Source organism: Juglans microcarpa x Juglans regia, chromosome 5D (assembly GCF_004785595.1).
Source record: "Juglans microcarpa x Juglans regia isolate MS1-56 chromosome 5D, Jm3101_v1.0, whole genome shotgun sequence".
Taxonomy (NCBI): domain Eukaryota; kingdom Viridiplantae; phylum Streptophyta; class Magnoliopsida; order Fagales; family Juglandaceae; genus Juglans; species Juglans microcarpa x Juglans regia.
The window spans coordinates 5,000,058-5,072,146 of record NC_054602.1 but is presented as its reverse complement, the minus strand read 5'-3'; the positions used below and the strand labels follow the sequence as shown (position 1 = coordinate 5,072,146).

The 72,089-nt window shown below is 33.8% G+C and overlaps 8 protein-coding genes across 10 annotated transcripts; 7 read left to right on the top strand and 1 right to left on the bottom strand.

The window, feature by feature from the left end:
* Nucleotides 1–920: 920 nt before the first annotated feature.
* On the top strand, nt 921–1,759 carry LOC121264785 (TIR-only protein-like). The gene is made up of 2 exons (XM_041168085.1): nt 921–1,553; nt 1,667–1,759. The coding sequence occupies exons 1-2, from the start codon at nt 1,071–1,073 to the stop codon at nt 1,757–1,759; spliced, it is 576 nt and encodes a 191-aa protein (XP_041024019.1). The 5' UTR covers nt 921–1,070.
* A 2,678-nt stretch (nt 1,760–4,437) lies between these two features.
* LOC121266555 (TIR-only protein-like) lies at nt 4,438–5,535 on the top strand. Its single transcript, XM_041170421.1, has 2 exons — nt 4,438–4,977; nt 5,163–5,535. Exons 1-2 carry the CDS (start codon nt 4,481–4,483, stop codon nt 5,344–5,346), a joined length of 681 nt encoding a protein of 226 aa, XP_041026355.1. The 5' UTR covers nt 4,438–4,480; the 3' UTR covers nt 5,347–5,535.
* Nucleotides 5,536–9,312: 3,777 nt separating this feature from the next.
* On the top strand, nt 9,313–13,941 carry LOC121266494 (alpha-galactosidase-like). Its single transcript, XM_041170335.1, has 13 exons — nt 9,313–9,728; nt 9,851–9,909; nt 10,788–10,844; nt 11,098–11,236; nt 11,383–11,458; nt 11,568–11,626; nt 11,734–11,799; nt 12,032–12,115; nt 12,235–12,299; nt 12,466–12,548; nt 12,634–12,774; nt 13,292–13,432; nt 13,702–13,941. The coding sequence occupies exons 1-13, from the start codon at nt 9,568–9,570 to the stop codon at nt 13,789–13,791; spliced, it is 1,221 nt and encodes a 406-aa protein (XP_041026269.1). The 5' UTR covers nt 9,313–9,567; the 3' UTR covers nt 13,792–13,941.
* An 8,618-nt stretch (nt 13,942–22,559) lies between these two features.
* On the top strand, nt 22,560–24,278 carry LOC121266504 (NAC transcription factor 25). Its single transcript, XM_041170346.1, has 3 exons — nt 22,560–22,961; nt 23,098–23,414; nt 23,533–24,278. The coding sequence occupies exons 1-3, from the start codon at nt 22,766–22,768 to the stop codon at nt 24,061–24,063; spliced, it is 1,044 nt and encodes a 347-aa protein (XP_041026280.1). The 5' UTR covers nt 22,560–22,765; the 3' UTR covers nt 24,064–24,278.
* Nucleotides 24,279–37,928: 13,650 nt separating this feature from the next.
* Nucleotides 37,929–43,061, top strand: LOC121264085 ((E,E)-geranyllinalool synthase-like). The gene is given in 13 exon segments (XM_041167131.1): nt 37,929–38,370; nt 38,715–38,913; nt 39,043–39,269; nt 39,675–39,798; nt 39,942–40,060; nt 40,160–40,401; nt 40,918–41,020; nt 41,023–41,032; nt 41,181–41,279; nt 41,465–41,680; nt 41,775–41,904; nt 42,014–42,259; nt 42,378–43,061. Coding segments are annotated over 13 exon segments (2,565 nt in total). The 5' UTR covers nt 37,929–38,042; the 3' UTR covers nt 42,900–43,061.
* A 10,627-nt stretch (nt 43,062–53,688) lies between these two features.
* LOC121264087 (S-linalool synthase-like) lies at nt 53,689–61,645 on the top strand. Its single transcript, XM_041167134.1, is given in 14 exon segments — nt 53,689–54,022; nt 54,367–54,504; nt 54,507–54,564; nt 54,729–54,853; nt 54,856–54,948; nt 55,106–55,229; nt 55,492–55,607; nt 55,719–55,948; nt 59,031–59,149; nt 59,574–59,672; nt 59,834–60,049; nt 60,176–60,305; nt 60,605–60,850; nt 60,954–61,645. Coding segments are annotated over 14 exon segments (2,562 nt in total). The 3' UTR covers nt 61,488–61,645.
* An 896-nt stretch (nt 61,646–62,541) lies between these two features.
* Nucleotides 62,542–65,526, top strand: LOC121264438. 3 transcript variants are annotated; one of them, XR_005940498.1, is made up of 3 exons: nt 62,542–62,825; nt 64,418–64,614; nt 65,403–65,520. XR_005940498.1 is itself a non-coding variant. In XM_041167602.1 (2 exons), the coding sequence occupies exons 1-2, from the start codon at nt 62,554–62,556 to the stop codon at nt 65,515–65,517; spliced, it is 387 nt and encodes a 128-aa protein (XP_041023536.1). In that variant the 5' UTR covers nt 62,542–62,553; the 3' UTR covers nt 65,518–65,526. The 3 variants fall into 3 exon arrangements, 1 of the variants encoding a protein (XP_041023536.1); XR_005940497.1 differs by lacking the exon at nt 65,403–65,520 and having other exon boundaries at nt 64,418–64,858; XM_041167602.1 differs by lacking the exon at nt 64,418–64,614 and having other exon boundaries at nt 65,403–65,526.
* An 863-nt stretch (nt 65,527–66,389) lies between these two features.
* On the bottom strand, nt 66,390–70,883 carry LOC121264112 (serine carboxypeptidase-like 31). The gene is made up of 10 exons (XM_041167168.1): nt 70,269–70,883; nt 69,552–69,659; nt 69,125–69,220; nt 68,632–68,724; nt 68,444–68,529; nt 68,000–68,299; nt 67,683–67,813; nt 67,502–67,597; nt 67,283–67,388; nt 66,390–66,675 (listed from the first exon to the last, which is right to left on the bottom strand). Exons 1-10 carry the CDS (start codon nt 70,576–70,578, stop codon nt 66,529–66,531), a joined length of 1,473 nt encoding a protein of 490 aa, XP_041023102.1. The 5' UTR covers nt 70,579–70,883; the 3' UTR covers nt 66,390–66,528.
* Between the last annotated feature and the right edge of the window lie 1,206 nt (nt 70,884–72,089).

Genomic DNA, 72,089 nt, shown 5'->3' with positions numbered 1-72,089 from the left:
GTTGACCTCGACCGAGTCAAAGACCACGTTTTCTCTGAATGATTCTGCAGTTCATACATACTTCTCTGAATTCTCATGATCATACGTGAAGAGGAAAATAAATAAATAAATAAATCCTGATCACTATGCTGGAACCGCAATATTATTATAATCGTCTACAATATATGCAGAATATATAAATTCTAAAAATTAAAATGAGTCTCTGATTCTAGCTACTATATATATATATATATTATATATATATATGTATGCTGTGCTATAGTTAATTACAAAAACCCATTTTAATTTCATTTGCCACACCACATGAGTGCAAGTACCTTAATGTACGCAAATTAAATTATATTTTCTTTTTTATTATACATAAGTACTACTCGATACGTATGATAATTAATTATTTGAGATAAGTTTTTGAGTACGTACCTTTCACGACTGAATTCGCTCGGCAAAGGCAACAAAAGATATATGAAAAGATCAGGCATGAAGTGGCTGCAGATTAATTAGGTAAAAAGTTTTTTTTTTTTAAAATTAATCTCGCCGCAATTAGCAAGAGGACATGGCAAAAAGTGGTTACCCAATACCCACTAATTAATTAATTTCCCGATTCAGAAAACCATGCAAAAAGGAAACGAGTGACCGTTTCAGCGATCCTTTAAAGTTAATAACATATTAATTAGCGTGTTTGAAGGTTTAAACTGTTCCAAATAAGCCTAGAGCGTCAAAACATTCAAACGTACTGTTTACTCTATTTTTTGCTTTCCTGAATACCGTGTAGTTTCTTCACAGTCCAATCAAAATATGGAATTCTCCCACCTTGAAAATCAAACTCAGATTTTGGTCCTTAATCAAAAGGCCAGCCCCTCAATACTATATATATATATATATATATATATATACACACACACATATACCCAAGCTTCACAGGTCTATATCTCTTATTAGATATAAACTACAATTACTACAAACAAAAGGCCGGAACTAAAAGCATTAACATATATTGCAAGATCGATCAGTACTTTGATCATCTTTTGAGTCTTGAAACACAAGAATTCCGATACCTTATTGAAGAAGCCATGCAGCGTTCACTAGCCTTGTCCAAGAGCTATGTTCGTCCCTGGAATCAAATCCAAAAACTGCCACGCAGCTCACACGAGGTGTTCATAAGCCACCGGGGGATAGATACGAGGAGAAACCTTGCCGGGTTACTTTACGACCACCTTTTCAGGCTGAGGCTCAGGCCTTTCCTCGACTGTCGAAACTTGAAACCTGGGGACAGGTTGTTCGAAAAGATTGATACTGCTGTTCGAGACTGTAAGGTTGGTGTTGCAGTGTTCTCGCCCAGGTATTGTGAGTCCTATTTTTGTCTACGAGAACTGGCTCGTATGATGGAATACAAGAAAAGAGTCATTCCCATTTTTTGTGACGTCAAACCGTCGCAGCTTCGATTTGAGGATAATGGATCTCCCATCCCTGAGAAGGAGATCGAGGGATTCAGAATGGCACTTGAAGAAGCTAAATTTACAGTTGGACTTACCTTTGATTCGTCAAAAGGGTACGTAATCTTTCATAATCTCTACTACTTTTTAAATCAGTGAACGTGTATTTCGCATATTTTGTTATTTGGTTGATGTAATACCTCTAACTATCTTGTTCTTTTTTCGGTTTTCAGGAATTGGTCAGAGTTCCTAGAAAGTGCCTCAGATGCAATCATAGAGAATTTGATCGAGGTAGACCGGGAAGGATTGGAGATCAAGAGTCCTAAACAACGTGTGCTGAAGTGCAACTCACTTCTAATAACAAAATGAGCAATTGATGATCAAGAGATCGATTCTCATTATCAGCAAATCATGGGATCGATCAAAGCAATTAACTATCCTGTCGATAGAAAACTAAACTAAAAATCAAAATATAACATTAAAATTGCTTAATATTGTTGATTTTTTGTCCCCATTTTGTAACATCTTATTATAGATATGCGTTCAAAAAGGTTTGTAATTAGGTTTGCGTGCCATTAAAACAGGCTATAAGGGTCGAAGAACACAAAAATTTGCGTATCAATGCTGATGATCAATGAGGTTATAAGTTGACATGTGCAAGTATAAAGTACTTCTGACAATAAAGAAGCTGAATGAAGTAGTTTCTGTAATTATTTGTATTCCAAGTTGTAAATTCATGTATTAATGTGTAATCAAACCTTTTACACGTACGATTCATTTACAGTACTGTGTGCACATCCTTGTAGACCTTTTAATTTGTGACAAACCCAAGTTAATTTCTAAGGATCGTTAAATTATTTTTCGCTTTTTTTCGCTCATGTTTTGACAAAATATATATACTGCAATTGAATAAGACGATCTCTCTCCAAATTAGGCACCTTTACAACTTAACTAGTGTGGGCTAAAAATGGAAACCGCGCTCTTTCCAAGCTCCGTGAGCTTATGCGAAATCTTTCCTCCATTGCCTAGCCTGTAGCATCGTTAAGAGGTTCATTAATACCTTATATATATGATAATGATCAGGCTCATGATACCTATAGTTTGATACTTTATTGTTATCAAACTCGATGTTGCCTTATGTTTTTGTTCTAGCCATGGAAGTAATTGATCTCCGGCCTTTTGAAACATATCATGACATGAACGAGCTGTAAAAATTCCAATCACGATGTCATAAGGGAAAGATCATCTCTCATCTCAAATTTGCGGACTGCATATAATCTGCAGTTCTGCATATTGTCTGCAAAGGAAAATTCAATTGCGTGTCTCTCATTCTTGAGTGCTTACAGAAGTCTAGTTTTATGTCGGGTTTAGTCCCCATGTAGTACCGAGAAAAGTTGCGTACATCATGTTAATAATTAGTACTTGTGGCATTAATTTGTAGTGAAGTGATCTATATATTGAAGTCTTAATTAAGAAGAAGGAATGTTGCATGCATGCATTTTGGTGGAACCGAATTAATTATAATTCACGTGGGGAGAGAGGGTGATCGATCAAGAGCTAGCTGGACGAGTGATCTTCAGCTTTTGTATTATATCCTATATATATATATATGCACGCATGGTGCAACTTGCAAAAACTAATCTCTTTGCCTCGACCCAGGTAGATGTAATTTTTGGATTAATTATGGGTACTAATCTCAGTCGTAGTAGTACTTGAGCTAAGGTAGCATGCTGGCCGGGGAATTAATCTATGTCTATCAGAGAAGGAATTAATTAGGTATTTTGGGCATAGAGGGGTTTAGCGAGTTCGAATTGAGCGAGCAGCCATAGTACTACTGAATTAAGCACAACTACTGGATTAAGCACCTCTATGCAGCGTGCAACAACGGCCAGCAGTCTATAGCTATATATTTGGTTTATATGCATGGGTTAATATTGATCTAGAATTTATTAGAGCCGGTCGATCGCAGCTTTTGCACTCTTATTCGTACTTTTGCGGAATGGAAGAAAAACGGCCTCATTTAAGATGAAAATCATTATTTACAACGAAAATAAACTTATTTTGACTTAAAATAATCATTTTTACAAAAAATAATTGACTATAATTAAACAGTTTTAACTACGTACGTACTAATTACTGCTCTAGCTAATTATTCACTGCTTTCGTTGTTTTATTTTTGAGACATGATCTGAATGCTCTACCCTATATATTCTCTAACAAATTTTACTTTTCCACAAAAGAATCATAAAATATTATTGTTGTAGAGTACTGTAATATTGTTGGTGAAGTACGAGAGATATTCACACGGCGTGATCCGTGCTTGAAATATTTTATTCATGCTTTTGTTTTCCATGGAATCTCTGATGAATCATTATCTATATATATATATATAGGAAGGTAGGTAGGTATGTATGTATTGAGCACTGCCGACGTACTGGGTCATCCTGTTCACCGTAGGTCCTTGTTAGCTACAAGGTAATTATTCTCATGATATTGGACATGCAGATTGAACGAAATTGAACATGTTACATGATGAACACATGCTGCATGCAGTGCTTTTCATACATCTCAGCAAGTCAAGCATTGAGAAGTAATTTCATAAAATCTAAGATATATCAATATTACTTCAAAACTCAATGGCATCAGTACGCGCGCACGCCACTCGAATTGAAGTTACTCTAAATGTATTGAGAAGTAGTTTGTAACTTTCCATTGATATATATACGCACACAATATTGCATGATGCTATTTCCTTTCTTTTCTCAACAAAATTAATTAATGAGCCTCATGTTCTGTTACAACCAGCTTGTATCTAATTAATAGTTGAACGTGATTATGCTCAGTTTAGGGGCATATCCCAAGAGATCGATGGAAACTTCCATCAGCATTTCCGTGGATATTCTGGGAAGTATGCATGGAAAATATGAACAGAGCTAGACACACACCCCTATAAACTCGATTTGAAATTCAACACAAAATATAGAATCTTTTTATTTGTTTGGAAACACGTCAATACCAATAGCTAGAGCTAGCTTCTTGGAGAAGCCATGCAACGTTCACCAGCTAATTTGTCCAAGAACTTTGCTCGTAAATTCCTTAATCCCGGCGGTCGGAACCCAATCCGAACAATACTAAGCCCATCATGCGCTGTGTTCTTAAACCACCGGGGAGATGATACGAGGAAAACTCTTGCTGGGTTGCTCTACGACCACCTTTTCAGGTTGAGGCTTAGGCCTTTCCTCGACAGTCGAAACATGAAACCTGGGGACAAACTGTTCGACCAGATCGATATCGCTATCCGAAATTGTAAGGTTGGCGTTGCTTTGTTCTCGCCCCGATATTGTGAGTCCAAGTTTTGTCTCTATGAATTGGCTCTGATCATGGAATCCAAGAAAAGAGTTATACCCATATTTTGGGACGTAAAACCATCCCAGCTATTGGTGAAGGACAATGGAACTTGTTCGGTGGAGGAGCTTCAGAGATTCAGCTTGGCACTCGAAGAAGCTAAATATACCGTAGGACTTGCTTTCGATTCATCAACAGGGTACGTACTAATTTCCAATTTTCCTATAATTCCTTGTTATATTGTTTTGATTGGTACTATTTTTAATTGATGAACAAATCTTTCACACATGAAATATATACTAGTGTTGTAAATATTATTCTTACTTAAAAATAAATTAATAATACATATTTCTAATGTTGCTTTTATTTTTGGCCTGATTTCAGGGATTGGTCAGAGTTCCTAAGAAGGGCTTCCCATGCAATCATAGAGAATTTACTCGAGGTAGGTGGGGATCAACGATATTGGGAGAAGAATTTTAAAAATCAAGCACTCGGCCAAGAGTTGAAGTTTAATCCACTTTTCATACCACAAAAACTAAATCAAGATCTCATCGATAAATATAACTAAACTTTGTATCTATGATCAAGAAATTAATCAATAATATTAATGGTTCACGACTAAATTCGATTATCAAATTCATGTAAAAATATATCTTGTTCATGTGAATATATAATATGTGTATATAAAAGATCATATTGTACATGATCATTTTAGGCTATTGTATCTTTCACGTGGATTATCATGCATCGGGGTGGCGCCACGAGTTCTTCCCTTTTTTGATCTTATTCTTTATTTTCTGTACGTAAAACTATCAATGCTGATCATAGGGACAGTAAAGTTGATATGTACGTACAATTAATGTATATAACAACAATAAAGTCATGGGATATTGGATTTTGTTTTTTTTTTTGTATATATTTGCCAAGGTGTAAATTTATTTGGTGGTAGATGTAACGTAGGCCTGCGACTTGTCCAACCAGCACTGTTTTTGAACCCGACCTGTCCGAATACTCAAGACAAAGCAACCCGACCTATAATATGCGAGTCGGGTAGGGTCGGGTCTAAAATTACTAAAGATATTCGCACAACAGCGAATTCGATTTACTGACTTCTAAGAAAACTTTCTCAATTCTTCAGTCACAACAAAACGAAAACCCTAAATTCCTCAGAAGAAAAAAAAAACCCCGACAAAGTCCGACGCCATCACAACGCCATTCACATCAAATACTTCAACGAAGTTTTGTGCATGAGCTTGAATGAAGAGCTTGGCTTATTATATTGGAGTCCATCAATGCCCATGAAGATGTCGTAAATGCTGTCGTCGCGGGCTTTGATGCCTTTGTGTTCACAGGCTTAGTGGATGGAACTGTCAAGGTATGGCGAAGGGAGCTACAGAACCAAGCACTTCTTGGTTCGGGTTTTGTTGAAACAGGAAAATGTGGTGACCACATTAGCTGTAAACAAATCATCGGCCGTTGTATAATGCGGATCCTTAGATGCGCTGGTGAAATTCTGGGAACGCGAGAAAAGGCAGAGTGAGAGCCGAACAAGGGTGTTTTTATTTTGAAGCCTTTTGAAGAAAAGGCAACAGTCACCTGAGTTGGGGAAGGGCAGATGAGATCTACGTAAAATCTTACCTGATCAATGGTCATCCGAAGTTGGTTGCAGATGAAACGACAGGTGATTCACAATCATTGGTGACCAACAGGGGCGACTTGGCTGCTAGGGTTTGTGTCTAAAGATTGAACATTAAAGTGTTTTTTTATTTTATTTTTTTTAATAAGAGTCGGGTCTGCCCTTTATTTATCAGGTTCAACCCGACGTTGATGCAAAACAGTCTTCTATTGGACGGATCTGATCGGGTCAGATGGGTTGAAGGGTCCAACGGGTATTTTGCACAGGCCTGATGTAATGATCAATTAGCACTCGTAAACACATGCATTATTGTACATGTCCATATTCTTGGAGATTATTTATAAGAAACCCAAGCTTCTATAGAAAGTAGTAACTGGCGCTAAATTCATTTTTTTCCCTCTTTAGTTTCAGCTCTAGCTGGCTCGTTATCTTATAAAAAATGGAAGGCATCGAATTATATTTTCCTAGCAATGCTATAGGCAATGGAGGAAAGCTTAATTACTCAAGTCAATTATTTGAATATATATCATAAACAATATCGAGGTGGTTTGGTTGAAATTAAGGCGCAGCTACGTAGAACCTACCGGACTATTGTCCATGAATTTACAAATAATCATAATTAATTATAAGCAAAGAAATTTAAACGTTACAACCTTTGACCTCGGTGAATATAAAATTTCCTTTCAAATATAGAAAATATTTAAGCATATATATATATATATATATATATATATATATATCGATCCTACGACGGGAAGAATGGTACAAATAAAAATGGAGATCCCTTGTGTCCTTAAATGCAGTTTCCATTAATGTAGAGTTTTTATATTGAGTAATATTACATATAGTCATGCAGTGCGCAAGTATCGTACAGTCGCTTTGAAAAAGAGTAAGATCTACTATTAAAAAATTAATTTCTTTTTATGTGAGTATTGTATTTATTCATTTTTGTTAAAGTGATTATATGTCATTTGTATATTCACGACTGCAACTACTATTTTTCTTTTATATTTTTTTAATAGAATTAAAAAAAGAAGAAGAATAATAATAAAATAGGATTCATTCGTACGGCTTTTGCATGCTTATTTTACATATATACATGTATATATACATACAAATCGAGATGCATGCATATGCAATTCATCCATCGTGAAGGAGATCCAAAATTCAAATACAGGTATTAAATTAAATAAAAGGTTTAAACTCAGGCCAGCCAACAATTAACGTCTGTCCACCGACCATCTGATCCATGCATCCATGCATGCATGCACGAGCGCGATAAAGGAGGAAAGTCGAATCAGCCGCCCACCAAAACTACAGTAAAGATCAAAAGATCAAAAGGAGCTTGAAGAAAGATCTGCGCTTCTAACCTTTTGATTGAAGCCAAAGAAACCCCTTTTTTTTTTTTTTTTTCCCTCCTGTCTTTTCCAGAATTCGATCGGTCAATTAAAATAGTCGTACCAACTCAGTCGCGATTTCGTCAACCCTACTAAATCCGAGTACTCGGAGCTATAGCTTTGCTTTGTCAAAGTTCGTTTTGAAATATTTTTCTATTCTACTTTCTCTGTCTCGTGACTCTCATCTTTTCCTCTCCGGCCGGATGGTCATTTTTGCCTACACCTAATTAATTTTCTCTCTTTCAAACCTAGCTTAATTACTATTAGACCTAGCTCTAGCTAGCTAGCATCTCTTCTCGTGTTCCTCGTATATATTATTAATTTCTTACGACTACTCTCTTTCGGTCCAGTCGGCTTTACCAGTTTAGCATGTTTTAGGGGTCCGAATCATGTCAGAGCATTCTCAATCTATTAGTCAAAATTAAAGAATATTTTTACGTAATAGAAATTTGTTTTTTAACTATTCTATTCATATAAATTTTTATATTATTATAATTATTTTTTTAATTATATAATAATAAAATAATATAAGATAAATTTAATTATGACTATTCACATCAAATCTTTACATTAGATTATTTATTTATTTATTATATAGTAATGATTAATTAATAATTTCATAAATATTTAATATTTTTAATTTTTAATTTATTTTATTTTATCATATTTTACTATTCTAATTATTATATATTAATTAATTATTATATTCTAATTAAATTAATATATCACTAACTCAAATTAATATATCAATGCATGAACCCATCCTCCCAACATATAAATTCGTGAACACGAATTCAAAATATGTGATAGAAAGAAAAGAAGAGAGAAATAATTTATAAAATATGTATTTTGTGTATATACAGTAACTTTTAAATTTGAAAATTCTTTTAAAAGTAATTGTAGTCAAATTCTAATTATTTAGAATTTGACTAATCCACTTTGAACATATTTTGTGCTTTGATAGTTAAATACTTAATAGATTTAAATTTTAACTAATCTTACTTGTTTATTTTTTTTAGCAATTTTTCAGGGAATAGAAAGCCCAATGCATGCAGTACTTGACAGGGCCAGAGATTCGACCGGCCCATATCATTACCCTAACCAACTGGAAAGTGCTATTAGGCCCAATCTTTATTCAATTTTAGTAGTCCGTGACGGCTTAAGGAGGGAGCGATTTGGATGATAAAATGATTTTATTTGAAAATTAAAATTTTAAAAAAATATTATTAAAATATTTTTTTAATAAAAATATTATTTTAAAATTTTAAAATAGTTAAATTATTTATTATATTTTATGTAAAATTTAAAAAAATTATAATAATAAGATAAGATAAGATAAGATAAGATAAATTAAACGAATTTCTCACTCCAAACTACTACTAATTCTCGTATTAACTCTCAATTACGTCTTCATATAATAAAATTACTTTTTTATATATAAAAAATTGATATACTTCGCATTTACGCATTGAACACTCGAGTAAGGTTATGTACTTGCTTGTCCCCCACACTGTCCGCATAGCGTTCAATATCTAGGAAGGTTGTCTCCCACCGACGCTAGCCCCCTTCGCTTTTGTTAATGGAGGATTCTCTCCATGCAATACCCATTTGCATTTGTCCATTACTTGTTCAAACTAAGCTCTTCCATCCCCACAGTCTCGATCCCCAGTTTTCCACTTCTTATGCCTCCCCACTATTACGGATCATGAACTAATTATAACCATCAAATACCTCTTTGTTTTGGTTTTATTATCATATGATAATGGGTTGGAGAAGTAGTTCTGTCTTGTTTCTTCTCGTTGTTGTTATTTTAGGCAGTGGCAAAGTGGCACATGCTATGGATCTCAGCAGCAATGCCCATGAAAACTACACTCAGTTCCTTCTTGCCAATGGTGTTGCTCACACGCCGCCCATGGGGTGTGTGTAAACTTTCATCGGCCTGCTATGAAATTCTTTTTTTTTTTTTTTTTTTTTTTTTTTTTGCTTTCAACATGGTTGTGTGAATGCTCAAGTGAGATTGTAAATTGTTTGGAATGCAGATGGAACAGTTGGAACCATTTTCAATGTGATATAGATGAGTGGACTGTGAAAAGCACGGGTACTGCGCTCCACGCTTATTGGTGTTTTTTTTTTTCCAAAGACTCTCCCTTGAATTGTGTTATGAAAATGGTTGTTCCGTAATGCAAAGTTGGAAGTCACATATTTTTTTAACAATATATAAACTTAATCTTTCTTATTCATATGAATTATTTATATCAAAATAACGTGGAAGAAGATGCACGTTTCTGGGTTGACTTTGAACCTCTGTAGTTTGTAGTGACGCTCTTTGTTAAAAATATTGTAGCGTTATTCATTATTTTATCTTTCCTTGGAATGCCTAGGCAGGTATTGTATTGTCGATTTAGGAATGCCTAGGCAGATTTTCGATCCCACGGAATACGTTATTCAAAACCTTGAACCGTTTTTCACCGAACTAGGAAAACCAAAGGAACTTCCTGATTAGGTTCCTCATGAATGACTAAGAAGTTGGGGAGATTGTAGAGAATAGCCCAATTGATGATTTTTCCAACAGCCATTGAAAATTCTTGAGTGATAATTTTTAACTATAGTCATTGCAGATGAAGTCCACGCCCAATTTTTAATCTAATACGGAACAGTACCTAACTGAATTACAATATAGGCAAGCAAGTCATGTGACGCTGTATGATGCAGTGGCATGGAGTAAGTTATTTACTTTCTTCTGTGTAGCAAAGTAGCTTGTGGCCAGCAGTCTTGACCACAAATCTAGGCCAAACGCAAGAAGTGCCTCCACGTCCTCAGGCAATGGCGTGAAGAAGTTGGGGTCCCTTTAGCATGAATTGTACTTGAATATTACTTTTGATGGTTTGCTACCTACATTGATCTATTCAGGGTTTCAAGTTCTCTGAGGATTAATGTATTATTTATTCTTTGCAACTTTTTTATTACTGAGAACAGCAGACGCTCTTGTTTCTACTGGTTTGGCGGCACTTGGGTACAAATATGTAAATATTGGTATGCCATCCTCACACTATCTTCCTTTAGTTCTTGTGAGAATTAGTGACTTTTTTCCCGAGTATTAGATTGTGGAACAAAGTGTCACTCTAGCTGCTAGCAACCTAAAGCGAGCATTTTTTCTTTCTTCCTTTTTCTCCTCTTTATCCGCCATGGTGACATAGGGAAAAAAAAACTAGAATAAAAAAACTTAGCAGACATAGTGGCTCGCAATAACACTTCTCACATATTTTTAGCGGTGGTTAAATGGCAGATGATTGCTGGGGAGAAAAAGATAGAGACTGGAGGGGTAATTTAAGGGTAAAACCTTCTACTTTTCCTTCTGGAATCAAGGCCCTTGCAGATTATGTTCATGCAAAAGGATTAAAGCTTGGCATATATTCTGATGCTGGGTAAAGCTCTGCCCTTTGTTTGGATTTTATATAATAACTGTGATCACAATGACCAGTGTTATATAAGCCCAGATTCTTTTTCCATACAATTACAAATACCATTCGAAATGTTCACTATTTTCCATCTTATATTTTTGCATCCTTAGCTACCAAACTTGCAGCAAGACAATGCCCGGATCTCTTGGGCATGAAGATCAAGATGCTAGAACTTTTGCAGAATGGGTTAGTTTTTCTAGTCTGCTACAACATGACTCGGATTTATTAGTGGCACTTGGTTTCTGTTTTAGTGGAAAGTAAACACGGCTATTGTCTTATGGGGGCTTGGTTGTAGGGAATCGATTACTTGAAGTATGATAATTGCTATCATGATGGTTCTAAGCCATTATACAGGTATTATCTTTTGATACTTTGCACCCAGTGTGATTCCTATTAGTGCAGAGAAGGTTGTCTATACTGTGCAGAGCCTGTGTTTTAGAAAATATCGTCCTCTGTTCCAGATTTGCTAGGATGAGTTATGCGTTACAGAAGGTTGGCAGGCCAATCCTTTATGCTATATGTGAATGGTAAGCCCCATGAATTTTGGTTGACCGTCTTTTTACCCACAAGTCTTTTTAGGTGTAATAGGTGTAAGTATTTGCATGCTATGGCATGTCTTAGGTGATATATGTGCTTCATATTTTGAAAAGTAACAGTGGTTGAGTGAACATTAGGGTTCAAGAGCTAGATGTAACATGCAGATTTCTAGAACCTTTTGAATGCTATCTAAATGGCTTTGACAGAGCATCATTTTCATAGGGGAGAAGACAATCCTGCAAAATGGGCCAGTCGGTATGGTAATGCTTGGCGAACTACGGGAGACATAAAAGACATCTGGGAAAGGTGGCACTCCCTTTCCCTTTTCTTTTTATATGCTTACTTTTAAATTGATTCTTATTTTACAGGGAATATGACATTAGACACTTAGAAAATTAGTTAATCATTATATATCACAATTTCAGTATCACATCAATCGCAGATGAAAACAATATTTGGGGAAGATATGCAGGACCCGGCAGGTGGAATGGTAATTGTCAAGTTTAAGTATTAGCTTGAGTTACGGATGCCATGTTTCTGTGTTAGTATCAACATCAATAGCTCTGATACAAATGGAATGTGCAAACGTTACTATGCCAATCTTGATAAACATATATGGAACCTCACTAAACTAATCCTGCTTATGATCATTGTAGATCCTGACATGTTGGAAGTGGGAAATGGAGGGATGAGTATTGAGGAGTATCAATCTCATTTTAGTATTTGGGCTGCAATGAAAGTCTGTCTCCAATTTATTTATATCTTTCCCATTTTCATGTTTACAACTTCCATTTTGTTGTGATCCAAAATCCTTAATTTGACAGGCTCCTTTACTTATTGGATGTGATATCCGATCTACAACCACAGAGACTCTTGGGATTCTTGGAAACAAGGAGGTGATTGGTGTTAATCAGGATCCACTGGGAATTCAGGCCAGAAAAATTCGATCTGAAGCTGGTCTAGAGGTATATCCGGAAGGTTGTTCTTTTCCTTCATATGTGAAATTAATGATATATAAATATTTATACCATAACTATCTATACAGGAAAACCTATGATATCTGCTTTCCCACGACCTTTGAGCCTTGGCCTAGTTGGTAAAGAGATGGTGTGGTGTTGGTAACTTGATATAGTTTATATTTATGCCATAACTGTCTATACAGGAAAACCTATGATATCTGCTTTCCCACGACCTTTGAGCCTTGGCCTAGTTGGTAAAGAGATGGTGTGGTGTTGGGAACTTGATATAGTTTTAGTTCAAATCTTACATATTGGAAAAATAAAAGAATGTGAAATCGATCAGGCCTTTCTGAAACAATTATCTCAAAATATTTATCTTACTTAAGAATCATAATTCAAGTAGTCATATCCTGCCTAAGTTTCTCTATCTCCACTAGAGGCTTTGTCGAGAGTGTATCTCTCTAATCTTAAAAGTAACAAGGTCCCAACAAGTTTCTCTATGTTTCTCATCATTGTGATGCAGGTTTGGGCAGGACCTTTATCAAAGAGAAGAGTAGTGATAGTCTTATGGAATAGAAGCAGGTTCAGGGCTCCTATATCTGTGGGATGGAGGGACATTGGACTCTCTCCATTTATGCCTGTGACTGTTCGAGACTTATGGGCGGTATGAACCATTTTTTTTTTCCTTTTAGCAGTTTTTTGTTTTTCTTTTGTTCCTTTTCAGTTTGGATTCCATAGACATAGTGTCTTTTGAACTTCTACGTTAGGCTATTTCTGCCGAATAGTTTTGATTTGTAATGAATATAATATCAATTCTTCTGTTTCCAGAATGGTAAAATGTAGATTGCTACCATATAAGTCTAAGACTCATGTATTTGTTGTCACTTCAGCTATATTCTTAGCTATAAAAACTCCATATCATTCTTCTTGCAGCACTCATTTGTTTCAAAGAACATGCGTTCTCGATTGACTGCATATGTTGCTCCCCATGCTTGCAAGATGTACATCCTCGCCCCAATCTAAATGGATGAGAGGCTTGGCACTTGGGTCTATAATGGTCGAGTGAGATCAGATGGTGTCCCACTCAGAAGGCAGCTTGATGAAATGAAGATATTTAATTATATGTATTTATTATATGCTAAACTAAAAGGACTTTTTGCCACAAGGATACAGTGTGCTTATATATCAACTAGTCTGAAGTACTGTAACTTGAAGCTTGTTATGAAATGTAAAGATTCTGTTGTCATCTGCTTCATTCCTCAATTCTGCATTAACTCAGGACCTTCCGAGCAATATGCATGCGATTTTCTGTTTCACAGATGACTTATGGTTCTTCAAGACTGTTAAACCACAAATTTGGCTTATGCCAAAACTTGGATCTGGAGTACTTCATAAAATAGTGGCATTTTCAACGAATAATGGTCCTATATATATATATATATATATATATTCTCATGCCCATGCTACTAGTTAATTCAGCTGTAAAACAAGCTTTAGATCAAAATCGGCTTATAATATGAGTAATCATGCCCACAAATTGAAAACAGAGAGAGCTTCAGGATTCTGGCAACTAATTTTAACTTTGATCATGATATGATATAATTTACGATGTTGCTGAGTATAATTACATGAGTCTATGTATCTTCTTCATAAGGGTTTCAGCATTATTGTTGATTCTGCTGTCAAATTAGGTTGCATTTCTCTTCGTCTATATATGCTCAGTTTTTATTTATAACTTTCCTCAAATGGATGCTTATGAAGGAAAGGTCTGCCGTCTTGTATGGTAATAATAGGACCGTACTCATCATCTTGCTTTATGGCGACCACTGCTGCTGAAAACACACTCATGCAGGTTCTTATTACTAGTCAACGTGAAGATTTTCTAAGCATGCATATTGGGAAGTGCGCGCGCACACGCAAAAGTAGTAGTTTCTTGGTGCGAAAGAGAGCAGCTTTGTCGATCTGCAATTTGTTCAACGAAATTTTTTAGTTTTTGAAGTGAGAGGCATTCAACCCAACAAATTGAAACAGAGAGAGAGTGACAAGCTGGCCTCTTCTTGTTTTTGTGTGTTTATTATCATCATGATGTCACGCACATACCATCTATCTAAGAATATTTTGATAGATTGATTTGGCTAGTAACTGTTGGGGAGACAAATTATATTCATGACTTAATTGATTAATTTAGAGTATTAAATTTTAGAATAATTTTCAAACCTGCTAGCTACTTATTGACGTACAAACCTTATGATATGATGTATTAATTAATTAGCTAGGATAAAATATATTTATAAAAAATACTTATAAGTACTAGAATAACGCTTGAATTTATAAACTTACGATTATGCTTAGAAAGCTAACAGTAAATAAATATTTAAAGAGATTGAGGATCATGTCCGCATGTGTTGACAAATGTGGTCCTATGTTCTTGATCAACAGAACATGTAATTTTCAAATTAGACATCTCATCCCACCGATTATAATAAAAACAAAAGCAAGTCGTCACTTTGGGTGCTAGCTGCTGTGTCTCCATTCTCTTTATGCAGACCATAGATATGGCTCCGACAAGCATGCATCCCACGGGCAGGACAGATGTAATGCGCTATTGATCGAAAGGAAGATCTTTCTGTGGAAAATGTGGCCCATTCATTGATGAATGGTCCGGGCCAAAAATTTCTGAATTCATATATTTCTGTATCAATTAAGCACGTCAAGCCCAAGCTTAATCCCGCATTTGTATCTATGTATACGACCTTTAATTTGTTAACCGTCGACTTTTAGTTTTTCTTGGTGTCAGGATTAATTTCCAGTCTTAGGTTTAATGTTTTGTTGTAAGCCAATGGCCATGTTAATTGATTGTTGAGTGAATAGGGTTCCTGTGATATTTCGACACCTATGCAAACGGAGTCAAGAATCCATCATAATTGTCGGCCTTTCCAAAATGGCTAGCTAGCTAGCTAGTCATTGCCTTTTGGACCGTGCATATATATATATATATATAATATTTCTGTATTTCGATTAAGACACCCACTCGTCTTATATGTATAAGCAGAAGGTGCTCATTAAAAAAAAAAAGATTGAGAAAAATATTCATGCTATTTATAGCGTGTTGTTATTAAACCATACGACCTATAATCAAAAGAAAAAAAAAATCAAGATGTATTGATTCCTTTATTATATATGTGCCCATCTTATTTTTTGAATGCGAAGAACGTTCAAATGCTAATGATAATTGCTACTCATTTATTATTTTTTCAACAATTTGCAGCTTCGATCGGACACATCATGTACACATACATACATATATATATATGTATGTATGTATGTATGTATCTTGTATATGTAGAAAAGAAAATGCGCATTTTATATATGATTAAGGAAGGGTACTTTTGGCGTTGTACGTGCTACATGAATATCATGCACAAGCAATATTAATTGCCAATATAGATATGTTTAGGGTGCCTAATAATTAGCAGGAAGTAGGGACGAATTGCGTCACAGCTAGCCCACCAGCTGCGTGCTGGCTGCAAGATGAACCCTGATGCCGGCCGCCACATGAGTAATGATGGACACTACGTCCGCGAGTTTGGAAATTTTGGCAGGTGGGTATAACCCAAGCCATGATATAAATAAATAAATATATATATATATATATATATATGTTTTCATCTAGAAGCTAGCGCAAGTCATGTATGTGTAGCTAATTAAATTAAAAAGCAACTGATCAACATTGCATGCATGCACCTGCAGATACTATAAGAAAATTATTTATTTGTGGTCAATTAATTCTAATAAAATGATTCTTTACAATTAAAATGAGTCTGTTTTAATCACAAATAATCTTTTCGCTACAATTAAATAGTCACAAAAACTTATTTTTTTTGTAGTGAGGCAGCCACCAGCATACAAATTTAGCTTAGATCTGCATATACTTAATTTCTACGTTTTGTTTGATTGTGATGGCTTCGAATCGCATATATATACGAGAGAGAGAGCAGAGAGTCGATGGAAGTCAAACCGCGTCCATCGACTACAATCATGTGCTTCTAAAAGCATATTTGGAGTACTACCCCCAAAGTAATGACTGCTTATGCCTGTGGAAATTAACATTCAACGAATCTCTTGGCCACCATGAAGCTGTCGAGGTCATTAATTCATTTTGTGATTGGAAAAAAAACCCTAGCCTAAATGAAATTAAAATCAAATAGAATAAAACAAGGAATCCTACAACTGATTTAATTATATATTCAGAAGATATACAAAGGAGAAGATAATGATTGGAATTGAGAATCATGTTGGTCATGCACCTCATGCACTACAATGAAGGCACGTACACATGAATGATTGGAATGGAAGGTTATGCTAAATTTCAAAGGATAAACGTAACAGTATAATCATGGGAAGAATGACCTATGTATTAGAGAAATAATTCAAATGATTATTTTTTTTTTCATAATAAATTTAAGCTTTTGATCAGATAATTATTAAGGTTTTAACTTGATATTAAAGTAGATCAAGTACTCTTGACTTCGAAGCCTTACTAGATCTTGAGATTTCATCTCTCATTTCGATTAGATATTTCATATGTTAAATGATCAAATGTAATATTGCTCTGCAAAAAGTGAGAGTAACAAATAAAATTAAGATATATACCGCCATCCTTTAAATACAAGAAATTGCTTTGTCATGCAATGGTATGGTGAGGTCTCGGATCGAATTCAATTAGATGAATCTTGCTGGGGAATGGTCAGCGGGCAATGGAAACTTCCCCGACCATGGACATTAGAGAGACTCTCGCACACCAAAAACAAAAGCATCATGTGTTTGAATTAACATGGTGGAGTGTATATCTACTCTATTATAATAAGTGATTATTTAACTGTAAATAATAATTTTTATTTTTTTTCCGTAAAGTCATGTTTTACCAAAAGACCCTTAAAATCTTTGACTATTTGACGTGTAGCTCTCTTGTAGAATTTAATGAAGGATCATGTTTTCCCAAAAGGTCCTTAAGACCCTTGATCATTTGACATGTAGCTCATTTGTAGACTTTAATGAATAATCTTGTTTTACCAAAAGACTCTTAATAGCCCCGCGGTTAGATTCTTTGCTGAAGTTTAGATTTTTTTTTTATTTTTATTTTTTGTCTTTCTTTAATCTTGTATTTTTTTTTCAAACAAATAAGCTATCGACTTTTTTACTTTTTGTTATTTAAATCATTATGTCAGGTGCAGTACCCAGAGCTAATGCACTCAGAGCTGTTTCCGTGTGTATGTATATATATATATATATATATGTTGAAATTTACTCCAAGAAATCTTATTTTCATGATCATCAACCCACTACGTACCAATCTTCAAGAAAAATATTTATGTACATGTACATGAAAAGCATTAATTAAGAATGGTACATGACCGGCCTGCCTGATCATTTTGCTAAACATGACATGTACAGATCAGAGCTAGCTAATCAGGTCTACTGCTGAAATATCAAGTACTTCAGAAACAGAAAATGAAACCGCCTTCTGATGACACGAGATCAGTTGCATTTAGGCACATGGAACAGTACTGATCATAATCCAAGCAGGCCTCCGAGGCTTTGGCTTTAATTTCTTATTTATTTCTCAGTCAATGTGTACAGCTAGGCTTATTAATGAAGTAGTATCATTTTGGTGAAGCAGCACGTACGTTCTATTGCAATGCTTCCAATATCCATCTGATGATCATCATGATCAAGATCTCCTACATACGTTTCTGATCTATCGATCTTATTTTTCTCTCTCTGGTCCAACTCGATCCGAATGGTTGGTACTGAAATCGTGCAATATTAATGCTTGCAAAGATAAGGTGCCAGGCATATGCCATTACTTCTCAAAGCTATGTTTCTTTGGTCTAAATAGAGGATTACTTTGCTTTATTGCAATATTATTAACTATTTATAATATACTACATGTGTGCATTTGTTTCATTATTTTATTTTATTTTTGTAATTTCTGGCCAGATAAAACCATTTTCTTTAACCAAACACGGCAAGTGGTTAGGCTCATCATCTTAATAAAGAAAATAATGAGGTGGCCACAGCAAGTTTTTCAAGTGGCCGCCAACTCTATTAATTAGGGTTGTCCCTGTTTGATTATTGGATGCATGGGCATGGGCCCGGCGGCCTTTGATATATATATATGTATGTGTATATATATATATATATATATGTATGTATGTGTATTGCTTTCACGTACAATAATTTATATATATATATATATATATGGCGATGATCACCGAATAATAATTGCCTTATATATAGAAGAATATCACAAAATCTTCTAATATATAGTTCATTCTCTCAGCTTGAATATTGCTTAATTTACTTTGTCTGAAATTATGACTTTAATGTGGTAGTAATTAATCTTTAACTTTGTCAATGCACGGCCAGTATATGTATTCAATGATGCAGATGCAAGAGTTTGACTAGGACTAGGTGATTAAGTTGATAAGTTTGAATACGACTACGTAACTAAGATGATAGAGTTTATCCTATCATTAATTTTGTGTTTTGGATGAATGTAAATTATCTTGACTTTACCTATAACAATATTGAGTTTATCTAGGTAGTATTATAGTTGTTTAGATAAGTCAAGTATGAAAATCGAGTTCCAAGAAATCCGCTCTTATCCAAAAAAGAAGTTGAACTGGGTTCAGTTTTTGTATATCGCAAGTGTTAGCATTTCATTCTGTCAGTAGAGTTCTATTGAAACTAAAACTTCTTTTAGATTGTTTATTTAAAAGATCATATTGGTTATGATCGATAGAGATTCAGATCTGCATATTTTTTAGAGCACTTTCCAATGCATACTTTTGTAAGAAAATTCCTTAGAGAATTTTCATATTGTTTCTCTCAAAAAGTGTGATCATGTTTTATGTTAGAGATTGAGTAATCGTGATTTAGCCACTGGAGTTCCAAGAGAGAAGTCAATAATTTAAAAATCACCAGAGGTTCTGGTTGCTACTGTAGTAGAAGACAAATTAGTCGTTTGTCTGACCAAGTAAGCAAGTTAAGTTACAAAGGTTTTTTAATTGAGAATTACTTGTAATTGATTTTCGAATAATAAGATTGACTTTCCTGGGTTTGGCTGCTCTGTAGGGTTTTTATTTTGATGAGTTTTTCAAAAGGTTTTCTTCCGTAACCAAAATTGGTGTTACACAATTTATTTATTCTACGTTATTGCTTAATTATTAAAATTAATTGCATGCTTGACGACTAACCAATTTGTTGAGTGAATTGGTAGATATTTATGTTATGATACAAGGGTACGTGGGTAAATTCAATTGGCATTAGACCGTAGTTCACTCATTCGAGTGTGATTAGTGTCTCCCTATAGATTATGTCTTCGTTATATATCCCGCCACACTTTGATGGAGAAAACTATGCTTATTGGAAAGTTCGTATGAAGATTTTCCTCAACTCTTTAGATGAACGTGTGTGGTATGCAGTTGAACGAGAATGAACTAAACCCAAGACAACTATTAATAATGCTTGGACAAGAGATGAGATCATCAACTGCAATTGAAATAGCAAATGACTTAACGCTATTTTCATAGTTGTATCTCCCGATAAATTTAAAAGAAATTCAATGTGTGAAATTGCTAAAGAAGCATGAGATATCTTAGAGGTTACACATAAGTGGACAATGATTGTAAAAATTCAAAATTACAGTTGCTAATCTCAAAATTTGAAGAGATTAATTAACATGCTGGAAGATAAAAATTTTAATAATTTATATGATAAACTTAACGATGTTATGAATTCCAGGTTTAATCTTAAGGAGAAGGTGGAGGATTCAAGGATGGTAAGAAAGATTTTAAGGTCTTTGCCTGAAAGATTTCGTCTAAAAGTTAAAGTCATTAAAGAAAGTAAGGATTTGGATGCTATTAAAGTTGAATAACTGGTAGGCTCCTTACAAACATACGAGCCTCTCTTCCTCAACCAAAAAAAGGTAATTTCAAATGACAAGCCTTCATTATCGGGATCATATTTATTTATTGTTAATTAATTCATGTGCCAATTCAGCCCCACCAACAATTCCATGTATTCACCAATTAATTATGCCCAAATTAATTTACGTAATCGATCGCGCCTTTCTGGATAACAGGAACAACACATGAGAGAATGATCTCCACTGTAATTAATTATCTTATACCCATGCATGCAACAATTGATCCCTTCACCACAGTAAACTCTTATGAAAATTAATTCCGTATACAATAAACTCAATCATGTAGGAAAGCGACATAATTATGGATAACAGGCCCAATATGATCACACGGGTCGTACGTACGTATAACGTCGTACTGGCCTTACGATCATGAAAATTCTTCACAATCTATGTACCATGCCACATGACGGATTAATGTATAAGCTAGGTAGATCAACACGTACGAGAAATGGAAAAAATAAAGGGAAGGATTGAAACTTCATGATCCTACTGATCATGAAACCTATTCCAGTATAGAAAATGATATAAGAACATCTATACTACAATTTGTTTACAACTTTGTATAAAAAAAATTATTATTTTATTTATTTTGAACTGTTAGAAGTACAGAAATTTTATATTAAAGTAGAAAATATTAATATTTTAATATGTAGCAGTAATTGAATTGTAATATAATTGTAGGTGTATCATTGTCCTTCTAGTATACATGCGCAAGCATTATGTATACAGGATTCTGAAATAATATTATACACCACACTCTCATTCTATTTTGATTATACTAAGTATTATATGACACATTCATCACCATTAAATGATAAAGAAACATGCAATAAATGATTATTTAATAATAATAAATGTGCCACATTATACTTAATGGGATAAAAATTGCATCGTAATATGTTGTGAAGGCATGGTAATTAGATTAACGTGAGCACACATGCCAACCCCAAACACAACCACCAATCTGTTTTGTGGACTTCGATCGAGTTGAGGTGGGTTTAGACTAATTAGGAATATTGAAACCTTACACCATATACTTCTACTGGAATTTATTATTATTTTATTTTTATTTAAACGCACGCATATTTAAGCATTAAGATAGAATGATAAAAATAACAAATTACATATGATCCCGATTAGATGTTGAGCTGAGTTGAGTTCTTTATGAATAAGAGTGAGTTAAGATGGTAGAGTGAATTTTATGGGGCCTACCTAAGATGTGTTTACATGTTAATACGAGTTTAGATGTATTTATGATAAGTTAAAAAAGGTTATGGATCCCACGTGTAAAGAAATGTTGAGTTGAAAAGTTGTGGATTCTTCGTGTAAAAAGATTTTAGGTTGAGATGATTTTAATAATTTGAGAGTTGTGTGTTTGGATATTAGACTCAGTTTAACATTAGATTGAACTGAGTTGATATTAATTTAATCCAACTTTTAAGCGGGGCCTAAATGAAAATATGTGATGCAAGATTTCTATGTAAAATTTCTTACAGTAATCCATATATATTTCCATGTCGAATATTAATTCCAGTACTGATCCATGGCATAAGAAAAGCATGACATCAAAAGCGTACAAGGCAGTTCCAACTTCCAAACCTCGGAACCCCATTACCTTTGCCTTCTTCTCCCATGTGGTCCCCACACTTTTTTTCTCAACACGTGTCGTAAATTCTCCACCCACACGTGTCTTGTGATCATGACAGCCTGTTTGGTACCTTTTATGAGAACCTAACCGCCACTGATCCCATCCGCCTCCATTGCCTACCATCCTTATATATATATAAATTATACCCAAGTTTTTGTCAAAGCCAGTACCTCTCCTATATTTTCCATCCACGACCCACCTGGCCACGTCCTTCCTAGCTCTAACCTTACTTCATTCTTCGATGATCTATAATATAGATTAATCGCGTCATATTTATAATTCCAAGCAAGAAAATTAAGAAATTTAATTTTATAGATCAGAACAAGTATATAGCTAGATATCTGATCAACACTAGCTTGATGGGTGAAATTATGGAGAGCACGGATTCATCGTCGGGGTTGCAACACCCTCAGCTTCCGCCGGGCTTCCGATTCCACCCTACCGATGAAGAGCTTGTCGTCCACTATCTCAAAAGGAAGGCTGCCTCGGCTCCACTTCCAGTTACCATCATAGCAGAGGTCGATTTATACAAGTTTGATCCATGGGAGCTCCCAAGTAATATTAATACAAGTGTTTGATCATATCTTGTATAATTTTGTTTTATTCTTATTTTCTCTGTCGAGACTCATAATTTGGAGATTTTGTTTTGGATTTAGTTTAAGAAAAGTAATGAATTGTGAAAATTTTGTAGGTAAGGCTACGTTTGGAGAACAGGAGTGGTATTTTTTCAGTCCAAGAGACCGGAAATATCCGAACGGAGCGAGGCCGAATAGGGCAGCCACGTCCGGGTATTGGAAAGCAACGGGGACCGACAAGCCTATACTAACATCTAATGGAAATCAGAAGGTTGGGGTTAAGAAGGCGCTTGTCTTCTACGGTGGGAAGCCCCCTAAAGGGATTAAAACCAATTGGATCATGCACGAGTACCGCCTCGTTGACAATCATAACACTTCTAGTTCCAAGCCTCCCGGTGCTGATCATGCCGCAAACAAGAAAGGTTCTTTGAGGGTAGGTGAAAACTTTGACCTTTTTTTTGGCTTAATATCGGGATATATCTACTGACTGTTCGTTTTTGTGTTTGGTAATGGCGACGTTGTACGTCTTGGGTATTTGTTGTGTTTTGTAGCTTGATGACTGGGTTTTGTGTCGGATTTATAAGAAAAACAACACTCAGAGGCCGATTATGGATCAGGACAAGGAGGATTCAGTGGAGGCCATAATTCCTCTGTTGGCTGCGCAGCAGAATCCAAAACCCTTGCCCTCAAAGACTACTGCAAACTACGACGCAGCACTTGAAAACGATGATCAGAACTATTTCGATGGAATATTAACAGGCGCAGAAGGCTTGCAAAACAGCTCCATTTCTCATCTAGCCTCTTCTAGCTCGAAAAGTACACTAGCGGGGAAACGCACGCTTCCAACAGATAACTTTTGGAATGGAACAGGGTCGATGGGGTCTAGCTCAGGCAAGCGATTCCAAGGTGATCTTAACAGTGGAAGCGTGGGATTGGATGAAAACAACAGTTCCTTTGTTTCTCTTCTAAATCAGCTGCCTCAGGGCACTGCGCAGTTTCATCCAAACGCCTTTCTTGGGTCCCTTGGAGACGGGGTTTTGAGGCACCAATTTCAACTTCCAAGCATGAACTGGAACTCGTAGTACAGAGTATTAATGGGGGTTGTTCATCATAAACATGCATATCTATCGATCCATATATGATATTGCTCTTAATAGGAGTGTGATCATAGTAAAAAAGTGCTCCGTTCGAAGACTTCTTCGCGACAATATAGATCACCAGAAGATTGTTTGTCGGAGATCATCAGTACTCGAGATTGGAAACAGACTGATTCATATTAATTGGTTGAGTTAATTTCTCTTGGTGTAACTATAGCTATCTAGCTAGCAGCAAATATATATCAGGTTAGGTCATACGCGTATATCCTTAACTTTGTTGTTTTTCATTTTGAGAAATACTGAACAACTTGCTATATATTATATAATATGAATGAATATATGTCACAATTTGTTAGAACTAAAAAACTAAAATAAAAATATAATTGGAAGTATATATATATATATATATATATATATATATATATAGTACTTTCATATATATATCTTGGAATAATTAGGAATTAAGCTTGTAAAGAATTATCATATATACTAATTATTAGTGCTGTAATACTTATTACTGTTGAATTTCTGAATTGTTTACATTTTTTATCCGAGAAGATTTATATATCAATCATATATGTGGAGAGATGGTTCATAAAAATTTAATGTTCTTCATCTGGATTTTATGATGTTCAGTTTTATTAATTTATGTACAGTTTTCATTACATAGTTAATTTATAAAGTGGCCTGAAAATATGCTTTTATATGATTATAAATGACTCGATTATTTATTAATCATGGGTGCTGCCAACCAACCCAGCAGGTCTTAGATCTCGACTGTTTATAGGCTTAGTCTAATTAATTAATCAGCTAGCCAGGAAGAGACGATCAAAGATATTGTCCTCGATCGGGTGATGATCATAATTACTTCTAACACACATGAGTCTACAACCGGTTTTTTTACGTCCTCATAAATTAATTAATCATGTCAATTTATATTCTCTTTTAGCTTTTGTTCATGTTTTAATCTTTCGCAAGATTTAATCCTATAAAGAATACATACGTAGGACCAGAAGCTTTTTATATTTTTGCTTAATTTCAATTTTAATTTCTCGGTTGCTAATGGGTTATAAAAAACATGAATATTATTATTATTTATCAATTTTTTGTTTCGATTTTATGTTTTATATTCCTTTCTGCTACTATATATTAATTTGTCTTTTCTTGATCTGGATCGAGATTACAATTAATAATTAGAACAAATCATCTTCAAACTGATCTAGTATCTAGGTTGTGTACGTACGTCCATCATGTGCAAGTGCATGGCGCGTCATGGGAAGGAAATCTATTCTATATAATATGTCTCCATTAATCTTGTTGCTGTGGACATTTAGAATTAGTTTAAGTGCTGAGAATATCTGAAAATAATATTTTCAGAATACTTTATTATTATTTTTTTATTATTTTTTATCTACTTTTTATTACTATTTAATATTGATATATAATTACTTTTTATTACTATCCAAACGCAACATTAATTATTTAGTTTTGAAATTATCTGCAAAAAGATCGATCATGGAATCGTACGTAAAGGATCGAAAAGAAAGATTTATCATGCACTTAAGGGAGGATAAAAGTTGAATGCATGACGTAAAGCTGGGGCCGGAGAATTAAGAAGAAGGTTAACAAATTTCATTTTCGGAGTTAATTAATGACGTACACGTCATTTGCAAATAACATGTCTAATTAGTTACTAAATAGCAGATAATAAAATAATATAAGCTGAATTAGTTAATCAAAAGTATATATGTAATTTAGTAAATGATTTGAAGTCAAAATATATATATATATATATTTACACTTTATTATAAAATTCAGAAACCCATCGACAGATATCATGACGTGTTTACACACAAAAGACAAGAACGAATGAGTTGTCGGCCATTTTTTTCAACTAATGACGTAGGATTATTCGATCCGTGTCATAATCTCCAACAAGATTATCAGATTTGGGTTTCAAATGTAAACACTCAAAATGGGAAACATGGGCTTTTTAATTCATGATCATAGAAATATTGTCTCTGATCATGCTAATTTGCTCTTATATATAATATTCCTTAAATTAATTAATTAATTACTTGTGCCAACCAATCATTGACCCTAATTTAAGTATTAAATTAATCCACAGATTTCGAATCAAGTAATGAATCGGATATTAACTTTGTCTTTGTTTTTGGTTGTTGATGTGTGGTCTAAAACCTTGTTAGATTATAAGGGATGGTGTCATTTTCTGTCTCATGCAGGGATGATAAGATCACCTCATGAGAAAAGAATAATTCCAAGGTGACAAATTAATCCTGACAACAAGATCAGCTAGCTAGCTCACAAATGATGTGACTTGTGGGACCATCCCAACCGCTAATTTCGAAATAAGTCTTAACGTACACCTAATTAATTAATTCATTCATTTATCCATCTAGTTAATCACCCCTTCCTTTCTTGAGGAAGATGACTGATTATATTAAAAGAGACTTATTATATATAGATATAAAAAAATTATACGAAAATAAATATATAAATTGACGTGAGTTTATAATATTTGTTAAATCTAATTAAATTTATAATATGATGTATCAAATTAAATTATATTAATTTTTAAATTTACTTTTACGTAATTTTTTTATAGTTAGAATATTTCCGTTATTAAAATTGCGTACCATTAGCATCTATATATATATTTTATATGGCTGAGAGCTTTGGGTTGATGTATGCTTTCAACTTCAGGAACCAACCGAAAAATCCACAAAGGCTTTTGTGAAGGCATGTGGACTTTATGACCTAAAGCCCAAAACAAATTCAATGTTTACAAAATGACCGATTCTCTTGGACACGAGCTAGCTTTTGCTGTTTTGGACGGCTACACAAGAATCCAGCCCAAGGACATGGAGAATAAAAAGCCCTAAATTGGAAAAAAAAAAAATTACAATAAAATGCCGTCTTTTTTGTTTTGCCTAGCTAGGTCAATCTTTGAAAAAGGAAACAAAAATTATCATATTTTTGGGTTTCGACCACACATCTAATTAACTAGTAGTCGTAGCCAAATATTGAGTATACAGCTGAATTATTACACCCTGTACAATTAATTTTGTGATAAATAAATATTGTGTATGTTAATACTTTGTACAATAGTCCAGGTAAGCATGTTATAACCGAGTGACTTCATGTTGGAGCCACTACAAGTAGGGCCGTGCAGAATTAATATCATTAACCCGTATCGTCCGCACGAACCGACCCGATTGATAAAAGCGGGTTGAACTAACTTGCTGGTCAAACCCACTAACTATCGGTTTCAATCCGACTAAAAATCCCCAAATCTCACACCCTAGCTGCCATTCGGCCTCCCCATTTCTCTCTGTCATCACCGTCAACTCCGTTCATCTTCCCCGTCGACTCTAACAACCAACAAGCACAACCTCAAAAAGAGGGAAAATATGAAAAATCACATGGCCATTCTGACTTAAACAATACAATCACATGCACATTTCCATGACCCAATAACGTAGCCCTTGTCCACCAAGCAACCAGAAATTCATCCCAACCAAAAGAAAAACATCACGCGATCCGACTCATACCCATCAAGGAGAATGTCGTCGATACGAAAATGGAAAGAGTGGAAGAACTGATCGGCGACAAGTTTGGAAGGGGAAGAGGCGAAGCGATTATGGAGAAGGGAAAGGAAGATGCGGGCATCAACGTGGGTGGTGGTATTCTCGAGGCGATCAAGCAAGGATCGGAAGGCAGCGTAGGACCGCATCACTGGGCTGCTGGCACTCATTCAAGAAGTCCTCCACAGTAAGCCCCATAAAGTCACTCGACCACTCAAAGCACAGCAGCAACAGCTAAAGGGAAAAGGAGATTTTTTGCAGTGCAGAAGAAATGGGAGATGAGATGAGAGGAAGGAAGGAATGTTCAGGGCCTGGAAACAACTTTTATGTTCTCAATTGGTAGACGGGTTGACCCGACTCAAGTCGGGTCGGTTCTTTTTCTTGTTGGTCTGGACACCAGGTCGGGTCCATAACCTGTGCGGGTTGGACGGTGTGCAAGCCTAATTGCAAGAAAGGACATATATAGCAGTATACGAAACCACTGCATACAAAACCTTGATAGTTTTGTCTACCAAACAAAAAATATTTTAGAATCTCATAAGCAAAAGGTAACCTATCAATTAACACAACCTCAAAGGTAAAGAGGTAATTTTATTCATCAAACACAAACTACTATTCATACTATTCACATGCCCATAGCTGCTTTTATAATTAAGGGTATCAAATCGTATTAACATATCGTGTTCGTGTCGTGTCAAGACAAATATATTATACTATATGGATCGACCCTAACCCAACACATTAAGCTTATCATATATAAATCTCAAACCTTAACACGACCCATTAACATAACGGGTCGTGTTGTGTCAACTCGTTTTGACTCATTTATGTAAATGAGTTGAACAGACCCAAAATTAACTCGTTTAAACTAGTTAAGTTTAGTATAATTTTATATAAATGTTAAAATCATAATATCTGTAAAAAATATAAAACAAACTACAAATCCAAAATTATAATCCAAATAATAAAAATATCAAAATCAAAATCTCAACAATTTTATTTTTAGGTATAAGGATACAATTGTTACTTTAACTTTCTTAACGGGTCAAAACGGGTTGACCCGTTATCAACTCGTTAAGCAATTGTGTCTTAATAGGTCAACTCGTTTTGACTTGAACCCGTTAAGGCAAAATCCTAACCTGCTTTTATTGTGTCATGTTTGTGTTGGGTTAACGGATCGTGTCACATATTGCCACCCCTATTTATAATAGTATATATATATATATATATATATATATATATAGAATATAGAATATAAATAGGGAAAGAGAAAATGGTGGCAAACAAACTATGCAAGACCCCAGAGATAATGACGACGTGATTAATAACCTCAAACAAAACTCACTATTCATATGTTGATAGCCTCTTTTATAATAGAATGATGTGATACGTTTATAATACAAAACAAAGTTACGTTTATCATAAAATAGATACTAATGGATCATATGAAATCAAGTTAGTTAGTGAGTTTACTCTTGTATAACGCCCCAATAGAAAGCTCAAACCATATGACCTATACTCCAAAAGGACTAGTCAATGATACAATTAGAAACCATTGAAACATTATAAAGAGCATGAAGAACTTCTCATCTCCATGTAATGTGGGATCTCATACACTACCTATTCTAGCATTATCCTTATCATATGAGGTATCACAATCTCCTCTATTAAATCCTCAACGTCCTCGTTAGGCCAATCCATTTTAGGTGACATGGCTGAAGTCCCACATTTCTGGTTGTGATAGTCTTTGATACTATTTGTAATTCTCCAATGGAAAACCCAAACTATATGACCTATATTCTAAAAGGACTAGTCAATTATATAAATGTAGATACATTGAAATCTTATAAAGAGTAAAAACTTCTCATTCCCAAGCAATGTGAGATATTTCCATGTACCACCTACCATTATCCTTATTATATGTGGTATGTATCATTAATTGGTTCTTTTGAAGCACAAGTCATGTGGTTTAGAACTTCTATTGGGACGTTACATCTTTGTACAATATCTTTGTATTTGCAATACACGTACTTATTATATCTTATAAGTTATTATGGCATATCATTGACGCCACGTATACATAAATCAGATCCTATGTACATTAATCCAACTATTATACACCAATTAAATTGCATTATATATATAACAAGCAAATTAGTTGTAAATACATCAAATATTAAAAATTAAATTGATTGATATGATGTTATATCAATCATATAATTCACGTGATCAAGTAAAATGATTAATTACATTATATCAATAATGTAATTAATATAAAAATAAACAAATTTATAAGTAAAATGATTGATGAGCAGTGAGCACAAAAAAAAAATTATATTATAAGAAAATGAGTAATATATACAATATTACTTTTACAACTAAGTTTTAAATTAAAAATATTTATATAAAACGATAACATATATAGTTTTAAAAAGAAATATTCCTCGTCTAAAACAAGATTCCACATGAGAGGAAATTAAGATGTCATGTGCCGTCCAAATTAAAACGCATCGTTGGAAAGGAAACATCATGATTTTGTCAATGGCAGGCTACGTATATATAAGATACTATTCAAGGCTCAAATCTAAGAAAAATACTAGACTGTCGAAATTATAAGAGCACTAGTAGTGAACTCAACAAACTCAAATTTTAGCTAAAGAATAGCTAAGGTGCACAATAACTCACTGCAATAGGCTCAACAAATCTACAATAATTTTAGCTTCCATTATTTCCACTAGTCAAATTTGGCTAGCCTTCTTGCTGGCCAATTATTATTTTCGCATAAAAAATTCATCTTTCCCCTGTGACTAACGTTTCACATGATCCACAATTCAGAAAAAAAAAAATCAACTTTGGCTCGTAAACATGATCTGCATTTCGCCCAAATCCCACGCCCAAAAACACGATCTGCATTCCGTGCATTGTCTCTGCAACTCCGTCAAAGTCATCTTTATCTGCAACTTCTCTCCGTCGAAGTGTCTCCATCGACTTCTCTGCAATTTCTTCTCTGTCGACTTCTACGAAGTCTGGTGATAATTTTATTAATTTCTTCTGATTGGTTATTTCTTCTCCATGGATTCTTCTCCGTCGAGGTTAATTTCTTCTGCAATTTCTTCTCCGCCGACTTCATCTGCAATTATTTCTGCAATTTCCAACGATCATATTTTTCTGCAATTTCTTCTCCGTCGACTTCATCTACAATCATTGTCAGCACTCTGCACTCACATGATTCTATCACTTTATATGTTAATTTTGTCGGAGTGGCTATTGACTGGAGGTGGATCTCTTCAACCGATTGGAATCCATTAGGGTGGGATGGGATAGTTAAGATAAATCTGTATAGTGCCCCACTAATTAATGTGGCCTTTTCCTTTTCATTTTTGTTGGCTGATTATAAGTTTTTTGTCCAAATGGTCCATTTTCGTTAATGATTTTCTGTTCTTGAGCATGGCTGTTTCATTATCAGAAGTGATCTATGGCAGAAATATAAGAAAAAATAGATGAGAGAAAGATATTCTAAATGAAAATGTCAAAATTAATATTTTAATAGAATAGTGATAGATTTGTTGAGTCTGTTATTTGATGTAGTTGAAAAGTAACTAGTTAAATTTATAAAAATAAATTTTTTAATCAAATTTTAGTTAAATTTTATTTAAACCACTACTAGTACTCTAAAGCTGCCTAGCCAGGGACGCGCCCTGCAGATTTTATGTACGTCTCCGAAAGTCACAAGCATGCAGTATATATGCGCCTCGTTTTGTTGACCTAATTTCGTTTTCCAACCATCAATAACAAAACCGTATGTAGTCATGACTCATGTGTTCAGGATTTTGTTTTTCTTTTAATTTGTTTTATACAATATTCGCGGACTCACTTTATTCACGTACATACATGCATGAATGAAAGGAATGCAATTCATTTACGTACTCTCTGAGTTTAACCCTTCTCTCCACAAAAAAAGTAAAAATAAAAATAAAATAAAAAATTGCAGGATCCATTGAGGAAATTAAGGAAAAAATTGTAACTGCTTAACGAATGCAGGTTCAAATATAAACGATTGTCATGTTAAGAATAACATTATTTAATTTGGTAGTATTAATTAATGTTGAAATAATTACAAAAAGCTTTCAAAATATGAAGAATCACGTATAAACAAATGTGAAATCTTGACTTTGCCCTAATGTTGTCTGCATATTATATATACAAATATACATATTATTATATATATACAATTTTGCGGCACTGTATGTGCATGAAGCCATTCCAGGTGGGCAAAGGGAATCATGTGTAGTTCGCCAAAGAGGCGCTGGGGTGCAGGAGGGACCCATTCCACCCAACCCCTCGCTTTTCTTTTTTTTGTTATATAGTACATTTAATTTTGTTATTTTTTTTTTAAATTAAGTTTTGTTTCGTTGTTTTTTCCTTATAAAATAAGCGGAATTAAAAAGCTTTTTCGGAGACTTTGAAGGCAGGCGTGAGCTAGTAGGGGTCACGACTTTTTGATCCAAAGACGTGATGAGACGCGGTACTAATCCATGCACCACGTTTGTATCCAGTCATTCAACGCATGGTTGCAATCTTTAGTCATGCAGTCATTCAATGCAGGTTCATTGTAGGGATGTCAAATTGTGTTAATGAAATGTGTTTGTATAGTATCAAAATATGTATATTATATTATATGGGTCAATTCTAACTTGATTTGTTAAGTTTATCGTGTCAAAATCTTAAACCCTAATACAACTCATGAACATAACATATCGTGTCGTGTCAATCTATTTTAACTCGTTTATGTAAATGGGTTGACCAAACTCGAAATTAACCTATTTGACCTAATTAAGTTTAACATAATTTTATATAAATATTAAAATCAAAATATCTATAAAAAAAATATAAAACTAACTATAAGTCCAAAATCACATGGCCATTCTGACTTAAACAATACAATCACATGCACATTTCCATGACCCAATAACGTAACCCTTGTCCACCAAGCAACCAGAAATTCATCCCAACCAAAAGAAAAACATCACGCGATCCAACTCATACCCATCAAAGAGAATGTCGTCGATACGAAAATGGAAAGAGTGGAAGAACTGATCGGCGACAAGTTTGGAAGGGGAAGAGGCGAAGCGATTCTGGAGAAGGGAAAGGAAGATGCGGGCATCAACGTGGGTGGTGGTATTCTCGTCAGGCCAATTCATCTTAGGTGACATGGCTGAAGTCCCACATTTCTGGGTGTGATAGTCTTTGATACTATTTGTAATTCTCCAATGGAAAACCCAAACCATATGACCTATATTCTAAAAGGACTAGTCAATTATATAAATGTAGACACATTGAAATCTTATAAAGAGCAAGAACTTCTCATTCCCAAGCAATGTAAGATATTCCCATGTACCACCTACCATTATCCTTATCATATGTGGTATGTATCATTAATTGGTTCTTTTGAAGCACAAGTCATGTGGTTTGGAACTTCTATTGGGACGTTACATCTTTGTATAATATCTTTGTATTTGCAACACACGTACTTATTATATCTTATAAGTTATTATGGCATATCATTGACGCCACATGTACATAAATCAGATCCTATGTACATTAATCCAACTATTATACACCAATTAAATTGTACATTATATATATAACAAGCAAATTAGTTGTAAATACATCAAATATTAAAAATTAAATTGATTGATATGATGTTATATCAATCATATGATTCACATGATCAAGTAAAATGATTAATTACATTATATCAATAATGTAATTAATATAAAAATAAACAAATTTATAAGTAAAATGATTGATGAGCAGTGAGCACAAAAAAAAAATTATATTATAAGAAAATGAGTAATCATACACATACAATATTACTTTTACAACTAAGTTTTAAATTGAAAATATTTATATCAAACGATAACAAATAGTTTTAAAAAGAAATATTCTTCGTCTAAAACAAGATTCCACATGAGAGGAAATTAAGATGTCATGTGCCGGAAACATCATGATTTTGTCAGTGGCAGGCTACGTACATATAAGATACTATTCAAGGCTCAAATCTAAGAAAAATACTAGACTGTCGAAATCATAAGGCTGGCTAGCTAGGGACGCGCCCTGCAGATTTTATGTACGTACTCCGAAAGTCCCAAGCATGCAGTATATATGCGCCTCGTTTTGTTGACCTAATTTCGTTTTCCAACCATCAATAACGAAACCGTACGTAGTCATGACTCATGTGTTCAGGATTTTGTTTTTCTTTTAATTTGTTTTATACAATATTCGCGGACTCACGTTATTCACGTACATACATGCTGCAATTCATTTACGTACTCTCTGAGTTTAACCCTTCTCTCCACAAAAAAGTAAAAATAAAAATAAAATAAAAAATTGCAGGATCCCTTGAGGAAATTAAGGAAAAAATTGTAACTGCTTAACGAATGCAGGTTCAAATATAAACGATTGTCATGTTAAGAATAACATTATTTAATTTGGTAGTATTAATTAATGTTGAAATAATTACAAAAAGCTTTCAAAATATGAAGAATCACGTATAAACAAATGTGAAATCTTGACTTTGCCATAAGGTATCGACAATCTCGTTGTCTGAATATTATATATACAAATATACATATTATTATATATATACAATTTTGCGGCACTCATGTATGCGCATGAAGCCATTCCAGGTGGGCAAAAGGGAATCATGTGTAGCTCGCCAAAGAGGCGCTGGGTGCAGGAGGGACCCATTCACCACGTTTTCGGAGAAATTTTCCTTATAAAATAAGCGGAATTAAAAAGCTTTTTCGGAGACTTTGAAGGCAGGCGTGAGCTAGGGTCACGACTTTTTGATCCAAAGACGTGATGAGACGCGGTACTAATGCATGCACCACGTTTGTATCCAGTCATTCAACGCATGGTTGCAATCTTTAGTCATGCAGTCATTCAATGCAGGTTCATTGTAGAGATGTCAAATTGTGTTAACGAAATGTGTTTGTATAGTGTTAAAATATGTATATTATATTATATGGGTTAATTTTAACTTGATTTGTTAAATTTATCGTGTCAAAATCTTAAACCCTAATACAACTCATTAACATAACATATCGTGTCATGTCAATCTATTTTAACTCGTTTATGTAAATGGGTTGACCAAACTCGAAATTAACCTATTTGACCTAATTAAGTTTAACATAATTTTATATAAATATTAAAATCAAAATATCTATAAAAAAATATATAAAATTAACTATAAGTCCAAAATTACAATCTAAAGAATAAAAATATCGAAATTAAAGTTTCAATAATTTTATTTTTAGGTATAAGGGAATAATTGTAACTTTAATTTTCTTAACGGGTCAAAACGGGTTGACTCATTATTAACCCATTAAGCAATCGTATCTTAACAGGTCAACACGTTTTGATTCGAACCCGTTAAGGCTAAATCCTAACTCACTTTTATCCTGTTGTGTTCATATCGGATTAATAGATCGTGTCACATATTACCACTCCTAGTCATTGGTATGTTGCAATCTTTAGTAATTAATACTATAAATATTGGTTCGGCTTACCAATTAGCAACCCGTCTATATATTAGGGGAGAATTAGAACCCAATATGAGTCTTAGATACATCCGTGTCCAAAACATGGATCTCATTTGCACCCAAGACTCTAAAATAATTATAAGGGAAATAAATTTAGCTGCAAGAAGATTTCACAAAAATAAACTTATAAACTGACATGACTTGATATTTTACATCAGATTGTAAAGTTATTTTTATTGTAAAATATATTTAATGTATTATATGCAACTACGTCAGCTTATAAATTTCTTTTTATGCCTGTAACACTTTTCTAATTATAATATGTACACAATATACATGGAGTAGAAACTCCATTGCAGGTTTTTAAAGTATGAACACATTGTTTTCTGATCATTTTTCTGATATGACAAATAGTTATAAAAATAACTATTTATTATTATAGATAAAAATATAATATCGAAAAATTTTTATTATCAAGTGCTGGACTATTCGAGAAAAGTCCAAACTGCTAAATTATCACTGCTAAATTATAAACTAGCTAGATAGGTTTCATCGAATAAAGTCTTCGAGAAAAGTCCAAAACAGATTGCTTTTGTAGTCAAGTTTTGTCACCTAGCTGGTTGCTATTTGATCTAGCTAATCCCGGGGTCAAGGCTTAAGTCGATCGAGCTTTATTTTTTGCTAGCTTATGGACCACACGTCAAATGTTTCATCTACCAACTACACCTTTGTTGGTTCTTTTTGTTTTGCTTTTGATCTCGACTCAAAGAAAACAAGAAGCATGATTCATTCTCAGAAATTCTCTACGCACAGTACTAGTCTTCCTTTGATCTGTGGCCTCAAAGTGCTGATCTTGACTCTGGAATTCGATAACGTCGTGATCAACAAGTCATGCAGAGATTCTCTCTGCTCTCTCTACATTAAAAATTTAAAACAGGTCTTTTTTTTTTTTTTTTTTTTTTCCTCTTTTTGGAAAACTCATCAGAAATAACCAATCGGTGGGAGCTTCGGGTCCTCCCCCTCCCTCCTTTCTCTCAGCCCAATCATTTTCTCTATTTTCTGTTACTTTTTTGCTTTTATGGTTTATTTTTAACATGCCAAATAAGAGAAGAGTGTCGTTCGAAGACTTTCCGGTAGTCGGAAGACACCACGCGCCCCACAGGAGGATTCAGAGGCTGCCGATCTATCAACTTACCATATGGGGTGTCCCAAAGAAGTGGCACACATCCTTCACGCGCCTCCGTGCAGTTTCTTTTTTTTTTTTGGCACCACGCGCGGCACCATTGGATCCAGCGCCTCAGGCTCCTCCACGATTGTTTACCTGGTTTCTTCCTCGATTGGTGCGTGTCCTGCACGCGCTCCTGCAGCCTCTTTGTGCTGTGTTTTCTCCGTTTTTGCCTTGTTTTCTTAGTGTTTGTAATTTTGTCTCTCTGTTTGTATTGATTAATAAAATAAATAGGCTATTGGACCTATGTCCATAACAGGGGAACCCCTCCTCTTTTGGAGGATGGGGGTTTGGATACCGATTTGGATACCCTTTCCTCCTTTGGAGGTGGGGGTTAGTTTTTTTATCTTTGTTTTATATAGAGGCTGATACTCTCTTATGAGAGTTTCTAGAAGTTAAGATAATATCCGTCGCAAATAAATTTGTGTGCGAGGAGGCGTACAACAGATGTGTAGTTTGACTTGTATTCGGAGTTTTTCTCTATATTGACTAGTCACAGCTATAACTTTCTTCATAGATGAAATGAAATCTATTTCCTATAAAATAAAAATAAAAAATTATCCACGGAATATTCCCCTTTCCTAATAACAAACTAGTATACTTTGTAAAATCTTATGATACAATTTATATTGCACACAATATTATTGAATATTAATGCACTAATCGTACGTAGTACGAGTGTGACAGATCTAGACATTATGTTTGAATTCTTTTCCTCCTTATAATTTGTAGGCTGAACAAATCTTCTTTGCAATCAAGCATTAATTAATTAATTAATTAATTAGCATGTTATTTCACATGCTGAGTATAATTCCCCACCTTGCAGATCATGTACCATATTATATATATATATATATATATATATATATCATGTTTTAGTGTCTCGCAATTTCCCTTAAATATTTTGTGGTGGTTCTTTATAATAGTGCGCGCTATTAACTCCTCAAAATTTTTTTAATTTTCAATAAAAAATATAATAAATAATTTAACTTTTTTAAATCTTAAAATAATAATAATATTAAAAAATAATATTCTAACAATACTTTATCATCTCAACTCAATTCAGTTTAACATCCAAACACAATTTTAGACTTTTTAAAAGTTTTGGACCAGACGTTTTTAGAGTTTCTATTTTGTTTTCCTCTATACATGATATTTATCTACAACTTAGATATGGAGGCCAATTTTTTTTTTATATTTATAAAAAATAAAAGATAATTAATTTCTTCAGACGAACATTCTGGATGGTACTACCAAGGAATTAATCCAATTTTAATTAATTTCTTGAAACGGATATTTTCTTCCTTGGGAGATTTTTTTTTGGGCGTCGTGGGGCCTGGAGACTAGGGGATGACCCCAGTGACGCCAGTTGTCTCATTAATAATGCTGATGCTGAGCCCGCCGAAATGATCACATGATTCACACTTGAACAAGAAAATATTTAGTACAGCAAGAACCAGTATAAATCCCACACACCTGCCATAGATCCCAACTCAGAGAAAACACATACTTATATATAAACGCACTCAATTAAGCATTTTATGGTAGAAAAGGTTACATTTTGATCCTTAGCTATCATCTCTTGCGATCATGGATTTTTCACAGTACTCTTCAATCGAATCGCAAGTCGATAAGATTAAGGAGAAGATGTTCTCAAATACTTGTGATCCCTACTCGTTCATTTCTCCTTCTGCTTATGACACTGCATGGTTAGCCATGATACCTGATCCACACCAACCTCTGCAACCTATGTTCCAGAGTTGCTTGGAGTGGGTGCTTTACAACCAGAAAGCTGAAGGGTTTTGGGGAGAGTGTGATGCCCATGGCATGCCCACCATTGAGTGCCTTCCTGCAACCCTTGCTTGCATAGTTGCACTCAAAAAGTGGAATTTTGCCTCGGGATCATGCATTGAAAAAGGTACGTACGTATATATAGCATACGGGCTATATATGAACACTTGTATTTGAATTACCTAACGTATATATATGAACAAGCTTTAAATGAAAAGTCTAAGCACTTTAAGATCCGCGGAGCTAGCTAGCCGTTGATCGATCGGTCTAAAGGTGTACATAAACTTTGGAGAAAAATGCTCATCCTCGATCGTGAGACCAAGTCAACGGCCTGAAACGATACAAGAAGATATCTCCCATATGGAGTTCTAGAATCTAAATGCATGCATGGCTCTTTCTTCTTGTTTAGGTGCTTTATCACTGAGCTAGAGGCCTTGGACCAAACAATTACAACTTATTTTTTTAATTCAGGATTGGCCTTCATCCATGCAAACACGGAGAAGTTCGTCAGAGAAATCAACCACCACTGTCCTCGTTGGTTTGCCATTGTTTTTCCTGCAATGGTTGAACTTGCGAATACAGTACTAGGAGTAGATCAGCTTGTCTTCCTTCATAGCTCGGACGGAGTGATGTCAGAATTATTCAATAAACGGCAACAGATTCTTGAACAGTACGTAGCAGTTTTCTTTTGGACTTGTGAATAATTTATATTTAACTTAATCATGTTTGGTTTCCAGCTAATTGATCGTCAAACAAAATACTGATGATCTATTTGATCGCATGCTTAATTTCTTTGTAGAGAGAAAATTGTGGACAAGTGCCAAAATCCCCCATTATTAGCATATCTTGAAGCACTGCCTGCATCTTACGAAATTGATCAAGACGAGATAATTAAGTACTTGATGATCGGCAATGATGGCTCATTATTTCAATCCCCCTCCGCCACCGCAAGTGCATTTATGATTACGGGAAACAAACATTGCATGGCTTATTTACGGTCACTTGTTCAAAGATATGATAATGGAGGTCAGAAAGCTTCTTTATCATTGTACTTTGACTAGCCGAAACGTCAGCATGCATCATTAAAAAGCTACAGCAAATGAAAAGTGACAATCTGATATATATAGTTTAAACTTTAATTTTTATATCCTAAAACTCTTCACGTGTGGGTCAAACATTTCTTAAGTGAATGTAAAATAATAATTAATTAAAATAGGCAGATAAAGTGTAAAGTCATTTCAAAATCAAGGAATTTATTTAATACCATATTAAATCATTTTTTATTAAAAAAATAAAAATGATCATGAAAAGACGTGTGTTTAATAAATAAATTAATTTATATGCACGGTTAAATACACAGCTAATACAATATCCACTTCTGCCTCTTATTGCTAGGGGAGAAATGTACTCATGGTTATCTTTTTGTCGCAGTTCCGCCGACATATCCCATGGATGAAGATCTCATAAACCTTTGCATGGTCAACCACTTACAAAGGCTGGGCCTGGCTGAGCATTTTGTCCAGGAGACAGAAAAAGTTTTGGCAAAAGTTTACAGGTTAAAAAAAGAACATAATTCATGATATCAGACTCTTACGTTATTAAAGATCAAAGACAGACGTACGTTTCTGTCTTTTTTTTTTTATTTTTTTATTAGCTAATACATATCTCACATAACACCATGTTGAGCATAACTTTCAGGAATTACTTGAATAAAAAATCCCAGCCGAAACCAAGAAACTCGGACGTTGCAGCACAGATATTCAGAGACTCTCTAGCATTCCGGCTCCTGAGGATGCATGGGTATGGTGTATCGTCGGGTATGTTTCCAGATTCACGTTGCAAGCTAGCTAGCTCGTCTTGCATTCGTTTGCAATTAATAATTTAACTAACTATATATGCGTATTTTCCGTGTGCAGATAGCTTTTGTTGGTTCTTGCATCGTAAAGATATTCGAGATCAAATAGAAAACAACCATGAATACATTTCAAGTTCGATGCTTAATGTCTATAGAGCTACAGATCTTATGTTTTCTGCAGAACATGACCTCCAGGAGGCTAGATCATTTTCAAAAGATTTACTTGAGACAATCGTATCAGTGGGAATTACTAGAGACCAAACTCATGATATTGTTACGTCGACATTCAACTTGAGGAGAGTGGTAATTCATTGATCATTTTCTTGACAAAATATTTTAAAATATTAAAATCTTATAACCATTAATTAAACAGAAATAGGAAATTAAGGTTGAAAAACTGAATAGTCTTTAAAACAAGATCAGAGTTTTTTCGTCCATTTCTATGCACCTTGTTTTTTTTTAAAAAAAAAAATTAAAGTATTAATTAGATCAATAACTTTAAGGAAGACCTGTGAAAAAACACAAGTCATCAAGACTACACCAACACATCAACGTCGTCTCAGTCGCACGTGGACAAAACACAAGTCAATTTTAAGAGTCCTCTTATCATTAAAGTCTCCGTTTGATGTTGAATAGGTCGACATTGCATATGTGTGCGGGAGACGGGAAGTTTCACGAACACCAGTTATACGACCTTTCAAATGAAACAAATAGCGACAAATTAAAGTGGAAATGGAATCTATGAATTAAATGAAAATTCGTTTATCGAATCCAATTTGAATTACTCATAATTAATTACTCTGAAAACGCCTCGTATAGATTGAGCACGAGTTAAGTCTTCCATGGTTTGCTCGACTGGATCACATGGAATATAGGATGTGGATCGAGGAAAATGACTCCAACTTTCTCTGGATGGGTAAAGCTTCTTCCATAGGTATGCAGCTACTAGCTTCATTGTAAAACAGTAACCCTAAAAGGGATATTACTACTTCTAAATTCTCTTATAATTAACCACGGCCAACACGTCTTTATTAAATTGTTAAGTACATCAATTAACTAACAAATTAATCTTTTAAACTCAGGTTGTCATATCCTTATAATGATGAACTACTGGGTCTTGCCAAGCAAAACTTTGAGTTCAGGCAATCAATATACAAGAATGAACTCGAGGAACTGAAAAGGTATTATTCGCTTTCGAATTGGTTAATTTGATCAACAATTTATATTAGATCAGTTTTGAGAGCGTCACTAGTATATATAATGTCGTAATTCATATATATATATATATGCTAATCATGATTTTCCTATTTCGAAACGAACTATCAATTAATTATAATGTCTGGCTTGATGTCTTCGAGATATATAGGTGGTCCAAGGACATGGGTCTCAGTGATATGGGATTTGGCCGAGAGAAAACTACCTATTGTTATTTTGCAGTTGCTGCCAGCAGTTCTTTGCCTCATGATTCCAGCATTCGAATGATGGTCGCAAAGAGTGCAATAGTTATTACAGTGGCCGATGACTTCTATGACATGGAAGGTTCTCTAATTGAGTTGCAAGGTCTCACCAACGCAGTTCAAAGGTATATAGCACAAACTAAATATTGCTAGCTCGTACCAATATTTCTGTTAATTAATTAAGTCCTCTTTTTTATATTCTCTTATTTTGAATATCAGATGGGACGCTAAGGGCTTGAGTGGCCATAGTAAGGTTATATTTGATGCCCTTGATAATCTCGTGACTGAGATTGCAGCAAAATATTTTCAAAAAGAAGGACGTGACATAACATGCAAGCTCCGAGATATAGTAAGCCAATGTTTACTTGATAATTTAGACGTCCCCAAAATAAAATAAAATCCACCAGTATCTTTTAAATTGCGAGATAATGTCATTTTTCCTTTTGTGTTATATATAGTGGTATGAAACGTTTTTTTCATGGTTTACGGAATCCATGTGGGGTAAAAACGGAAGCATACCTTCAATGGATGAGTATCTTGAAACTGGCATGATCTCAATAGCCATACACGTCATACTTCTTCAAGCTTCATGGTTCCTGAACCCAAGTTTATCAAATTCCAAACTCAGGCCAGCCCCATACAAGAACATCACAAAACTACTCATGTTAATCGCTCGTTTGTTGAATGACACACAGAGCTACCAGGTAACTTAATTAATTAGTATATCTTCATATATATATAGTTTCTTCATTTGGCCAGTACCAATATATCCTGCATGTGAGATATCTTAAGAATCTAATTATAAATAGTGCAAAATGACAGAAGGAAAAAGAGGAAGGGACAGTAAACTTTATTTTACTCTACTTGAAAGAAAACCCAGAGGCGGACATTGAGGAGTCCATTGCTTGTGTGAGAAACATTTTGGATAAAATGCAGAAAGAGTTGCTTCAACATGTTCTTATAGATGGATTAAGTGATTTGCCCAAACAATGCAAGTATCTCCATCTATCGTGTTTGAAGGTATTTCAGATGTTCTTCAACTCTACCAATCGATACGACTCCAACACAGACATGCTTCAAGACATCAGCAAAGCAATCTATATTCCTGTTGAAGTAGGAAACAAAAAGTCTCTAAAACCTCTCGTGAAGACTGTGCCACTTTTCTCTGGAGCAAAGATGAATGAAAATACGAAAATCAGCATTGTTCTCTTCAACCGGCCCTCCAAGCATCACATGAGGAGAAGTACTACTTTATCAACACAGAGGGTCTCTTGGCCTGCTTCAAGCGATCATGGACATGGGAAAATGTTTATGCCACCAAAAGTTAGATTTTGTTTCACTTAATTAGTGATGTGTTTCCGGTATTAGTACTGACGTTTGCTATATCTCTTTCGCTTTGCCAGTTCCTATATATCCTATTATATAGTAATAAAGTCGTCATAGACTATGTTTGTGCTACCTAAATTGATCTTAATTCTCATTGTCTCTCATGCATTTGAGATTTGTTGCAAACTCGATTTGTATACAAATTTTATTGGGACTAAGATTTTGATCCTACCGTATTGAGAAATGCTTAAATTAAAGATTAATGGTTGTTGTGTTGCCATATTGGATAAATTAATTATATGATATGTACAATTTTTTTTGTTCAACATATATATATTTATATTATGGAAGAAGCAAATTAATTAAGGCCGAAAGGTGTGTAAAATGTTGCTCGATCGTAAAACTAGCTATGATCAGTGTTCGTAAAGAAGGAAAATAATTGGTACGTAACTTAATTTCATATAATCCATTTAGATAAAAATAGTCACACACAAGATGATCAAAAACTCGATTTTCATCATGATTCATACTTTTTTTTATTTTTTTTCACATGTTAAGATATAAAATAAATAATAAAAATCTACTTCTTCTTATCAGTTTAAATTTTTAGGACAAGTAGTGATTCCACATGGTATCAGAACAAAGATCTTGAGTTTGAATTCTGATTCTATACAGTATCTTATTTAATTAAACATTTTACATGTTGAGACATCTATTTAAGGAGAGTTTGGCCCACATGTAAGAGAAAGTATTAAGATATAAAAAAAATAATAAAGATCTATATTTTTCTATTAATTTAAATTTAAATTTTTAAGATAAGTGATGATTTTATATAAGAGACATGACTATATATATATATATATATTATTCAACACTACTCTCGTGCACGAACAGCTAGCTAGAATCCCATCCCTGTGCTACGTCTGTTCTGACACAAAAATGAAGAAGTAATCACCGGAATTATCATTTCTCGTATAATTCTCTCCACTGGGAGTTGTGATCTCCTAATCGTCATTAATTAACTTACTTGGCATGCAAAAGGTTCTTTCCCGTACGGAGGGCATGTATATATATCCACGTGCCTAGGGGTGTAAATTGGTCCCGACCTGTCCTGTCCGTTCGGTCGGTCCATTCAATCTGTTTAATTATTTTATTATTTTGTTTCATCAGTTTTTTGCAAGTAAATCAATAAGAAAAAATTATTTAAATTATTAAAGTTAAAATTAAAATTATGTAAATTATTCATGTGAATTACAGAACTAACTCATTAAAAAAAATTTAACTATAATTATATTTATAATATTAATAGTTACTACTTACTAACTTAAATTTTACTCTTTAGTATGTATAATTATTAATAATGTCATACATTTTATATGTGGTTAATGAATATAAAATAATTTCATTATATATAGATTATTCATGCTTACTTGTAACTTGCAATTTAGGTATTTTAAAAACAAAATTACCTAATTACTTTAATAAGTGTAAATAATAGAGTATGTATGAATATATAATGTATTAACTATTTACATATAATGACATAAATTCACATGATTTATGATTTATTATTAATTGATAGCATATATTATTTAATATTTTATATGGTTAATGATAATAAATTAGATGAAAATTATATCATTAACTTATATAATTACTATATAAAAATAATATATTAAATTATTAATTTAAAAAAAAAACATGTATATAGGGGTTTGGTCTTGTCTGGTCTAAAATTTATAGACTCAAAGATCAGACCGAATTCCTTCGGTCCACAAATTTTGGGACCGACACCAACCAGTACAGTATTTGGCCTGGTTTGGACCAGACCGAAATTTTTGGTCTGGTCGATTTTTCCTATCTGGACCAAATTCTGTACACCCCTACATGAGCATGTTTAACTTGATAAGAATCCCTAGGACCCTAGAGTTCATTTATTGTACTCATTTTTCGCTACTTTTAATTAGGGCTATGCGACGGGGCTTTGCTCCCTGCCATCCCACCGTCCACAGCCCTAGCCCCACCTGGGCGAAGCATGCAACCTTGCCCGAAAGTTTTGAAGGAGTTGGGAGGGTTGGGCCTTGGCTTGCCAGCATTATACCCCACCCTTGCCCAGCCAATAATATATATATATATATAGAAAAAAACTTAAGCATAAAACGACGTCGTTTTTCATGGCACCACAACCACGATTTGGCCGTAGATCCTTTGCTCAGACCGTGGTCTAGTCGTGTGCCGTGGAGGTGATTATAATTTTTTTTATTTATTTTTGCTACATGTCTTTTTTTGTACTTTGTAATTTGTTGGATCTATTATTGGAAAATAGATTTGTTGATTTTAGGGATGGACTTGCAGATTTGATGTTATTTTTTTATTGTTTTCCACTGTGAGTGGGCAGTAGACAACGGGGAACAGACATTAACTTTCCACTTTCATCTCACTATACTTTCCACTTTCATATCTTATATAATGAGATGAAAATAGAATGCTAATGTGGTGTATAGAATTTTATATTTGAGAATTTTCTTTATTTTAGAAAATATACGGGATTTGTATACATTAAAATCACATCTATCAACTAAAATACCCAAACGTATGGTCTAACAAATAAGTAAAGAAAAACGATATAAGCTCCAAATAATAAGTTGTACACGAGTCATTTTATAATAAAAAGTGAATCTTATAATGAAAAAATATAAAAAATTATTTTCTTTTTTAATTAGTAAAATTTATAATTTTATAAATAAATTTATGCAAAATTTGTGTATTTGAAACCTCTAAAGAAGGTAGTCATCTTTTCCATTCAATACGTGCATCAGATACCGCATTATTTTACAAAAACCGGCGCCTACAATGCAAAAGCCGGCTAGCTAGAAAGGACCCTTGATTTGAACGAAGGAATTAATGTACCATGCGGCATGCATATATGCAAGCAGTTTTGCTAACTGCACGGAGACAACACAAGATGTGAAACCTATTTGTAGTAGAAAATTTGATAAATACACATTATTTTTTATAACATATTAAACAACGATATTTTAAAATAAAAGATAATTTTATAAAATACTTTATAAAAGTAATATCATTTTATAAAAATATCATCACATTAAAATATATATTATAAAATATATTGCATGAACATTATTACTCTTTATAATATGCAGTATAATACCTTACACAATCTATAACAGTATATAACATTAATATTATTATAAGCTTCATAAATATCATAATTAATAAACAGTTTCTTAATTTGTGAAAGGCACCCCAACAAATAGTGTTGGAAAAAGATGCACTAATAATTGTTGGAAATTAAAGAAGCAAACGTGGGGGGATTTAATTCGTAACTGCCCGGCCCTATAATTAATTAAAATATACACGTACATTGCATGTAGACAAGCCTACATTCTTAAATGCCGGATCAGGTTCCCCAAAAGAAAAAAGTCTCCACGCATGATTTGACAATTCTGATTATAAATGGAAATGCATGCACGGGCTGGGCATGATGTGCGTGGAGATGAACAACAATGAGACGTGGCAAGCTAGCAATCGTGTAAACGTGATTCTCTCGTGTGTATGTGTATATATATTATATCTTGTATAAACACTACTCTTTGATCAATATTTTCATCGCGGCCTGGAAATAAATTATCAACCACTCAAGGCAGACTACATGATTAATGAGACATGATGTGCATATATATGTCCAAATTGTAATCAATCTTTTTACCATTCTCTTATGAATTTACTAATTATAAACTAAAGGTACGTAAAGTCGTGTGGGGTTAATCCATGATCGAAGAACTGATTAATCCAAATATTCCAGCTAATGCAATAAGTATGTACAGTTGGCATTTATATACGCATGCATACATGTGTGTGTTAATGGCTGATTCTTTTAGATTTTATCTTAGGAAGATGGGGCTTGATTAATTAGTTTCAAGTACCTATAGCTAGCAATCAATCTGCTTGCCGAAAAGGCTGGAAGATACTATAATCATGATCAGCAATGACGTTGCTGATTCTGTATTTTTTTTATATATTTTTTTTAAAAGAAGATGACGGTATCTCAATTTTATTAATTATCCTAACTTGTAGTAAAGGAAAACTTTGATTACAACCCAATACCTAGAAAATACATATAAACTATAAAAACCAAAACCTCGACGTCAAACCTTTATATCCATATCATTCAAATACAAGGTCAAAAGAAAGACACTTAACTTAAATCAAAACAAACTAAAGACATGGTAACCTGCAAGAAAAAACAAGCAAAACAAAGAATAATGAAATTAATCAAACTAAAATAAAACTTACCAAGTACAAACCTTACGAGACCCTCAAATATGGCAGACCCAATTTGTCCATGCGATGAAAATGTCTTAAGAGACTAGGCAACGTATGCTATTCAGACCAATTAGAGTTTAAACCCTCAGCCCCACATATAGCTAGAAAATCATCCACAACATTTTCTTCATGAAAAATATGACTTACTGTATAATCCAGACAATTAAGATATTCATGTAATTCATCCCAGAAATCTTCTAAATACCCGATATGACAATCATCCTTACTAATCCAATTAACCAACAATTAATTAGAATTAGTCTCTATTTGAACACGATAAAACCCAAGAGTGTAACACCTTTTTCATGTATGATCTTTTTCAAGCGTTTGGCATGTTGTCGATAGATTCCAAATGTAAATTAATGTTCAGTAGGAAGATCGACGATCAATTCAATTTGTGCTCTCAGACTTTTTTTTTTTTTCTACTTTTCTTAGTACGCTGAAGCCCATGATCATGCAATCAGATGATCACAGCCATATATAATAGTTGACTTACTTATAAAACGTACGTACGTGCTCTTATAATTAGCTCTATATGCTGTCTTTTTTTTTTTTTTTAAGAAAGTGATAAGGCCATCGAGGATATATACCGAGACTTTCTATCGAATTGGAATTTTTTTTAATAATTAAAATATATTTTTTAATAAATTTGTGATGTTTTTAACAAAGCTATAGGTTTTGACAATCACCACTTAAAATTACCAAAATATTTATTGCGCGCAATGTAATATCCCATTTACCCTTAAAAAGATAAAAGTACTACAAATTGCCGGGGAAGAATGTGGACTCTCCTTGCTTAGTGCAGGCTGCATTTAACCCTACGTAGGGCCGATCGATGCCCAGTTTTCAACAATATACAGATCACCTCAAATGGGAACAGACAGACTTCATGCATGCAGATATCTTGTGAGGGCGTGCGGGAGACATTATCTAAATCACACAATTCTTCTTGTACAAGTCCCGAAATTTGACTGTCGATCATGGCATGTTGTTTTGAGGATATGGATCCGACTCACCAACAATATGGGAGATCGATCATTGGTGTTTAAGACATGATGATCACGTGGCACGTACGTACATCATTTTGCCTCAGACCGCGCGAATCACATCTTCCGAATTAAGAAAAATCATAGACAGTTCCGTTTAGAACGAACACAGACCATGCGATAAACACGATTTCTTCTGAACATCGTACGTCAAGCCCTAGTTGTCGAACATATATAATATCGCCGCAACATATATATATATATATATATATATATATATATATATATATGGTCGTGTCGTGTTTTGAACACATCCGCACATGCAGAAAATTAATTAATTCTGACATGAATGATATTTTGGCGTGCATTAAATCTAGCTAATTTAGATTTGTGAATTTCCTCGAAGGTTCGCACGTCGGAGATACTTCAACGAAAATAACATGCTGTCAGTTAAAGTAAGATTAATAAACTTAATTTTGCCTTCAATTAAATAGATTCAAAACGAAAATAGATTCGTATATATATATATATATATATATATATATATATATATATTCTCATTCATACTTTCCCGCTCTTGCATTCAATAATTGTAGGAAACATTACACGTGCGCTCTAATGTTTGGACAAAGATCATCCTCTAAGTCATGATCCACACACCCCTTGGCTAGTCTTATCGATTATTGGAGTGTTGCAAATACTGCATCGATCGACAATGAGGTTTTGATTAATCAGGACCAAAAAAAAAAAAAAAAACAAAAAAACAAAGGTGTCGATGGATCATCTAGATTGATCAGCCGTATAATGTACTACATGAGTTCATACAGCTAGCAGAACTCATCCATAATGCTAAAATCTATATATATAACCTATCAATAATAACCTATAAGTTGTAGGTAGTACTAGTTTTTGTCTTGTTAAGTCGTGTCATTATATTTTCTTCATAAATTTATAATTTAAACGTATAAATTTAAAACGACGTTGAAATTTAAAGGTTTGCAACAATCTTGACTTGTCGGTCTTTAATCATCAGTAATTCATGATCATGATGATCCCGATCATCCCGATATAAAATGACCAGTAAGGTAAGAAAAATATAATGAATAATTTTTCAAAAGTCTTTATGATGAGTAAACATGATCCTGAAATCAAAAAAGAAAAGAAATAGGATTATTATTAAAATATATTTTTTAATATGATTATCCAATTTTCGAAAACATCTTTTGTATTATTATTTTCAGAGAAAAATATTGTTTTTATCTTGAAATGTTATTTCCCATCACAAAAATTAATTAATGTAATACATTATAAACAAGTACGTACCTTTTGTTTACGTGATGTGTGATGATCATCGATGTTGTTTCGTTTAGATGATTAATTCATTTCAATTTTTTTTAACTTATTATTATAATTTTTTTAAATTTTAACATAAAATATAATAAATAATTCAATTTTTTTAAATCTTAAAATAATAATAATATTAAAAATTAATATTTTAATAATATTTTATTATCTTAATTTAATTCACTTCAATATCTAAATGTAACTTAATATATACGCCATATCGGAAGATATTTATGACCTCTCGGGGGAAACGAAAGCGATTGGACAGTTGTACTCTGTTTTCAGAGCCAAATATGAGGCTCTGGTTTGGTCGTTGATGTACCTAATCTCTAATTCGAAACAGTTCAATGCACGATTTTAATGAAAAAAAATTGTGTTTGCCAGGTTCGTTGAAATCAGGTCATCCGTGGAATTGGCAATAGGTTTTTTGAAAGGAAAACTCTTGTTGCAGGCATTTTTGCGCACCGAAGTGCACCGATCAACTGACATGTAAATTTTTTTTAATGAAATGGTTCCTTTTCATTTCACTTTTACTGAGTTTTGGACTGGAGTTTTTTAATTTTTTTAATGATGCGAATCATTTTCGTTTCACTTTTAGTAAATGAAAGTCCTTGGACCACCTCCAGTGACATATATTTTTCCTGAAACGACGGCCATAGCAAACTTTTTTGAAAAATTAGAGTTTTTTCAGGAAATGAAATGGTGGCCTAATCTGCCCCGATTGTTATATTCAATTTCTCAGTTCTCAAATAACAAAATATCTATAAATAAATAATAATAATTTATTTCCTTTTTCTACGAATTCTCAGCAGACCAAACAAGAAATTTATCTTATCAGAACGCAGAAACTTTAGATAATACATATATCACTGGCTAGCATATATATATATATAGAGAGAGAGAGAGAGAAGCAACAAAAAATGAAGCTACCCTCGTAAACACACATCGATGTTACGCGTGTAAAAGGAAAAACCCATTTCTTAGAATCTAATTATGGTACTCAGGAAGCCATTAAAATCGCAAGAAACAATCGGGTTTGTTCCTATGAACGGTTTCAAAGTGAAGTAACTGAGGCCAAAAAGCGGTGGAAGCTATTGTCTGCACCAAAACTGTCGACGACCCAGATCAGCAAAAAATGTGATTTTGGAAAAATGTTCGTGTAGAAGATTGAGGCTTGAAGAGGATGCTCATATCCATACAAGGTTTGAGAGCAGTAAGGAGAAAAGGTAGGAAAATGGTCGACAAGTTAAAAACTAAAAAGATTATTATTTCTATTTTTCTCGTTTCAAGGGTCAGGGTGTTTGGGAAATGAGAAATACGTAAAAGGAAAACTCTACTACTCTCCAGCTGGGCAATTGGTGCGCGGTCGGTGCGCGAAACTTCCTGCACCTAGAAGAACTGTTTTTGAAAAGAAAGGGAACTCAAAATTGGATTCAAATTCCTTTGAATTATATGTTCGAATTAGATTGTTGGATTTAAAGATAAATATACACAATAAAAAAATTAAACTCATGCGTGATCCGCCATGTTACAAATTTAAATAATCATGAATCAAATGCCATAAACTGATAAAAGCTGTAATATGTTATATCTTCTTCTTTTGGAATTAAATAAATCAAATTGAAGAAGATTTATGGCTCGTTTGAACATTTGGAGTATCTCATAATTATGTAAATAATCCTAAAATGATATGTGAATAATAATGAAATTGTTTGAGTAAAAATATTTCATTGGATTTTAAAAAAAATAGAAAAAGAAGTTGAATAATAATATTATAAAGTTAAAAACTATTTGAATATAATTTTTAATAGACAATGCTAGGGTGCCTACCAGATGTGTCCACCAGTATAAATGAGTTTTTTTTTTAATTTTTTTTAACCATTTTTTAAACATCCTTAACTATTAAGAAAAAATAAAAATATATATAAATTCACTAATAGTTACTTCTTTAACCATTAAAAAAATTTAAATTAAAATATATAAGTGGGCACATTTGTTGGACATATTTGGTAAATAGTCATACTATCATTTTTCAATTTTAATATTATTTTTATTTTGAAATTTGAAAAAGTTATAATTATTATTGTGCATAATTTTTAAATTTATAAAAGATGTAATAATTAGATAAAAGGAAAATGCTAGTTTGCCCAATGGGTTTGCCCTAGGTTTGACCGTTATTGCATTTTAATTTTTTTTTAATACTTAAAGAAGTTACAATTAATGAATTTGTGTATTTTATATTTTAAAATGTTTATAGATGTTCAAAAAAATGTTTGAAAAAGAAGTGAGATTGCACTAGGGGCACGCCTAACAGTAAGAGCTAGGCAGCACAGTAGAAGCGTCCTTAAGCGAAAAAGTTGAAAATTTAATATTGAAAAATGTTTTAACTTTTGTGCTTAAATAATGCTTGAAAGGGAAGAGAAATTTTAGAAATGAGAAACGATATTTGCAGTCATAGAGTGCGCAAACACCGCATACTCATTTTGAGAAAAATGGGTAAATATAATACTCACATGAAAAAATTACTTTTTTAATAGTAGACCCGCACTTTTTTAAAAATGATTGCAGGGCACTTGCACAACCTATGACTGTATTTAACATTACTCGGTATGTAAGACTCGCATACTTCATTTGAAAAAGGATAATGATATCCTTACTTACATTATTTTACTACTGCTCTGCTATCTAGCTATTTTTTTTTTTCCTTTTAGTGGTTTGGATTAAAAAATGAGTTGAGATGGTTTGTGAATAGTAAAATAAAAGTTAAATTATTTATCATATTTTGTGTGAGAATTTGAGAAAATTATTTTGAGATTTGAAAAAGTTGAATTGTTTATTATATTTTGTGTGAAAATTTGAGACAGTTGTAATGATGAGATGAGTTGAGATGAGTTTTGAATGCAAACGAGACACTCTTTGAATTTGAACTAAAAATCTTAGAACATGATTTTTTTGCATAATCAAGCAAAAAATAAATTTAATCAATTAACGTAATCATGTAATTTAATTGAAAATAAATCAATTTTATAAAAATTGACCTTCTTTGACTCTTTTGATTCATTCTTTATAAAACTAAATTTATTTTTAATTAAATTACATGATTACGTTGGTCGATTGAATCTATTTTTTTCTAGATCATGCAAGAAGGTACTCATGTTCTGAAATTTTTAATATTCAAATAGCAAAATGAACAAAAAAAATTAGGTAGTAAAACAGTAGTAAATAAGGTATAAGCATATCATTATCTTTGAAAAAAATAGATAAATCTAAAACCTATTTAATTGAAAAAATTAGTTTTTAAACAGTAGATTCTACTAATTAGAAAGGAAGTTTGAAGGCTTTGGACACCTTATAATAATATAATTATATATATGGTCGCGGCTAATTTATAAGATTTTGCAACATTAATTTGATTTGTTCTTTCTTTTTCTACCGCTAATTCCCTGAGCCTCAGCCGGGATTATGTACGGGCTGAAGGAGTCCATTTGACAAGGTTTAGGTTGCGTTTGGATATTGAACTGAATTAAGTTGAGATAATAAAATATTATTTTTTAATATTATTATTATTTTAAAATTAAAAAAAATTAAATTATTTATTATATTTTATATTAAAATTTTAAAAAATTATAACTATAAATTTAGATGAATTGAGGTGATTTTAAATTTCAAAAGTACCCTTATACCAAGGCAATTCATGACATTTGACTACTGACTTCATCAGTAGTTTAGGCATACAGTACGTAATCGAATTAATGGCACATTAAGGATCGAAGATCTGTACGTCATCAGAGTCTGCACCCATGAGATTGCTACCCCCACAGAGGGTGTAGCGGTCCGATAAGGGTAAAAAATTTTTTTTTTAAATATTTTTTTATTTATTTATTTTTACCCTTAAATATTTTTAAAAAATTCAGAGCAATATTAAAAAAATAATTTTTTAATTATTAAGTAAAAAAAAGGGGGACCCAGTACTCGGGACCCAAGAGAGACGTAGCATTTTTCTTCACATTTTACTCATGTACGACCGCAGAATCAGTATAAATAGCATACATTATGATCTACTTGACGCTCACACAAGCCTTTGAACGTAGAATAAGATCTATCCTTGGCTTATTATTATTTTTTCCATCATGGATTTATCACAATCCTCATTAATCCAATCTCAAGTTAATATGATCAAGGAAAAGATGTTCTCAACTCATGCTCCCCAGTACTCCTTCGTTTCTCCTTCTGCTTATGATACCGCATGGCTAGCCATGATACCAGATCCAACCAAACCTTTAGGCCAACCCACATGCATGTTCAAGAATTGCTTGGACTGGGTGCTTTGCAACCAGAACGAACAAGGTTTTTGGGGAGAGTGTGATGCCCATGGCATGCCCACCATTAATTGCCTTCCTTCAACCCTTGCTTGTATAGTTGCACTCAAAAAGTGGAATAGTGGGGGCGAAAGTATCAAGAAAGGTACATGCTGCTTATGAATATGAAATAGAATTAGTATATATGTTGCCAATATATGTGCGGGGACATTCGTTCCCCACTTGGCTTCCAAATTAGCCATCTCTACTAGTTAGGACGTTGCATGCTTCGTCACTTTCATTACCTCTTTTTTTATGAAGCGAGCGTTTTTCTCTAAATTTGTCATCAGATATTACACCTAATTTGTACCATGTCAACCAAGAAGATACATGACGTGCGAACGATATCGCCCATATGTGTCCACAAATGCATATGACTCTTTCTTGTTGTATTATTAGGTGTTTTTTGACATTGGTAGGCGTAACTTCTTCTTCTTCTTAATCCTGCAGGATTGGCCTTCGTCCATGCAAACACGGAGAAGCTTATCAGAGAGATGAACAAGCAATACTGTGACCGTTGGTTTGCCATTGTTTTCCCCGCAATGGTTGAGCTTGCAAATACAGTAGTTGGCGCAGAGCTTGTCTTCCCTATAGCTCAATTGGAGTTGTTTCAGAATTATTCAATAAACGGCAACAGATTCTTGAAAAGTAACCACCACCCCCCCCCCCCCCCCCCCCCCCCCCCCCCCCCCCCCCCAAAAAAAAAAAAAAAAAATTCTTTGCGAATTCTGAATTATCATTTTAATATTACTGTTTAGTCGGTTTCCTCGATGGCGAAGCGAAATACCATAATTTTTGTGCTTTCTATGTAGGGAGAAACTTGATGATATGCACCAAAATTCCCCACTATTGGCATACCTTGAAGCGCTGCCTGCATCTTATGATATTGATAAAGATGTTATACTTAACCAGCTGAGCAATGATGGCTCATTATTCCAATCCCCTCCGCCACAGCAAGTGCATTTATGGCCACGGGAAGCAAAGAGTGCATGGCTTACTTAGTATCACTCGTACAAAGATATGATAACGGAGGTCATGACCAGAAAGTTTCTTTATCCTTATAGCTATATAGGTTTAACAAACCGTAGAATGCTTCACGTACCGTACCAGTTTCTTTTCTTTTCTTTTTTTTTTTATAAAGATTTTTGTGTTAAATTAAACGTCGTACGTGCGTTGGACTTTATCGCAGTTCCTCGGACCTATCCCATGGATGAAGACCTCATAAACCTTTGCAAGGTCAATCAGTTAGTATGGTTGGGCATAGCTGAGCATTTTGTCCTAGAGATAGAAGAAATCTTGGAACAAGTTTACAGGTATTAAAAAAGAACCAAATTAACGTACACATCTATTTTTTTAAATAATTCTTCTCGTGGACGCACGTCAGATTCTTCCTTGTTTAAGATATATATATATATATATATATATATATATATATACACACACACACACATATATACAGATCATTAGCTATCCGTATGAGCTGTTGCTAAAGTACATCGTTCAATTAAGAACATTTTTTCTTTTCTGTTTTCCATTCGCTCATCTCACTATCATTTTGTTGAGCACAACTTTCAGGAATTATCTGAATCAAGAAGCTTGGCCCAAGAGCAATTCAGACGTTGCAGCACAGCTATTAAAAAATTCACTAGCGTTTCGTCTCCTGAGGATGCATGGGTATAGTGTATCATCGGGTATGTATCTGGCTGCAAGTTATAACCATTTGCCCCTCTTTATATTTTCTTTGGCGTGATACAATTCTGCCCTAAAACTATATATATATGCATCTCTCTTTCCACGTGCAGATATCTTTTGCTGGTTCTTAAATCATGAAGATATTCGAGTCCAAATAGAAAACAACCATGAATACTTTTCAAGTGCCCTGCTTAATGTCTATAGAGCAACAGATCTCATGTTTTCAGGAGAACATGATCTTGAGGAAGCCAGATCATTTTCGAAACAAATACTTGAGAAAATCTTATCAGTGGGAACTAGAGATCAAACTCATCTTTCATTTCCAAACTTGCGGAGAGTGGTAATTTTTATTAACTTGATATAATGTCTTAAACTGGTGATCTGGGTATTCCTTTTTTTAAAACTGGAATCTAAAAAATTAACTTTTTCATAATGATTTATCACCTTTTTTTGTAGAGTACTGCGGCTTTCTAAAACTATACTTATAGACATATCAGTGATCTTATTGAAAAGTGAAAATTTTAATATTAATTATTAATTAATAAGAAAAATTATATTTATTATCCCTACACTACATCTAATTTGTTATATATTTTTGTACTTCTACCTAAATATTTAGTCCATTATAATAAGTGGTTATCTAACTGTGAATAGTAATTTTTTATTTTTTCCATTAATTTTTTTTGTTTTTTCATTAAGTCTGTTAAATCATATTTTACCAAAAGACCTTTAAAATCCTTGATCATTTGACATGTAGCTCTCTTATAAAATTTAATGAAGGATCCTGTTTTACTAAAAGGTCATTAAGACCCTTAACCATTTAACGTGTAACTTTTTTGTAGAATTTAATGAAGGATCATGTTTTACCAAAAAGTCCTTAACAGCTCCGCGGTTAGATACTTTGTTGAAGTTTAGATTTTTTTTTTTTTATCTTTCTTTAACCACATATTTTCTTTTATAAGCTACTGACTTTTTTATTTATTTTTATTTAAATCATTATATCAGGTGCACCTCGGAACTAACGGACCTAAGGCCATTATCTAGTATTAGTATATATTGACGTATAAATATATATATTTAAATAAAAAATAAAAAAAAATAAATTACATATTAATATATAATATAGAAAAGATAGTAACATTTCTCTTAAATAAACCTTGTGAAAGAAGTATATATACTCTCAAATAAAAAAGAAATGGCACTGAAGTAGTACTTAACAAGCTAGGGACAAACATCTGGATCAAAAACATTGTTTTCTCGTTTTGTCCGTAATCAAAAAAGTCAAAGATACTGCTGGTTGATGTAGAAATTTACAAACGCCGCACGCGGGTGTGACTACCTAGAATTTTGCGGAAGACCTGGTAAAGTAGAAAGTCATGACATTTCAGATGCGACAATACTAGAAATACAAGTTGAATTAAAATTAGGCTGTCTTTGAACCTATAGAGTCTGACCAGTTTGATTAAAGGAGAGAGAGGATTATAAGGGAGACTTAGTTCCAGTAACTACCTGACTTAGATAACCTTAGCAGCCGGGAACTACACGAAGACGAGACTCATAGCAGCATCAATTGAATCGGCAGACACAAAGACGAAGACAGAGACGAGCTAACATGTAAAGTAGTGGAATGGAAAAGGATGGTAGCCCACCCAGGACAGCACATAGAGTAAGGTTGGCTCTATGCGAGAGAGGAAAACCGCATGGACACGGCTCCCCGACTTTCCTTCGCCCTTTGTGTCTGCTATTGAAGTGTCAACTGTTAGCCTCTTGCTTTTTCTTTCTTGACCCTGCTAGCCTATCGGCTAGCAGTAAGCCTCAAGCCTGGCTACTTCCCGGACTTAAACGAGGTTTGCCAGTACAATATGGTTCGGGGTTAAGGCTCATCGAGCTCAAACCCTAGGTGGGACCTTGATCTCAATCTGCATCCAAGTGCTGCCTTCTATCTTCTTTCTGGACTTTGCTGGCTTTAGCTTGAGCCAAATAAGACTGAACTTCGCCCTTCCCCTAACATAGTAAGGCAATGAGAACTTACTTTTCTCCCCGGGCAGGAGCAGGAAGACCAATGAAAAAAATCTGTGTTGTTCGACTTTGAACCGAAACCCATTCAAGAGCCCTTTTATTTGATATGTTATTTTTTTTTTTGCTCTTACTTTTAGCGATTCCATATCAACTAATGGAATCATAATAATAATTAAAATGAAAGGTTGAAGTAGTGCTTTTTTCTTAAATTAGATGATGTTGTTCTACCTATTTGTCTGCCGAGGAACGCAGTAGCTTTCTGGTTGAGTTGAGCGTATGTCTTTGACAAGATATTTATCCTCTGGTCTGATTCCCGAACCATCGGGTTGGTTGTCCCGCGCAGATATCTGTGTGGGATCTTTTGCAAACATCAAGCACCTACTCCTATCAAAATGAAAAGCGTGACTTTACTAAACAAGCAAGAAAAGCCCTTTCTATCTTATTAGTAAAGCGCTAACGCGCGCCCCTGCAATCAAACTCAAGTTTCGCCTTTTGACAACCTTACTAATAGAAAGGGGAAAAATGCGCTCAAACAACCTATCTTACTAATAATAATGAAGGGCCGCCCTATCGTTGTAAAGCTACAAAAGCTGGCCTTACCTTCTATTTTCTTAGTAAGGGGCTTTTAGGCTTTACTAAGAAAATTTATAGGGCTTTTCTCGCTTGTTGCTTTCTTCGCATGCTTTCGCGCATTAATAGAATACATATATCAAAAGGCGAAACTTTCATTTTCAGGACGCTAACGAGCAAGAAAACGGATGCGCTAACGAACAAGCAACGGCGCGAAAGCCGTTGCGCGTTAGCAACGCGCATCCGTTTTCTTGCTGCAACGACTTTCTAAAGCTCAATCCCCTTCTTCCAATGCCCATTTTATAACAGAATTTGGCTTACCTTTTTTCCCAGTGCGGAAATTCGTCTTCTTATGCCATTACTATATACCAGACTATTTTGCGAAATACCTGCAGAATCTCACTTGGTCATCCACCCAGAGAAGTCCTTATACAAAAGCCCTACCGCTTGCATTGGTTAGTAGATCCCCGCATCATCGCTCGGAATCAGAGAAGAAGATAGCAGCCCTTGTCCCTCCGAAGTAGCAGTTGGAAGCTTTAAGTAAGTAGACCCCATCGGTACCAGTGAATGGAATTATTTATTATATTTTATATTAAAATTTAAAAAAATTATAATAATGAGTCGACATAGATTTAATAATTAAATGTATCCTTATACTCGAATTAGTAGCCCACTCTGACCGCTAGCCAAAATTTAACGTTCTATTTTTTTTAATTTTTTAATTCACATTTTTTTAATAATTTTAATATATTTTTAAAAAATATAAAAAATATATCAATATACGAATAGTTTTGAAGACAGTAATGAGACATGACAATTAACATCTTGTATAGATTGAGCATGAGCTAAGTCTGCCTTGGTTTGCTCGACTGGATCACCTGGAACATAGGATGTGGATCGAAGAAAATTACTCCGATTTTCTCTGGATGGGAATTAAATTTTCAACGGAAAGGTATTATATATGCAGCTCCCTTCTGATATATAGTCCCGACATCCTGTAAAAGTTTTTTTCTAAAGAAAAATGCATGCTAGTATAATTTTCAAATGTGTTTACCAAATGTGCTCAATATTTATATATTTTATATATTTATTATTTTTTGAATTGTTAAGAAAGTGATTCTTAGTGAATTTGTATTTTTTGTCTTAATGATTAAGTATGTTTAAAAAATATTTAAAAGAAAAATTAAAATAAAAGAAAAAAAAAATCATTTATACTACTATGCATACATTTAGATTGATGTGCACCCCAGCAATATTGTCCTTATCTGCGTTGCATAGAGTGAAAGAGCATGGAATCGGAGTGATCTTTTGCTGATCAAAGGTAGCTAGTAATAGTTGATCTTCGCATCCGCTAACAAATCTTTTGATGAAATCAGGTTTCCATGCCCTCATAATAGTGAACTCGTACGTCTTGCAAAGCAAAACTACGAGTTAAGGCAGTCAATCTATCAGAATGAACTGGAGGAATTGAAAAGGTATAATACGCTTTCAATTAGATCTAATCATTGATCTTTGTTTCTTTTAGCAAGAACGCGTTACAAATGCAAGTGTCAATGGATTAATAATCCCCATATATATGCAAATAGTTTTCCAATTTCTCGCCAGCATTAATGTCTTGCTTCTTCGACCGAGATAGGTGGTCCAGGGAGTGGGGACTTACTGATATGGGATTTGGTCGAGAGAAAACTACGTATTGTTACTTTGCTATTGCTGCCAGCAGTTCCTTACCTTATGATTCAAACATACGAATGATGGTCGCAAAGAGTGCAATAGTTATTACAGTGGCTGATGATTTCTATGACGCGGAAGGTTCTCTAATTGAGTTGAAAGGTCTCACCAACGCAGTTCAAAGGTAGACTAGTGATACTAAGACACAATATATATGTACAACGAGCAAAGAACTAGATACAGTAACTTTTCAAAAAACATTTATCCAAACTGCCATATATATAATTCTCTCTTTCTATTTGAATAACAGATGGGATTCTGAGGGCTTGAGTGGCCATTGTAAGATTATCTTTGATGTTCTTGATAACCTTGTAAGTGAGATTGCATCAAAATACATGCAACAGGAAGGATGTGACATAAAGCACAATCTCCAAGATATAGTAAGCCAACAATATTTTAGGCCGTGATCAATTTTATTGTCACCAGTTAAATTTTTTTATCTAAAACTATATTCTAAGTGATTATATTGAATTATATTTGTCTCTAGTAAAGTGATTATATGTCATATTTAATTTAAAAGATAAATTTTAAAATTTAAATCTTACACATTAAATTTTACTATTTAAGTCATGACGTGGATTGTGTTCTACACACCCACTGAAGAATATAAATATAACTCTTAATTGAATTGTGAAAAAATATGGTCTTCTAACTTTGTTTTCCTTTTTGTTGCATGAAGTGGTATGAAACGTTTTTATCATGGTTTACCGAATTGATGTGGAGTAAAACTGGATACATACCCTCAATGGATGAGTACCTTGAAACTGGCATGACTTCGATAGCCACACACACCCAAGTTCTTCCAGCTTCATGCTTCTTGGACCCAAGTTTGCCAAATTCCAAACTCAGGCCACCCCAATATGAGAACATTACAAAACTACTCATGATAATCGCTCGTTTGTTGAACGACACACAGAGTTACCAGGTAACTTAATATTTTTTTTCCTAGTTAATTTGCTTCAATTCCACCAATTAATCCAAATTAAAAAGCTTTTAAACCCTAATAACAAGTACTGCACCGACGACAGAAGGAAATAGAGGAAGGGAAAGCGAACTTCGTTTCACTCTACCTAAAAGAAAACCCGGAGGCAGATATTGAGGAGTCAATCGCTTATGTGAGAGACATACTCGATAAAAAGAAGAAAGAGTTCCTCAAACTAGTTCTTATGGATGGATTTAGTGATTTTTCAAAGCCATGCAAGTATCTCCACCTATCTTGTTTGAAAGTATTCCAGATGTTCTACAACTCTACCAATCGATACGACTCCAACATAGAAATGCTTGAAGACATTAATAAAGCAATCTATATTCCTCTGGAAGTTGGAAAAGAAAAGCAGCCTTTGAAGCCTGATCTGAAACCACTGAAGCCGGTACCTGATCTTTATTCTGGAGCAACGAGCGGAAAGCTGAAAATCAACTCTCAGTACTTTAACCGTCCCAGCTCCAAGCATTGGATGATGAGAAGTTTTGCAACACAACAGGTCTCTTGGCAGCTTGCTTCAAGAGTTAGATTTTGGCCGGGAGTGTCTACACCACAAAAAGTTAGATTTTGCTTCACTTAATTAAGTCGGTTCCCGAAATCATGTATTTGCTGTATTTAGCTCCGAAAATTACTAGATTGTGTAATCATGTTGGCATGTGAAAATATGTTGGAATAATAGTGGGAACCAATTTGTATTAGGGTATAGATTGTGTATAGATTGCTTTTGTGTTTTGTTTTGACGTTTTTTAGAATGTTCAGTGTTTTATTTGTTTTGGATTTTTCTTCAGTACTAAGTGAGGGTTTTTAATAAAGTTATGGAGGTGCTCTTCTCTTTAAAAGAAAAAAACAGTTTGAATGATATAATAAGAAAGTCATTAAGACTGTGATTTAATGACTAATATTGTCTTTTTAATTAATCGTCATTCTTTCTAACCAATCATGCCTTAAATACAGCACCATAAAACATTAAGAGGATAATAATATATTTAAAAATAAAAGACTACAAATAACATTTCTCATATTAAGATATATATATATATATATATATATATATATATATACACACTTACATATCGGTTTATTGTACCTATTGCACATGAGCTAATGGAAATTCTCTTGACTGCCAGGGTCGGCAGTACTACTAGTAGACGGAAACGGCCAACGGCCAGCTTAATCCTCAAAATTACTAAGTGGCAACTTAATTATAAGAAAACGTAACAAAAGAAAAATAAATACATGGATTTATGGATCGAAAAAGCAGGGATATTAAAGAAGGGTAAAATATGTTAAAAATTGCTTAGAAAAAAAAATATATGATAAAAATTATAAGTACTTTAACTTCGATATAGACCAGAAACGCCTAGCTCCAAGTTTAATTTTAAAATAACGTACGTCCATCCAGATAAAATTACCTTTTCTTCTTTTTATTTTTATTTTTTAAAATTATTTTTGTATTTTGTATTATCTAATATAGACATATGACCAAATTTTATTAGAAAATGATTTATACAGGTTTATTAGAATAGGTTAAGCCCCGCACAGAAACTTTAAAAAAACCAAAAAACTCACATTATAAATCCAAATTTTCTCAAAATCTACATCTGACTTTTATCAGCCTTATCTTATCTTGTCCCCACGGAATCCACATGCAAAATATATGCCGGAATGAACATGAGCTAGCTCTCTCAGATAAGGCCGCTTACACACAAAGTCTAACTGGGTGGCTGCGGCTCAAGTGCAAGGTCTTGACTCTTGATTGGCCGCCGACATGCATCGGTTTTAGGGCTTGGACCCATATCCAAGCTTCTGGTTGGGCCCTCGCCGGACGTAATGGCGTCACTGGTGAGATGGGAACGGCTCCGTGGTCACTGTTGTCTAAAACCATATTTGCGGCGCTTACATTGGACCAGTTGATAAGGTAAATAAATCATTTACAAATTAAATACAAATTAATTATTTGTGATGAGTTACGGCATTTGAGACATGCAAATCGACCTATGATCTATCATCGAGGGATTCATGCTGCGTTTGGATGCTCTGGTATTGATATCAGATTAATATCTAAGTTAATCTGTAAATAGTAATATTTTGTAAATCCCATTGATTAGATATGTTTGAATGTAAATTATATGTTAAGATATGTATTTCAATGTACAAAGTAAGTTGAGATATGAAATCACGTTTTGCCTCTTTTTTAATTCAAACTGTGTCATGGAAAGAATTTCTGATGGAAACCATGGCTGGATAGATGAAGTGAATCCCTCAATAGAAATTGTCAAATTGAATTTTAATCAGTGCAGATTCGATGCATTGCACGCATCATCGGGAAGTTTTTCATTTGATTTGGCCGCTTCCTATTTCGACGAAGTTTCCTAATCAGTAGAAATATGTTGTGAGTTTTTTTGTAATTTTTGTATAGAAATTTGCGAATAAAAGAACTCCTAGAATTTCGTGATAGAGCTATATATATATATTGATATTCTCAAGCTTACTAGATGTATATATCTAGAATTCTGATTTTCGAAGTACAAATATGGATCATGTATAGCCATCAGCTAGCATATATGATAAAGTGAGTGTGAAAGAGAAAAAAAACGTAACAATTGCGATTTGCTGGTGCACCAACCAAAGTTTTGAAAATCGTTCCGCTCTAGTTAGAATGGCCGAAATTCTTCGTCCCGGAGTAGTAACTGAAACTGTGTAGCTCTATATTTGGTATCGGGTTAAATTCCGGTGGTTTCAGCTCGTTTCGGGACATCGGCCAGATTTCAGAATTTTGGCCGAATTGAGGGTTTCGGTCCGAAATTGTATATATGATGATTTTTTTGGTAAATATGTTGAATCCCATGGTATATTCGTAATTTAGCTACATTTTCTCCTTTTTTCCTATTTCTTTCCTGATTCTCCCCCTTCCCCTTACGAATTCATCTGAGTCTCTCTCAACAAGAAAAAATTGAAAACCCTTCATTGATCTCCACTATCCACACTTCGATGATGCCACCTCCACAACATCGCAAGTCGCAACTCCATCACGCCGCAGCTCTTGTTGCTTCGTCCTCTGTGCGACAATTCCATTCCAAAACCCATACAGGTATATGTTTTATTGTTCTATAACCCCATCAAATACTTTAAAGGAATCCTATGGAAAGTGGATCAAACAATTACTAAAAAGACAATACCATGGTGGTCCTCACAATCGATTGCTCTGAACTCCACTAGGAGCTGTCTAAATACTTTTTAATGCACCCTTGATCGATTTAGAATTTTAGACGCTTGAAATGTTGCCTCGTAGTTAAAATTAATTGGTGTTAGGAAACATATACTCATATTTTTTTTATGATATTTGATTATGACTCACCTGAATACTCATAATCCGGGAAAATCAATAATATCAAAAGTCAATTTTGGAAACTTAGCATGCTTAAAGTTTTAAACATAGAAAAGATAAAAGATATATTCATTGTTGGTTCTTGACTTGACCCTTTTTTTTTTTTTTTTATCATTATGTAGGAGTATATAAATATCTAGTTGTCAATCAAATAGTGCTACATTTAAGACACTTGTTCCTGCTAGATCAGAGGATCCAGCATATGCCCATACACACGTATTGCCAGGGGCAAGAAATAGTACTCAATGTGTCTATTGTACCAAAACAATTAAAAGTGATGGAGTCACAAGGTTGAAATATCATCTAGGTGGGATTTCAGGTGATGTAGAAGCATGTAAAAAGGTCTCCGATGATATAAAATGACAAATGAAAGAGTTGGTCAATGAAATGAAAAAAAAACAAAGAGAAGAAAAGAAAAATAAACTTAGAGACTGGAAGCCCTGTAGATTTATCATATAATGATGTTGATGTTAATGTTAATGTTGATGATGATGATGAAGGACACATTCATGGTTCAAAAGGGAAGGAGAAAGTAGGTGGAAAGTCAATGACGGCATTTAATAGATTCTTCGCTCCAAGAACAACTCCTGGGTCTCAACCTTCTATTAAGAGTACTATATGTTCAAAGGAGATGATTGACAAAGCAAGGATGACTATAAAAAATTAGTGGTATGATGCTAATTTACCTTTCAAAGCATCTCAATCCAAGTTTTATCAACCAACTATAGCTGCCATCGGCTCAAGATTCAAGGGTCCTTTACATGAGTTGAGAGGAAATCTGTTGAAGAATTATGTGACTAAAGTTCAGAATTATCTCTTAGATATTAAAACATGTTGGGGGGAGAGTGGTTGTTCACTAATGGAAGATGGTTCGACAAACTAGAGGCAGCAACCAATAATTAACTCTTTAGTTCATTGTCCAAAATTTACAATGTTTTTGAAATCTATTGATACATCTGGCCTTAAAATAGATTCTGAAACATTATTTAACATTCTTTATGAAGTTGTTCAAGAAGTTGGGGTTGAGAATATTGTGCAGTTCATAACATTTTTTACTATCGAAAAATATGTAACATTTTCACTTATATGTGACTTTTATTTTGGTAGAAACATAAAAAGGGGAGGAGATGTTCTGGATTCAATCAACCTTGAGAACATTAACTTGATGGAGGAATGGGTAGGTGAAGAATCAGAGCTTATTGATGGAGAAGACTTGGATTGAGGAAGTATTGAGGAGCCATTAGTCTCACTAAATTTGGAAGACGGTGATAATGCTGGTCTTGATATTGATGATGATGGTGGTGACATTCAAGAAAAGATTTTGATGTAAACCCAAATTGATATGGGGTATCTAGGTCCAGATTCTACGTTGATTGCTTTGAAATACTACTTAAGAAGATGAATCTGTACAAATATGAAAGGAAAAACTTAATATCTTCCTTGGACTAAGGATAATATTTGTTATTTTCCTTCAAATCATTATATATTTATGCTCACACTTGCTTTATTACTAAATATTTGGTTTCAAGTTTGTAAATGATTCTGATTTTTATTTTGACCAAGTTTTTGGTAGGATGCTTGTTTATTTATGTATTAATTTCTTATACAATAATTTAGATTTTTTCATTTTTGAAAAAATCTTCATAATTTTGAATTTTGCAGCTATTTAAGTCCGGTTTGTGGGTTTCATAAAATAATTTCAAATTTTACTATTAATCAATATTATTCAGAGTTTTTTTCTGTGTTTTGGACAAATCTATTCTCTTCTCTATGTTGATTATCTGTTGAAACTAGTCGTCAGAATTAATCGATGCAAAACCAAATTGATATGGAGTATTTAAGTCCAGATTTTACGTTAATTGCATTGAAATACTATTTTAAGAAGATGGATCTATACAAATATGGAAGGAAAAACTTAATATCTTCATTGGACTAAGGGCAATATTAGTTATTTTCCTTCAAATCATTATATATTTATGCTCACTCTTACTTTGTTAATAAATATTTGGTTTCAAGTTTGGAAATATCTTTGGCGCCCAGCAATTTTCGTTCTTGGACATATATAGGACGAATTTATCGCGCACCCAACACCAAGGAATTAAAAGATCATGACATATATGTAAGCACACTACTGGGCAACATCGGGCATATTTTGTTCTCTTTCTATTACATATATATAATATACTAAGAACAAAATCTTTTGGAGTAGTGCTACAAACAGAATACGCAATCTTTAACGAGCAGAAGGTGGAGCTTCCCCAAGGAGAAAAGCTGAGAAGAACGCCAGTGAGTTGCTTGGTTTGAAGCAAGGCACTGCATGGCCAGCCCCTCTAAATGTAGCAAACATAAGCCCCTCGTATTCCTGAAACCAACCACTCACCTGAGCCAAACGCCACTCCTCGCTTAGTGAAAGTTAGAGCACATGCATAATAATTAATAGAAATATACTAATTGCGACGCTAGCTATTTCCATCATATTTGAGATGAAAAGACACGCAATATATTATCTAGTGGAGAAAACTTTTTAAGCAGTATTTTATATATGTAAGTGCATGTGTATATATATATATATATATATGAGAAATGCTTGGGATCCCGAAAATGGATCCCAAAGATTTCTCCCGAAATATTTTTTTATTTTTTTTATTTTTTTATTTTTACTTAATGATTAAAAAAGTATTTTTTAATAATATTATGAATTTTTTATTTTTTTTAAAAATATTTATGATGATTAAAAAAATAGATAAAAAAATGAAATGAAAAATAAAAAAATAAAATACACCATTCGGGATAACTTTCGGGACAAATCTTCGGTACCAGTAGCACCACTCTATATATATATCAGACAAACTTGATTATTCATATATTAAGATTACTATCAATCAATTAAAGAAAGGATTTGATTGTATATTGTCAATATCAGGATAAACTAAACCAAAGATCATTTGGATTCTGCAATATTGACTTTTGCCGCGCGTCATGATTACCTCTTTTTGGTGGTACCAGGGCCTCCATGCCTTAGTTATGGGCAGTCCCAGTGAACTGAGGCTGTATCTGGTGGACAGTACAGGAACTCTTCCATCCGTGTCTCCACTGAGACACCCACAAAGAAACACCATAATTAAAGATTTATTTGATGTGTGTGCGTGTCACAATTATATAATGAAGAAATTTTATATATAATTAGGTAGCTAGGGAACATTTACCTGTACACCCATATTCTAAGTCCTGCAGTAATAAGCTTCTTGTATATAGGGAGAACAGATGGCTTTGAATCCGACCACTCCTCGAATATCTTCATACTACATCCAAAATTTTAGGTTCAGTGGTAGAATGTTGAGTACTGATCATAGCTATCAACGAAAAATAGAGGGGGGAAATTATTACTTGCAGATGCTCCAGTTCTTGAGCTGGTGGCCATCGCTAGCATGTAGAGCCTTCTGAACATCTGGTCTGTTGTAGAATGCTTTTGCATATTCATCAAGGCATGGGTCATAACCACCCATGACTCTTGGTATCTGGCACATAAAAAATCCCTCCCGTAAAAATATGTCGATTTCCTTGAGTAAATAGCTAGATGCCTAGAGTAAATAGCTTCTAATATTATTTGAGAGTCTGGTCATGACAGAATTCGAATATCGTCTCTGTACAGAGTTGAAACGGTAATTAATATACCCTTAGAAATCATAAAAAGTTCTGCTTACCATCTTAGTCTTAGACGTGCGCTTCATCAATATCATAAGTGGCAATGATCTGTCATCTGAACCAGCTGAATTGCCAATGCAGACTGAAGTGTAGAGGCTATAGATATCAATCTCCTTGTACTGTTTGAGTACTTCATCAATGCCTTCCGTACAATCATTGTTGCTCCATGTATCATTGCCCTCGAAATCACAGCTTTCTCTGATTAGTTTATGAGTCTCATCTGATATCACAGCATGGCTCCAAGCATAATCCACTAAGCCTCTCCAGTCCTCAGCATCAGATGTTTCGGGATTACCCAACTGCATGCAGTTTGAGAAAGATTACTAATTAAGTTAGTACCATGTATATTTCTCAAAAATAAGAAATACGCGTCCCTAAGTTTAAACATGCATGCATGGGTTTGAAATGTGTATAATTCTGAACTTAATTTTTAAGGATCATACCAAAATACCCTGGAGATCTATTTGAAGGGAATTAGGATCCTTGTTCATGTCATATATGAGCTCAGCAAGCTCTGGAACATATTTTCCTGTTGATCATGTGGGGATCGATCGAGTCTGATCAGTATATGATTTATAGGAATTCAGTTCAAATGCCTGAGCTGCAAATCATTTGGTAAAAAATGCAATACCTGCATAGCTTTCCCCTGCAATGTAAAAGGTTCGCTTTCTATATGATGGGAATTTGAGGAACCAATTGTTGAGGAAAATATAAGCATCTTTTGCTGTAATAAATTCCCCATATTATTTGATAGCAACCAAGATGCATGGGATCGATCAGAATTAGCTTGTAATACGAGTAATTAGAACAGAAAAATGACAAAGATCAAGTACGTCAAGATCATAGAATTCAGAAATGGAAGTAAAGAATACAAGCTTACCGCATAAGATTAAAATAAAGCTTTATTAATTAGCAAAAATAAATAAAAATTGAACTATTACCAGCTTGAAACTAAAATGGTATATATATATATATATATATATATATATCTTCGATAAATATAGGGTGGAGTGATATGCTTCTCGCATCCCACCTAAGTGCGCATATCTTATAATTTACTGATAAAAATAAATAAATAAATAAATAAATTACATCATGTGCATGATCAAATTAATGGTCCTCACCAGTAAAATCGTCTCCCAGATTATTGTAATCACTAGTTGTATTTGAGTATGAAAAGCCGACACCAATCGGAGATTCCAGGAACAACATGTTGGCTTCTGGAATATCATCACGAGACATTAATTAAGAAGCTATCTATCTAATTAAGAAAATATTACTTAGGTCCCTAGCTAAGTCTCCGTCCTGATCCCTTGATTAAAAAAAAAAATACTACATAGTGGCCGTTCATAGTAGTACTGCTAGCAAAGAATTTATAAGTATCTATATATTTGAGTATTAGAATTAATAATTAATTAATTGTGTGATGACATAATTAATTATTCACAAAAAAAAATTAAGTATATATTGAGAATATATATATATATATATATATATATATATATATATATATATATATATACACACACTCATGTTGATCTGATCTCATACTTGTATTCCATGAGTAGGGATTATGTTTCAGTCCATTCCCATTGGTGTCCACTATGAAGGGACCAATTTCTTGTGTTGCTCCATATCCCACAGAAGAGCACCCAGGACCTGAAAGGTACGTAAAACCGTTTATAATATCACCTCATCAGCAGAACGCATAAATTCATAAACACACACACAAAAAAAAGAGACTCGCACTTATAAATATTACAATTTACATCTTGTTTTTTTTTTTTTTTTTTTTAAATGGAGGGTGGGGGACTGTCTAGCTAGCTAAAGACTACGCAACATTAAAATTCGAAGAAAAAAGTAGCTGCGCTTTCTTCCATGCATATACACGCCTAAAAGTATTATAGTAGATTATATATAGCTATATATGTTTGATTCGGTCAGAAGATTGGTTCTGCACAATGGATGGCCTTAATTAGCAAGATGACGACTAAAGTAAGTTTTATATATCCGCGCGCATACGATAGTAGGTCATCATGAAACCCTACATATCTATATCATGAATTCAAACTTCAAAGTTTTAATTTTCTCCCTACAAATCATTAATCAGCTCGATCTTCCCACAATTAGGTCTAGAGCTAGCTGGCAACCATCTTTGAGAGCCGGATCGATCGATCATGAAGGTACCAGCACACATTTTTGATGGACTAAGATGATATATATATATATATATATATATATAGTTCATGTACTATATAATATGCTTACCGCCATTGAGCCACAGCACCAATGGTTTTTCATCAGCCCGAGTCGAGGCCTCATAGAACCAGTAAAAAAGTGCCCTTCCATGTGCTTCATTTACCGTAACGTAGCCAGCATAATGCCTGAAAGCTACATTAGGTTGTCCAGGCAAGTCAGTCACAAGATCCCCATTCCCTCCTGATGTCCCTTTCTTCCCACTGTCCCATAATTCCAAACGTCGACTATGGTCACAAACAACAGGCTTTACAGACAGAAGAACAGTAAGAGCCAGTAGAGTATTGCGGAGATCAACTGTCATCTTTGACACAAAATCCATATATATATACTGATATTAATGGAAGTACAAATCGCCAAACTATTATATAGAGAGCTTCCAGGTATAACTGCAGGCTGATGAAACACAAGCGAAGCCGCATGCCTATTTATGAAATTAGAAACGCTAGACATGGATGAGTGTCGTCCCACGTGGCAACCTCTTTTAATTGTATAGTCAGTTAGGCAATCGGCCTATGGCACCTGATGTGGAATTTGGGAAAGTTTTCAAAGTATTCTTAATTGCTTTGAGCGAGGATGAGTGGAAGCTGATCCAATATTGTTGTTGAAATAAATAGTGAGATGAATAGATCATGACCTTTGAATGAGTTTCGTGCCATGTTCCTTTTCTTTTCTAACTATATATAGCAAAGTAGCAGTACTAATAGTAATAGGCACATATGCGTCTGTGGTGGAAACTAAAAAAGTGGAAAAGAAAAAAGAATTCAATACCAAGCATATATATTATACCAACATTCATACATACACACACACACACACACACACACACACACACACACATATATATATATATATATATATATGCATTACATAAAATATAAAAGAGATCGATCTTTAAATACAAATAAGAGTTAATAATATAATTAGTCCTGAGTTTTCAATTCGTAGAAAGAAGTACATGCATATACATGATGATATAAAAGAACTAGTACTTAATTAGTTGTAATTATCTAATAATAATTAGATTCGATTTGATCAAATTCTAGATTTGACCATTAATTTTTCCCTTAACAAGATATCAAGAAATTTATTACAACATTCCTATATATTTTGGCCTAAAAAAATCAGAGTCCATTGAACAATGGATAATGCTAGGGTGCATATACAAAATTTGCACACTAGTGTAAATGAGTTTTTTGGTTTTTATTTTCTTTTTATTTAAGTATTTTTTAAACATCTTTAACTATTAAGATCAAAAAATAAAAATATATATAAATTTACTAATAGTCATAATTTCCTTAACCATTAAGAAAAAAAAATGTGAGTGGGCATATTTAGGAGTCATACTATCATTTTCCATTGAACATAATTCCCATTCTATTTTGACCTAAATTAAAGATGATCAACGACTAATGTAAAAGAATTCAATTCCCGTTTTAAACCTTCAAGTACTCGTTCCAAAGTTTTTCACATTGGGTTTGAGGAGCATATAATTTAGAGTAGTAGCTAGCTACATCCATTTTTCTAAAAAATGGTATCTAATTTCATGATCAATTAATCATACATCTATGAATTCATTATCTATTAACATCACCATGCAGCATCGAATATTGAACCGTACGCTAATCAATTCATGTAGATTTCCTTAGTTCATTTTTCAACAGTGGGATATGATGTCATATTTGTCGACTTTCCTGAATTGAGTACATTAATTTCTTCTTCTTCATTAACACCTCGTAGGGAAATACAATTGATCACGACCTCAACTCCCACTTTTTGCTACAAATTAAGGGATCGAGAAACTGATCGATCACCCATGCATGGATCGAATTA

Bases quoted from the DNA above. Each gene is read 5' to 3' on its own strand.
- LOC121264785 (XM_041168085.1), top strand. From the start codon at position 1,071: ATGCAGCGTTCACTAGCCTTGTCCAAGAGCTATGTTCGTCCCTGGAAT. The intron at 1,554-1,666 runs GTAATCTTTCAT...TTCGGTTTTCAG, and splicing joins TTGATTCGTCAAAAGGGTAC to GAATTGGTCAGAGTTCCTAG.
- LOC121266555 (XM_041170421.1), top strand. From the start codon at position 4,481: ATGCAACGTTCACCAGCTAATTTGTCCAAGAACTTTGCTCGTAAATTC. The intron at 4,978-5,162 runs GTACGTACTAAT...GCCTGATTTCAG, and splicing joins GCTTTCGATTCATCAACAGG to GGATTGGTCAGAGTTCCTAA.
- LOC121266494 (XM_041170335.1), top strand. From the start codon at position 9,568: ATGATAATGGGTTGGAGAAGTAGTTCTGTCTTGTTTCTTCTCGTTGTT. The intron at 11,800-12,031 runs GTAAGCCCCATG...TCATTTTCATAG, and splicing joins CTTTATGCTATATGTGAATG to GGGAGAAGACAATCCTGCAA. The intron at 12,300-12,465 runs GTAATTGTCAAG...TGATCATTGTAG, and splicing joins AGGACCCGGCAGGTGGAATG to ATCCTGACATGTTGGAAGTG.
- LOC121266504 (XM_041170346.1), top strand. From the start codon at position 22,766: ATGGGTGAAATTATGGAGAGCACGGATTCATCGTCGGGGTTGCAACAC. The intron at 22,962-23,097 runs GTAATATTAATA...AAAATTTTGTAG, and splicing joins TGATCCATGGGAGCTCCCAA to GTAAGGCTACGTTTGGAGAA. The intron at 23,415-23,532 runs GTAGGTGAAAAC...TGTGTTTTGTAG, and splicing joins ACAAGAAAGGTTCTTTGAGG to CTTGATGACTGGGTTTTGTG.
- LOC121264438 (XM_041167602.1), top strand. From the start codon at position 62,554: ATGCAAAATATATGCCGGAATGAACATGAGCTAGCTCTCTCAGATAAG. The intron at 62,826-65,402 runs GTAAATAAATCA...TTATTTTGGTAG, and splicing joins ACATTGGACCAGTTGATAAG to AAACATAAAAAGGGGAGGAG.
- LOC121264112 (XM_041167168.1), bottom strand. From the start codon at position 70,578: ATGGATTTTGTGTCAAAGATGACAGTTGATCTCCGCAATACTCTACTG. The intron at 68,300-68,443 runs GTATGATCCTTA...AACTGCATGCAG, and splicing joins TAGATCTCCAGGGTATTTTG to TTGGGTAATCCCGAAACATC. The intron at 66,676-67,282 runs GTAATCATGACG...CGTTTGGCTCAG, and splicing joins CCTGGTACCACCAAAAAGAG to GTGAGTGGTTGGTTTCAGGA.